Consider the following 72,089-nt stretch of genomic DNA (forward strand, 5'->3'; position numbering starts at 1 on the left):
GTGGCTTGGATTTGCCGACGGGAAACAATTTAAACTTTGGTAAACTTTGGTTATACGCCTTTTCCGCGTCGGCACTTGGAATAAATTTTATTTGTGGGTTGGATTTGCCGACGGGAAACTTTGGTAAACTTTGGTTACAAGGAATGAAGATAATATGCGCAATGTATGTCGGTAATATATGTGGATATAATATATGTAATGTATATGGAGATGTATATGTACATGTATGTATATGGAGATGTATATCATATGTAGATGTAATGCATGCAATGTATATGAAACTGGCGGGTAAAATATTTAATCAATATTTTATTTGGAATGGCCAGAGGGTATGTGTTGTTTGTTTCGTTGTTGTATTTGTATGTATAGCAAAGCAAATTGTATTAAGCGGACTGCGGAGTTAAAGTAAAAAAAATGTGTTGCGAAAAGAATTTGGCTTGCGTTGGACACAGTGAAACGAGAACTGAATTTTTTGCCACTTTTGGCACAGTCTTGGACTTTAGAAATTTTCACTGAACTTGGCACAAATTAATTTCACTTTTTTCACATTTGGAATTTTGCACTGTTTGGACTGGATGAATATGTCGGAGCACAATTATTATTCTCCATTTCACGCAGCGAGTTTCGAACGCACCGAAGTTCTACACACAATTAATTCGTGTCACTCACTTCTTCTCCGTGCTAACCTTCGAACCACACTCGGCGACAGCGACCACACGCTGCCGCCGCGCTGTAACGGGAGATGCCAAAGCTACAAAAATACAGCCGACCAATAGCAACGCAGTATGCAATATTGTAATATGATGAAATACCAATGATTTCCCCGAAATGATGAAATTACTGTACTTCTGGAATATTCTAACACATAATACAATATGCTGACATACCAATGATTTCCCCGAGCTGATGGAATTATTATTCTTGTGAAATATTCTAGCACATCCACCAGCTTACAAAAGTATGCGCCGACACGGCCATCCTGACCTTTACACGTCCTCGTGAAATATTACCAAAATGATTCGTTCTCTACAATTTTATTGCAAAACTATTTTTACATCATTTTAAAATAAATATTAGCCAATTGACAAATCAAATATCCAAATTTAAATTTCCGATAAAAATTTCTTTTCTTTAACATAATTCATTTTCTTCTTATTCATATGTAATGCGCAACACGCCATGATCAAGACATTTGCCTTGCACTTGTGCTTACATTATACTTAAAAATTTCATTATTAGCCCTTCAGGCATCCATACTGTCTCTTTCAACAGCTTCAATAATTTCGCTACTGTCTCTTTCAACAGCTTCAACAATTTCGCTACTGTCTCATTCAACAGCTTCAACAAATTCGCTACTGTCTCTTTCAACAGCTTCAACAATTTCGCTACTGTCTCTTTCAACAGCTTCAACAATTTCGCTACTGTCTCTTTCAACAGCTTCAACAATTTCGCTACTGTCTCTTTCAACAGCTTCAACAATTTCGCTACTGTCTCTTTCAACAGCTTCAACAATTTCGCTACTGTCTCTTTCAACAGCTTCATTACAATTTTCAAATTCTGCTGGTACTTGCCAATTTGGCATTTTCCTTATGTCATCGTGAGCATATTTATATTTTCTATTATTTGTCAGTGACCTGAGAATATACCTGTCTCCGTCTAACAATTCAGTCATTTGAAAAGGCCCTCTGAACTTCGGGCTTAATTTTGTTTGATGCCTCTCTTCATTCTTTAACAATACAAAATCTCCGACTTGACATCTATCAACTTTAGCTTTGTTTTTATCAAATTGCGCCTTGTTATATGCTGCTGCAGCTGAAATACTCTGAACTGCACGTGCTCTTACTTCTTCTAGATCAACCTCATCTACCTCATCGCAAGGTGGAACCAACCCCAACGGCCGAGCAATTTTGCCAATAAACAATTCTAAAGGGCTTGCCTTTGTCACTCGACTAACCGTACAGTTTAATGCTAACTGAACCTCACCTAATGCGTCTTGCCAAGAACGACTGCTAGTCTCGACTGCGGTTAGTAAGTTTTTTAAGGTGCTCATAATGCGTTCTACTTGACCATTTGCTCTACTTGCACCAGTCGCAATCAAGTGCAAATTTATTTTCTGTTGCTCACAGAAATCACTAAATCTACTGCTGGCAAAACACCTACCCTGATCTGCAATAATGCGATTTGGTACTCCAAACAGAGATATAGCCGACGTCACTGCACTTACGCAATTCTCTGCGTCAATTTTATGCGTGTGAGTTAAATAAACAAATTTAGTAAAGGCATCCACTTGAACGATGATATACTCTTTCTGATCAGACTTGCCGCTTAACTTTCCAGTTATGTCGATGTGAACAGTGTGCCAAGGGATATTTACTTTTGGTATTGGATGAAGGCTAGCTTGAATTTTGCCCGAGTTGGTCTTTGACATTTTACACATAATGCAGTTTTCAACGAATTTTCGAATATATTTAGACATGTTATCGAACCAGTAATAGTCATAGGCCTTGTCTAACGTCTTCTCCCATCCCAAGTGCATGATTGACTCATGAATTTGGTTTATAACAGACCATCTAAATACCTTGGGAACAATTGATAACGATCGAGTTCTACCATTTCGCTGAATTTTTCGATATAATATTCCTCCTCTTAACTCATAAGTTTTTGCAACGTCCTCAGCCAGGGAATTGTCTTTCAATTTATTTACAATATTTACTATTTCGAAATCTTGACGCTGTTCAGCCAAAAGCCAATTACTTGATATTTCAGCCAAATTAATTCGTTTTTCAAGAACTTTGGGAGTTGTAATACTCAAATCAGCTGAAGGCACATTTCTTGAAAAGAAGTCAACATGCGCCATTCGTTTGCCCTCCCTATATTGTAAATCAAATGTAAATGATTGTAAATAAGACCACCATCTCTGTACTCTAGGAGATAGGTCTTGTTTTGTCCTTGAGGCCTTAAGAGAGTTACAGTCAGTAAAGACAACAAAGTTTCTACCCAGTAAATAATGGCGAAAATGTTTCATTGCTAAAACAACAGCAAGAGTCTCCAGTTCATATGAGTGGTAACGTGACTCAGCCGGAAAAGCTGCCTTACTAAAATATTCAACGACATGAGACTTGTTGTTAATTTTGTGTAATAAGATGGCACCGTATCCACGAGAACTTGCATCTGTATGCAACTCGATGGGATGCTGCGGATCAAAAATTACTAAAACAGGCTTCTGGGTAAGAATAGAAATAACCTTTTGTCTTATTTCTTCATGCTCTGGCTTCCAAATAAATTCATTCCTTTCTGAAGTCAAAAGATATAACGGCTTCATAAAACAAGAAAATCCTTGCATAAATTGTCGAAAGTAAGACGCTAATCCGATAAATTGTCGCAAAGCAGGGACCGACTGAGGAGGTGGTAAAGCAGTTAACGCTGCAATTTTAAGCGAATTTGGCCGGATTTCACCTGCACTCACTTCGTATCCCAAATATTGAACCTTTGACTTTAAAAAAGAACATTTGTTTATATTGAATGAAAATCCAGCTTTTGTGAGACAATCAAGAGTAATCTGCAACCTTTCTAAAGCTTCACTTTTCGTTGAAGCAGCCACCATTACATCGTCCATATAAACAACTACAAATTTATTTGCAAGGTCTCCGAGAGCTTGCATCACTGTACGCTGGAAAACAGATGGAGCATTTCTGAGCCCAAACGGCATTGCCAAGAATTCATATTGTCCATCTGGGGTGACAAAAGCTGTACACTCTACTGAATCTGGGTGTAATGGAATTTGATAATATCCACTTGCCATGTCCAGACATGAAAAATATTTCGCTCCATGAAGTCTCGCTATTTGGTCTGATATAAGGGGCAAGGGGTATCTGTCTGATACCGTATTAGAATTTAATTCTCTATAATCAACACACAAACGATGAGAGCCGTCCTTTTTGTTGACTAACATTATGGGACTTGCAAAAGGTGAACAGCTTGGTTTTATAATGTTACACTCTAATAATTCATTAATTTTGTCTCGCACCAATTCCCTTTCATTTGGACTAAGTCTATATGGTCGTCTTTGAACAGTTCTTTTTGGGTCAACTAATTTAATTTTCATTTCTCCCGAGCTAACTCTGGTCAATGGAATTCCGGCAATAAAAGATTTTGAGTATTTTTCCACTAAGTTTTTTAGTTTATCTCTGTCTTCACCAACAAGATCAGTATTTAACTCAGAAAATTTCTCATCATTAGAACAATAGTTTACAGTTTTTGCTCTGACAATTTCAAATTTACCAGGTGATATTATAACATTAAATTCTGGAAACAATACTTCACGACCAATAATTATGTCATTTTTCAAATATATGTCATTCAAGACATGAAACAATATTTCAATACAATGATTGTTAATTATTACGTTACTAAGTATCTGCAATGTACTACAAATACTACCATTGCCAATACCTTTCAACATCACTACATTGTTAATTCTTTTACCAACTAATTTGCTACTTAGCTTTTGTTTAATTAAAGAACATTCCGCTCCAGAGTCAAACGTTGTCGAAAATGTCTCGCCTTGATGAATCATCTCTCCCTTGGGTTCGACAACCTCGCATAGCTCCAACCTTTTCACCTGATGCGTTCCTTTGTCCTTTTTGGGCTTGCTGCAGTGTGTTGAAATATGACCGCGCTCGCCACAATTAAAACAAGTCACATCCGATTTTTGACGGTGACCAAAAGGGTTCCTGTCGTTGCTGTCCTTGGCATTAGACGAAAATTGCTGCTGCTGTTTAGCTCTACATTCGATCATCTTGTGACCGAGTTTTCCACAGAAATGGCTTGCGGAGTTTTCTTTCGTTTATTAAACGTAAATGCTTTAAGCTCAGTTTGTAATTCACTTCTTGTGTGCACATTTGAAGTAAATGTTAATCGTTGCAGCGTGCTATCTACATGAGCCAACTTAGCAAGCGTCACAGAAACAGCTATTTCCTCCACATCCATCTCACGCCACTTCGTAATAAGCGACGTCATCATGCGACTAGCATAATTGGAGAGACATTCGCCGTCAGTTGGACAGCCTGCTAGCATTGCTAAAAACATAGCCGCTGGAGTTTCCACACTAACAAAACGTTGCACTAATAGTTCCTTAAACTCGGGCCAAGTTATTTCCGGATAGCATATTTGAGCAAACCACTGCGACGCGCTTCCTTCCATCGCTGCACTTAAGGCCATAACTAACGCGCTGCCTTTTATAGTTGATTCAGCCAAAATAATATTTGCCGTAGAGCACCACGCCCTTGCGTCTGCGCCATCAAGGTCCGCGTTGAATTTAGGTAACTCCACAATATTTTTGTTTGTTGTTTCGGATGCCGTTGTTTGTATTGCTTTAACAAGTTCGATCAAGTTTTTATTTTGTATTTCCATTAAAACGCGCCACGGCCCATCTATAGTGTTAGGCAGCGAGCCAGATCCCACTTCTGATGTCGGAGCACAATTATTATTCTCCATTTCGCGCAGCGAGTTTCGAACGCACCGAAATTCTACACACAATTAATTCGTGTCACTCACTTCTTCTCCGTGCTAACCTTCGAACCACACTCGGCGACAGCGACCACACGCTGCCGCCGCGCTGTAACGGGAGATGCCAAAGCTACAAAAATACAGCCGACCAATAGCAACGCAGTATGCAATATTGTGGAAGATTGTGTATGATTTATCAATATAATTTCTAAGGCTAGCAATCAATATAAATGTTCTTCGGATTCTACTATTATGTTCTGATTGGATATAAATTTGTTTATGGAATCGATTTCTGTTTCTTCTGATAATATGAATTTAGGTAGTATATTGAGTTTAGTTAGCAAAATGCTTTCCGCTATGTTATTAATGTGGTTTTGTAAAATATCTATATTAAAGTTAATTCTAGTAATGTATTGGAGTAAGTGTATTTGGTTGTGTTCGTCATTAAGTGTTTTATATATATTGTTTTTGTAATTTTTAATGAAGTTGTTAATAGTTGTTTGTTCTTGGTTTATGTGTTGTGTAATGTTTTCGAATCTTAAGGTAATTTCTTGGTTAAGTATACTTTGTTGGTTAATTTTTTGTGTAATTTGATCTTCGTTTTCCCTAACAACGTTAAACTTATCATTTATTTGTTGGGCGTCTTTAGCGTCCATATTTCCTGTTACAACTTTTATTAAGCTGCCAAGGCCGTTCACCAATCCTCTTTTTTCCCTTCTTGAAGGTACTGTTGGGATGCTGGGGATTGCTGGTTCTGGAAAATTCATAGTTTGCTGAAAATAGAACACTCGGAGAAAAGCGAACACTTGACTTTTGTAAATGCGCGGGCGCGACCGGGCGTATCTTTATTGCTCGTGGTTAGTTTTTTACACTAAAGCTTATTCTAATGAGTTGGGTTCTCCCAAGCGCAGCGGAGACTCCTCGGAGACTCTGTGGTGAAGAGCGGGAGAGCGTAAGAGGGAGTGGAGAGCGTAATAGGGAGCGGAGAGCGGGTGACAGTCCAAACCCCGTAACTTGAACATTCCGCCCCCCTTGCAATCACTGGGGTTGCAACAAAGCCAGCCTACGGCAGGCTGCAGGCACCGGACACGATCCACCCAAACACGGTCTTTTGAGCGACCGGCATTCCCTCGTCGAAGGTCAGGAATCCGGATTGGATAACCTTAGGATAAATATCTGCTCCTAAGACCATGGAGGCGGTAGCAGGCCGATGGAACTGGTCATCAGCCAGCATGATGTCCCGGAACTTGGACACTACCGTGTCGCTCAATGCCCGGACAGGTGTGCGGATCCGCACCCTGGGCTCGATCTTGAGCACGACCTCCAGCTTCGTGTTCGCGTCGATCCTGGAGCGAATCGTCGTCGTGCAGACCTTCTCGTCGCCAACATTGGTCATCGGAAGCTTAAAGGCTGACGCCAACGAAGCGACGATGCAGCTCATGGGGCTGCACGGATCGATAAGTGCTGCGGTCTCAAAGGTCTTCGTCCCGGTCTCCAACTTGACCAGCGCTGTGGGAAGGATGTTCACGCTGTGGCGTTGCAGCAGCGACGAGAGCGATGGGCCTGGCGTCGTCGATTCCGGGCGTCGTGGCGGTGAACTCCTTCGCTGAGTTGGCGGATTGTGCCGGCGGGAACGTTGGGACGAGGCCGAAGCTGCTTGCCGGGTTGGCACCGGTTGGAGACGCGAGCGCGCTTGCGACCGCGACAACGAGCTAACCTGCTGGTGCATGTGGAGCAGCGTGTGGTGGGATCGGTCGCACTTCTTGCAACGATCACCGCTTCGGCAGTCTCCCGTGGAATGCTCGTGAGCGAGGCAATTGGCGCAGTATTTGTTAATGAGGACTGCTCGCAAACGCTTTTCAGCGCTGAGCTTTAGGAACCTCGCGCACTTCCGAAGAGGATGGATACCGCGGCATGAATACCTCGGGTACGTCTGCTCTCCACGGCACGAGCACTGCGTGCGTTTTGTTGACGAGGGGCCATCCTGCGCGTAGTCGAATGTCGAAAGGAGAAACGAAATGAAAAATAATGGATGATTAGTGCTAGTGAACTACAACTAAGGACGAGAGGAGCGCCTATTATTGTGGAGATTCGGAAGACTCCGTCGGCAAAAGCACCACTTTTGCCACTGGACGTTTAACAACTCCACGTGCAGTACGGATATTTACTACACGGACGTTGCCGTCGGCTCCTGGGAAAACAGACTCAATTCTGCCGAGCCGCCACTCATTAGAGGGTAAGTTGTCGTCCTTGATGACGACCATGTCATCGATACGGAGATTTTTGGACGGGGCCTGCCATTTAGAGCGCTTGTGGAGTTCTTTGAGGTACTCTTCTTTCCATCGCACACGGAACTGCTGATGGAGAGCCTTCAAATGCTGCCACCGATTAAGAATGGACTTCGCTTCCCCTACTTCGGGTTCCACCGTGGACATAAGGGGTCCCTCGACAAGGAAATGCCCTGGCGTCAGAGCCAGCAAATCTGTCGGATCCTCAGACATAGGAGAGAGCGGCCTGGAGTTAAGGCACGCTTCTATTTTTGCCAAGAGCGTGGAGAGCTCTTCGAACGTGTATTTTAAAACTTTTTACGCCTGCTTCCCAGAGGCCTCCCATATGGGGTGCCCCCGGAGGAATAAATTGCCATTGCATCTCTTGATGAATATAGGCATTCGTCACCGACTCTTTTACGGCTTGAAGGAAATCGCGGGAAAGCAGGGTGGCAGCGCCAACAAAGGTTTTGCCATTGTCTGACTGGACTTGACGTGGACACCCTCTTCTGGATACAAAACGAGAGAAAGCGGCAAGAAACTTTTCGGTCGTTAAGTCAGATGTAGGCTCTAAGTGGATGGCCTTGGTGGAGAAACAAACAAACACTAAGACATACCCCTTTGTAATAAGACATGCTCTTCCCGTATAGTTCTTTATATCGAACGGACCGGCGTAATCCATGCCAGTGTACGTGAATGGTCGGGAGAACGATGCTCTTGCTTTGGGCAGGACACCCATCAGTTGGCTTTGCAACCGCTTTTTGTGGATCACACATACTTTGCACGAATTTACTACTGCTTTCATAAGGTTCTTAATTCTCGGAATCCAGTGTTTCGACCGGATGAGGCGCACCATTAACTGGTTACCACCATGGAGAGTTATGCGATGAGTGAAATTCGCAAGGAGGCGAGAAAGCAGGCAGTTATACGGAAGAATCACTGGATGCCGTTCATTGTATTGAAGGCTTTCGGAAGCCGCCACACGGCCGCACGCCCTGATCAGTCCTTGCGGATCTAGAAACGGGTTCATGCATAGGATAGCACTTGAACTTGGCACTGGACGCTTTTCACTTAGGCAGTGATATTCCACAGGGAATTCTCTGCGCTGAGTATTTGAAATTAGGAACCGGCGATTTCAGTGGCCAGCAAATGCACATCAGATGGAGATGTCTGCTTCCTGCACCGCTGAACGAAGCGATGAACATAAGCAAGGACCCGTAGAGCTTTCTCTAGCATGGAGAAACATGCCAACAACTCTTCAGAAGGAGCTTTTGCGAGATGGACTTTTAGAGCACGCTTCTCCAGGTCGGTCACCTGAGCGTTGTCGACCTAAGTTGGCCATTGGTTGCGTGGATTTTGCAACCAAGTCGGTCAGTGCCACCATAACTGGCTATCGGCTAGATCTTGGAGGGAAACTCCTCTACTTGCCAGGTCAGCTGGATTATGCTCAGATTGAACATGAGACCAATTCTCTATTTTTGTGGCCTGGGCGATCTTTGTCACCCTATTGGCTACAAATGTGGTCCACTGGCACGCTGGCTTGCTTAACCATGCAAGCACTATTGTGGAGTCCGTCCAACAGTAAAGTTCGGAGTTAATCGTAGGCATCTGCGGAATGATGGCTGCAGCCATTTCGGAAAGCAATAACGCTCCGCACAGCTCCAGTCTTGGGAGCGAAACCGTTTTGACTGGTGCTACCCGGGTTTTCGCGGTTAGGAGTTGCACCATAATGGTGCTGCCCACTTCTACGCGGACATATATTGCCGCCCCATAAGCCTTTTGCGATGCATCGCAAAAGCCATGATGCTCGACCTTGAAATCTGGACGAAACGATAGCCAGCGTGGAATGCGTATCTGCTCTAAAACCGAATAACTTTGGAAAAAATTAAGCCATCGCTGAAAAAGCTCATTTGGAATGTTTTCGTCCCACCCAAGCTCCTGCAGCCAAATCTCCTGCATGAATTTAGCTCGAACGATAAACGGCGCTAACCAGCCTGCAGGGTCGAACAATTTGTCAATTTGGGATAGGACTTGGCGTTTTGTAATGGACGTTTCGATAGCCAACTCTGGCGGGACGAAGAAGAATTCGTCGGAGGTTGTCTTCCAGCGAATACCGAGGGTTTTGTCAGTACTTTCTGCATCGATCTCGAGAAAATCAGTATTTAAAAGATGGTTGCTCTGAATTTCCGCTAAAACTTCCTTTTGGTTGGAGGTGCATTTCCTCAATGGAAATCCGGCGGAATTCAGAGCGTCTCGGAGCTCTTGCACCATGAGCTGAGCTTCTTCTGTGCAGTCCGCTCCGGCTAGAACATCATCCACATACATGAAATTTCAAATGACATTGCTAGCTTTTGGATGGCTGAGTTCTACGTCAGCTGCTAGCTGCTGCAGTACTCGGATGGCCAGGTAAGGCGCGCAATTGACTTCAAAGGTTACTGTTTTCAATTCGAAATCTCTGATTTCCCCTCTATTGTTACGGAAAAGCATTCGCTGGAATGGAGTGTGTTTCGGATCTACCCAGATCTGCCGATAAATTTTTTCGATATCGGCGCTGAACACGTATCGGAAATAGCGCCATAGATATCATTTAAACTGGTACCATTCGATGAAGGGCTGGAGGCATTAAATACTACACGGAGTTTAGTAGTTACGCTTTCCGGTTTTAAGACGGCGTGATGTGGCATATAATAGGCGTTGCAATCATGGGTAGGAAGAACTTGTCGCATGTGCTTTAAGTCGAGATATTCCTGGATAACCGAATCGTATCTCGTTTTCAAGGCCTCATCTCTTTTTAGACGCTGCTCATTTCTTAAGAACTGAGCCAACGCGAAAGACCTAGAATGCCCTAGCGCGGAACCGATATGTTCTGGGTCGCGAAAAGGCAGAGTAACGACATATTTTCCGCACTCGTTTCTCGTGATCGTTTGAAGGAAATTCTTCTTGCACATGGAATCGGATTCTTTTACCAACTTTGTTGGTATATCCTCTACCTCCCAAAATTTTGTGAGGAGTTTGTCCAGTGAATTATCGTACGCGTGGGAGATCTGTGTCGAAAAAGAGGAAATTCTGCTTTGGGCTGAGGCTGACACTGGCCCAGTTAGTATCCAGCCGAAAGTGGTCTCTTGCCCCAAGAGAGAGCCACAGATGTTGGTTTTTGCTCCACTCAGAAGCACCGAAGGTAGAATGTCGGCTCCGATAAGGACATCTATTTGTGCGCTCTCATAGAATTTTGGATCCGCCAGTGGAAAATCGGGAAGATCCCGAAGGAAATTTTGCGGAATTGGGTAGGAAGGCAGATTTCCGGCTAGTTGAGAGAGGACATAGGCCGTCGTCTCCAACTGCAACGCGGGCCTAGTCGGAGATCGGATGTTGAAACTGCAGAGCTTCTTGGACTGAGCAACTACTGTTTGGTTTAAGCCCGAGACTTGGGCTTGAACCACCTGGAATGGCAATCTAATTAGATTGAACAGTCGCTCGGTTATGAATGTCACTTCTGATCCGGAGTCGATCAGGGCGCATGCCTTAAAGTTAGTGCCAAGATGGGAGATATTGATTATGGCACTGCCAAGAATGATAGGTCTTGAGCCCGTGGCGAAATAATTTTGAACACTGGCTTGTTCATTTGGAACGAAATTGGCCTGATTAGCGGAAATTGGCCTTGCATGATTTGAAGGGCTTGAATTGCTGGAACAGAGGTTGTTTCGGTGCAACAACGTGTGATGCCGGCCACGACAAGTAAAACAATTGTGCGTGCTTTTACACTCACGAAGACGTCCTTTTGCAAAGCAGTTTAAGCATAACTGCTTCCGTTTAATGTAGGCTGACCGGTCGTCAACCGACATTTGCAGAAAACGCGGACATACACGGACAGGATGGTTTTCCTTGTTGCACAAGTCGCAACTTTTCGATTTTGGAGCCACTTTCGTCTCATAGGAATTTAGTTTTCTAGAGGGCCCATTTGAGCTCATCGCTTTGTTCCCAGTTCTCATTGTTGATGCCTGATAGTTCTAAGGCAGTCAAGCAACCTTGAACAAGTACTTTGCAGTACCTTCAAGGCCGCCCCAGATTCCTGTGGTATCGACTGCACATTAAACAGTATTTTCAACATTGTTTACCAGCAATCGTTTATTTTCGAAACGCTCTATTAGGTTTTCCCACGCAGAGCGGAAACCCTCGTTTGTGAGAGGCGAAATCGAAACTATGGCATGCGCGTCGCCACTTGTTTTGGCATTTAAATGGAATAACTTTTCAACCGGAGTCAGCCGTGTATTATTGATATAAATGGCTGTGAAAAGATCCCGGAAAGTCGGCCAGCGAAGATAGTCGCCTGCGAAAACTTCTGCATCGCATGGAGGCAACCGACATCCAGAGGAAATGGAGCTGAGGATTCCGGAGTGTTGATCTGAGCCTCAAATTCGCTTAAGCGGTAAGAAACCGAAATGAATTTGGCTAGCGCTAGATCGGAAGCAGCCATATTTTTAGCTGTGCGCTTTACTGTGGCTTTGGATGGAGGAGCACAGTCGTCGGAAATCTGCGCAGGCGTTCTCACCGAAATGCTTGGGATTCTTGGACTCTTGGGCCCTTGTAGTGAAAAAATAGACCTGGGTTTGTCAGCGGACAATTTCTTCTTATCGTCCCCGATGGGCATAATCGAAGAAATACGAAATGGAAGGGAAGCGGTTTTGGAGCCCGGTCACACTTTTGAAAAAGTAGACAGATTGCACTTAATAATTTAAGTGGTCTAAAATTTACGAAGTGGAAACGCCGTAGTTTAGACTAATCGGAAAGGTGACTCGGAGTGAACAGCGAATTGTATAAATGACCTGTGATTTATGGTAATTGGGTCCACCTTATTTACGGTTGGAACCCTTGGAATGTGGAACACGGTGATATAAAAAGTTTATTAGAACGAAGAAAATTTTATTCTTTTGTTTACAAACTGGAAAACGGAGAAAAAATATTTGTAGGGTGAACGACTTATATTTGGCGGTCGTATTATTTTGTAGTATGTGCCTATGCAATATTAAGAACAATTAAATAAAATAGCATATTAACTTATGGCAGCACTTTGTTGCTATGTTTATGTTTACGTTTATGCACGCAGTTAGGCCAGGGCGGATGTAACATGATCACCCACTCGAAGGCCACAAAGTATAAGTGCATTGCCCACTCGAAGGCAAAAAGTATAAGTGCATGGTCAGCATTCACACGCCGACCAAATACATATTACATACGTACATACATATCTCGCTCTCCCGATAAGCCCAGATATATAAGATATACATAAGAACGCCGCTCCGCCGCTGGCGTACCCGGCAGCGCAGCTACGCGAATTAGCCTAAGTCCAAATATATTGAATACTGTAAGATCAGACACTCTTTAGACATTGAGCTGGCAGAACCATTTCTGCCTACTCTAAAATATAAGAAGAAAATCAAATAAATAAAAAGTCAGCCTGACGGCTGCACTTTACATGGCGACCGTGACAGTCGTCCAACGCTGGACGAATTGACCCAAGTTAGTGTCAAGACAAAGGAATACTGGACTGGAAGAAGACACACAAGGAATAATTAAATGGAATTCCCGAAACTAAGGAAGAATCTGAGTGAGTAGAGTTCTATTGAGTATGGGAAAACACCGTGGCGGTTTGAAAACTAAGCTGAATAAACGTATAGCCCACGTAAGGTGGCTAATATACGGTCAGCAAACGCCACCGGTTTGGTCGACAGCTCTAAAGCTACAAGCAGAGCTAGACCACTTGCTGCAATATCAGCAAGAATTAAGGACCCATAAACTCGAGAAAACTCACTCAGATAACATTAAAAATATACCCGAAATTAATGAAATTCCAAAAAACCAGGCATGTCCATCACCAGCACCAGCATTAACAAAGCCAAAGAAGTCCTGCCCCCCTGGCTGCGAAGGAATCTGGAGTCCCCACTGCCTGGGGACTTGTGAGCGACCATCGACGTCTTCAGCGGCGAAGAAATAGACAGCAGCGAGGGAGTGTCAGCGTGCCACCCCCGGCGACGCCCAGCTGACACCCAACAAATAGACAGCAGCGAGGGAGTGTCAGCGTGCCACCCCCGGCGACGCCCAGCTGACACCTGATGAGCATCATCAACAGCAGAATATAATAATAAATATATATAAATATATAGTAAATATAAAATATATAGATAAGAAAAATTGTAAGAAATATTGTAAAACGGAGCATATACTATTATGCCCTGTTAACCCAATATGGCCCGTGAAGCCATAGCTAGAATCAGGCAGGCAACAATGTAAAATACAATTTTTTTTACTCTTGCGAACATTGAAAGATTTTATAAATAGATATTTCCAAACATAAATGTCTATAGAGACAAATGAAATAAGTAAAACTGAAAATAAAAGTATATATCATACAAAGAAAATTTTCTATTCTATTCTCCAAAATATAAAATTAGTATACCCAAAATGGGTCTAATAGACACTAAAACTGTGGACTCTACAGCCAATGTAATAAATAAAGTAGAAGTCCAAAATGCAGACTTGTTCTGGATAACCATAATACTAATTGTAATTGCATTAATTATGGTATCCAATGCATTAATAAAAATATACAAACTGCATAACAAGTGTCTTAAGAAACGATACCGTAGCACTGCTAACGGTATAGATAATATTTAAGGAAGATCTTTAATAAAGTCAATTATGAATGAAAATACGAGAAAAATTATATGAAGAAAAAATAATAAATAAAAAAAAAAAAATATAAAACGTAATATTGAATTTATCTAGATTAAAACTAAAAAAAAAAAAATATACAAATGCATAAATTTGAAGTTATGAGTATACCACAGCATGGACTGGGAAAAGCTTGTTGATCAGATAAAAGATCCAAATGAAAATTTCAGAAAATCCTATAAGTGCTTAACGCAAAACAGATCAACACAAGCTGTAACAATTAATAGGAATGCCCAAGTCTTGGTAAATAGTTATAATGAAATCAGAGAGTTGATCCAACAAAATAGAAAGAATTTGGAACGCAAACAGTGTGCTAAGGCTTTGGAACTACTGGTGACATTAAGAGAAAAATTAATACTTATAAAAAATAAATTCAGTCTCCAGATAGAAATTCCAACCATAGTAAACACCCCACTAAGAATAAATTTGAATGAAGACAGCACTAACTCTGACGAGGAAGATAGGACTATAGTCAAGGAAGACATTAAAGAGGAAGATCTTCACGATCTAACTATACCAGCAAAATTAATGCTGAAGAACGACGATAAAACAAATAACGCAGCCGACTCCGAAAATAACTTAACCATGGCAGAAGAAGCAGCTGCCATTAGGTCTTACATTAGGGAAGTCGCCTGCACAGTGCCAGAATTTGATGGGCAAAAGATCCATTTACAAAGATTCATTAAGGCAATCAAATTGGTAGACCTAGCTAAGGGACCATTTGAAGACATTGCAGTTGAGGTCATTAAGTCAAAAATAGTTGGCACAATTTTGAACTCAGTTGACAATGAAACGACAATTCCAGCAATTATAAACAAATTGCAGAAAGTAGTTGTCGGTGAGACATCCAGTAATGTCAAAGCAAAGCTAGCAACAGTTCAGCAGAGAGGTAAAACTGCAACGCAATTTACCGCTGAAGTTGATAGCCTGAGAAAACTTTTAGAAGCTTCCTATATCGATGAGGGTATACCTCTAGAACATGCCACTGGTCTAAGCACCAAAGAGGCAATTGAAACCATGATACATCGTGCTGAGCACGAAAGTATCAAAACAGTACTGGAAGCAGGGACTTGCACCACTATGGATGCAGCGATAAGCGCATACATAAGAACGAGTACAAGAGTTACCGGTGACATCAATAAAGTGATGTACTTTAGAGGTAACAGACCCAATAGAGGATACGGAAATGCCAATAGAGGTAGTAACCGCGGTAGAGGCTTTAATAACAATAGTATTAGAGGCAACTACCATAACGGTTACCAAAATAACGGTTACCAAAATAACGGTTACCAGAATAACGGTTATCAAAACCGCTATAATGGAAATAATAACCGTTATAATGGCTATAACAGAGGCCGTTATAATGGAAACAGAGGCCGTAACAACAGTCAGAATAACTACAACAGAAACAATGCCAATGTACGAGTAATCCAAGAACAGGGAAACTCGCAACAGCCTTTAGGTACTCAGTAGAAGAAGATCGTAGAGTATACACCATCAATTATAATCTCAACATATTTTCTACATTCATTCATGCCAAAACAGGCGTAAAACTAGTTTTTCTACTTGATACAGGTGCAGATATCTCTATTCTCAAAGAGAACTCTGACAAATTTTCTAATATTCAAATAACCAATAAAATAAACATTCAAGGCATAAGCCAACAGAAAATTCAGTCTCGAGGACAGACTTTTATTGAGATACAGACAGGTAAATACGTTATCCCACACGATTTTCATTTAGTAGATAAAAACTTTCCAATACCGTGTGATGGAATAATCGGAATAGATTTCATAAAAAAATATACTTGCCAAATCGATTTAAACCAAGAAGAAGATTGGTTTATAATTAGACCAAACAATTTGAAATTTCCAATATATATTCCCATAGCATACAGCTCTGGTATTAACACAACGTTATTACCAGCAAGATCCCAAGTTGTCCGAAGATTAATAGTATCATCAAAAGATGATAACATTTTAATTCCAAACCAGGAAATTCAAACTGGTATTTATGTTGCAAATACAATCGCAACATCAAGTAATACATTTGTCCGAATTTTAAATACAACCGATTCCGACCAATTAGTCAATATGGACACTCTAAAATATGAGCCACTTTCGAACTACAATGTAGTTCAGGCAAATAGTGAACACAGAAATAAAACTGTCTTATCTCAATTAAAGAAAAATTTCCCCGAATTGTTTAAATCACAATTAGAAAATATATGCAGCGAATATATAGATATATTTGCATTAGAATCAGAACCTATAACAGTTAATAATTTTTATAAACAACAGTTGAGATTAAAAGATGATGAGCCAGTATACACGAAAAATTATAGAAGTCCTCATAGTCAAGTGGAAGAAATACAAGCCCAAGTTCAGAAATTAATAAAAGATAAAATAGTTGAACCATCAGTTTCACAGTACAATAGCCCTTTGCTATTAGTACCCAAAAAGTCAAGCCCGAATTCTGATAAAAAGAAATGGAGATTAGTAATAGACTATCGCCAAATTAATAAGAAACTTTTAGCTGACAAATTTCCACTACCGAGAATAGATGATATTTTGGACCAACTTGGTCGAGCAAAATATTTCTCCTGCCTTGATTTAATGTCAGGTTTTCATCAAATCGAACTGGATGAAGGCTCGAGAGATATAACATCTTTCTCAACCAGCAATGGCTCATATCGTTTCACGCGATTGCCATTTGGCTTAAAAATAGCGCCTAATTCATTCCAAAGAATGATGACTATAGCATTCTCCGGAATAGAACCGTCTCAAGCATTCCTTTATATGGATGACTTAATAGTCATAGGTTGTTCCGAAAAACATATGCTTAAAAACCTCACTGAAGTTTTTGGTAAATGCAGGGAATACAACCTAAAGTTACATCCTGAAAAATGTTCATTTTTCATGCATGAAGTCACATTTTTGGGACACAAATGCACAGACAAAGGAATTTTGCCGGATGACAAAAAATATGATGTCATTCAGAACTACCCAGTTCCACATGATGCGGACAGCGCTAGACGTTTTGTAGCATTTTGCAATTACTACAGACGTTTTATCAAAAATTTCGCCGACTATTCACGGCACATAACAAGATTATGTAAAAAGAATGTTCCATTCGAGTGGACAGATGAATGTCAAAAAGCATTCATACATTTAAAATCTCAGCTAATTAACCCAACACTCTTGCAGTACCCAGACTTCAGCAAAGAATTTTGCATAACAACAGATGCAAGCAAGCAAGCGTGTGGCGCAGTTTTAACTCAAAACCATAATGGCCACCAACTCCCAGTTGCTTATGCATCCAGAGCTTTTACGAAAGGTGAAAGCAATAAGAGTACAACAGAACAAGAGTTAGCAGCAATTCATTGGGCAATAATACATTTCAGACCATACATTTACGGAAAACATTTCACTGTGAAAACAGACCATAGACCATTGACATATTTATTCTCGATGGTGAACCCCAGCTCTAAATTAACTAGAATAAGGCTTGAACTAGAGGAATATAATTTTACAGTAGAGTATCTAAAGGGCAAGGACAATCATGTAGCAGATGCGTTATCAAGAATAACCATCAAAGAGCTAAAAGATATAACTGGAAATATATTAAAAGTCACTACAAGATTTCAAAGTAGACAAAAATCCTGCGCAGGAAAAGAACAATTGGATTTGCAAAAGCAAACCAAAGAAATAGCTTCAGAGCCCAACGTATACGAAGTCATAACAAATGACGAGGTACGAAAAGTAGTGACATTGCAATTGAATGACTCGATATGTTTATTTAAACATGGAAAGAAAATCATTGCAAGATATGATGTTGGTGATCTTTATACTAATGGAATTCTTGATTTAGATCAATTTCTCCAAAGGCTTGAATTGCAGGCCGGTATATATGATATCAGCCAAATCAAAATGGCACCGTGGAAAAAAATCTTTGAACACGTTTCAATAGATAAATTTAAAAATATGGGCAATAAAATATTAAAGAATTTAAAAGTAGCGCTACTTATCCCGGTGACCCAAATAAATAATGAAAAAGAAAAAGACATTTTTCCAGACATTGATCCAATACAAGGAGGGCATACAGGCATTACAAAAACCTTGGCCAAGGTCAAAAGACATTATTACTGGAAAAATATGAGTAAATACATAAAAGAGTACGTAAGAAAATGTCAAAAATGCCAAAAAGCAAAAACAACAAAGCACACAAAGACTCCAATGACTATAACTGAAACACCAGAACATGCTTTCGATAGAGTTGTTGTGGACACAATTGGTCCACTACCCAAGTCAGAAAATGGTAACGAGTACGCAGTCACTCTCATATGTGATTTAACCAAGTACTTAGTTGCCATACCAATAGCAAATAAAAGCGCAAAAACAGTCGCAAAAGCTATATTTGAATCTTTTATTCTAAAGTACGGTCCAATGAAGACGTTCATAACGGACATGGGAACAGAGTATAAGAATTCAATAATTACTGACCTGTGTAAATATTTGAAAATAAAAAATATAACATCAACAGCTCATCACCACCAGACAGTTGGAGTAGTAGAAAGAAGTCATAGAACTTTAAACGAGTATATACGATCCTACATATCGACGGACAAAACCGATTGGGACGTATGGCTTCAATATTTCGTATACTGCTTCAACACGACCCCATCTATGGTACATAATTATTGTCCATATGAATTAGTTTTCGGTAGAACAAGTAATTTACCAAAACATTTTAATAAACTACATAGCATAGAACCAATATATAACATAGATGATTACGCTAAGGAGAGTAAATATAGGTTAGAGGTAGCATATGCTCGAGCAAGAAAACTTCTTGAAGCACACAAAGAAAAAAATAAAGAAAATTATGACTTAAAAGTAAAAGACATAGAATTAGAAGTAGGAGATAAAGTTTTACTAAGAAATGAGGTAGGTCATAAATTAGACTTTAAATATACGGGGCCCTATAAGATAGAAAGCATAGGAGATAATAACAATATTACGCTACTTACTAATAAAAACAAAAAACAAATAGTTCATAAAGATAGATTAAAGAAATTTCATTCATGATTGAATTTAAACTTATATTTTCCTTAATCATTTATACAAATTTTCCATACACTACGTATATTTTTATCTTTGCATTATAAAATCAACTATTGTTGTTCAAACAAAAACACAAACAAAATAAAAATAAAAATAAAATAATTTGCATTTAATAATCAAAATAACTTCACTAGGTTACGTTATTTTTCAAAAGGAGGGAGATGTAGTATGTGCCTATGCAATATTAAGAACAATTAAATAAAATAGCATATTAACTTATGGCAGCACTTTGTTGCTATGTTTATGTTTACGTTTATGCACGCAGTTAGGCCAGGGCGGATGTAACATGATCACCCACTCGAAGGCCACAAAGTATAAGTGCATTGCCCACTCGAAGGCAAAAAGTATAAGTGCATGGTCAGCATTCACACGCCGACCAAATACATATTACATACGTACATACATATCTCGCTCTCCCGATAAGCCCAGATATATAAGATATACATAAGAACGCCGCTCCGCCGCTGGCGTACCCGGCAGCGCAGCTACGCGAATTAGCCTAAGTCCAAATATATTGAATACTGTAAGATCAGACACTATTTAGACATTGAGCTGGCAGAACCATTTCTGCCTACTCTAAAATATAAGAAGAAAATCAAATAAATAAAAAGTCAGCCTGACGGCTGCACTCAACCACCAAACAAACTCGTGTTCTCAATTGGAGTTCATCTTTACAATTTATTTAGGATGATTATTTTTTGAAAGTTTTAAAAAAAAAATTTAAAAAATAATTTAATAAATATTGAAAATTTTTAATTTAATTTAAAATTTTAATTTATTGCTCGGAAATTAATTTGGAAATTTACGGAAAAAATTGATGGAAAACAAAACGCCTTTTCCGCGTCGGCACTTGGAATAAATTTTATTTGTGGCTTGGATTTGCCGACGGGAAACAATTTAAACTTTGGTAAACTTTGGTTATACGCCTTTTCCGCGTCGGCACTTGGAATAAATTTTATTTGTGGGTTGGATTTGCCGACGGGAAACTTTGGTAAACTTTGGTTACAAGGAATGAAGATAATATGCGCAATGTATGTCGGTAATATATGTGGATATAATATATGTAATGTATATGGAGATGTATATGTACATGTATGTATATGGAGATGTATATCATATGTAGATGTAATGCATGCAATGTATATGAAACTGGCGGGTAAAATATTTAATCAATATTTTATTTGGAATGGCCAGAGGGTATGTGTTGTTTGTTTCGTTGTTGTATTTGTATGTATAGCAAAGCAAATTGTATTAAGCGGACTGCGGAGTTAAAGTAAAAAAAATGTGTTGCGAAAAGAATTTGGCTTGCGTTGGACACAGTGAAACGAGAACTGAATTTTTTGCCACTTTTGGCACAGTCTTGGACTTTAGAAATTTTCACTGAACTTGGCACAAATTAATTTCACTTTTTTCACATTTGGAATTTTGCACTGTTTGGACTGGATGAATATGTCGGAGCACAATTATTATTCTCCATTTCACGCAGCGAGTTTCGAACGCACCGAAGTTCTACACACAATTAATTCGTGTCACTCACTTCTTCTCCGTGCTAACCTTCGAACCACACTCGGCGACAGCGACCACACGCTGCCGCCGCGCTGTAACGGGAGATGCCAAAGCTACAAAAATACAGCCGACCAATAGCAACGCAGTATGCAATATTGTAATATGATGAAATACCAATGATTTCCCCGAAATGATGAAATTACTGTACTTCTGGAATATTCTAACACATAATACAATATGCTGACATACCAATGATTTCCCCGAGCTGATGGAATTATTATTCTTGTGAAATATTCTAGCACATCCACCAGCTTACAAAAGTATGCGCCGACACGGCCATCCTGACCTTTACACGTCCTCGTGAAATATTACCAAAATGATTCGTTCTCTACAATTTTATTGCAAAACTATTTTTACATCATTTTAAAATAAATATTAGCCAATTGACAAATCAAATATCCAAATTTAAATTTCCGATAAAAATTTCTTTTCTTTAACATAATTCATTTTCTTCTTATTCATATGTAATGCGCAACACGCCATGATCAAGACATTTGCCTTGCACTTGTGCTTACATTATACTTAAAAATTTCATTATTAGCCCTTCAGGCATCCATACTGTCTCTTTCAACAGCTTCAATAATTTCGCTACTGTCTCTTTCAACAGCTTCAACAATTTCGCTACTGTCTCATTCAACAGCTTCAACAAATTCGCTACTGTCTCTTTCAACAGCTTCAACAATTTCGCTACTGTCTCTTTCAACAGCTTCAACAATTTCGCTACTGTCTCTTTCAACAGCTTCAACAATTTCGCTACTGTCTCTTTCAACAGCTTCAACAATTTCGCTACTGTCTCTTTCAACAGCTTCAACAATTTCGCTACTGTCTCTTTCAACAGCTTCATTACAATTTTCAAATTCTGCTGGTACTTGCCAATTTGGCATTTTCCTTATGTCATCGTGAGCATATTTATATTTTCTATTATTTGTCAGTGACCTGAGAATATACCTGTCTCCGTCTAACAATTCAGTCATTTGAAAAGGCCCTCTGAACTTCGGGCTTAATTTTGTTTGATGCCTCTCTTCATTCTTTAACAATACAAAATCTCCGACTTGACATCTATCAACTTTAGCTTTGTTTTTATCAAATTGCGCCTTGTTATATGCTGCTGCAGCTGAAATACTCTGAACTGCACGTGCTCTTACTTCTTCTAGATCAACCTCATCTACCTCATCGCAAGGTGGAACCAACCCCAACGGCCGAGCAATTTTGCCAATAAACAATTCTAAAGGGCTTGCCTTTGTCACTCGACTAACCGTACAGTTTAATGCTAACTGAACCTCACCTAATGCGTCTTGCCAAGAGAGTCTCGACTGCGGTTAGTAAGTTTTTTAAGGTGCTCATAATGCGTTCTACTTGACCATTTGCTCTACTTGCACCAGTCGCAATCAAGTGCAAATTTATTTTCTGTTGCTCACAGAAATCACTAAATCTACTGCTGGCAAAACACCTACCCTGATCTGCAATAATGCGATTTGGTACTCCAAACAGAGATATAGCCGACGTCACTGCACTTACGCAATTCTCTGCGTCAATTTTATGCGTGTGAGTTAAATAAACAAATTTAGTAAAGGCATCCACTTGAACGATGATATACTCTTTCTGATCAGACTTGCCGCTTAACTTTCCAGTTATGTCGATGTGAACAGTGTGCCAAGGGATATTTACTTTTGGTATTGGATGAAGGCTAGCTTGAATTTTGCCCGAGTTGGTCTTTGACATTTTACACATAATGCAGTTTTCAACGAATTTTCGAATATATTTAGACATGTTATCGAACCAGTAATAGTCATAGGCCTTGTCTAACGTCTTCTCCCATCCCAAGTGCATGATTGACTCATGAATTTGGTTTATAACAGACCATCTAAATACCTTGGGAACAATTGATAACGATCGAGTTCTACCATTTCGCTGAATTTTTCGATATAATATTCCTCCTCTTAACTCATAAGTTTTTGCAACGTCCTCAGCCAGGGAATTGTCTTTCAATTTATTTACAATATTTACTATTTCGAAATCTTGACGCTGTTCAGCCAAAAGCCAATTACTTGATATTTCAGCCAAATTAATTCGTTTTTCAAGAACTTTGGGAGTTGTAATACTCAAATCAGCTGAAGGCACATTTCTTGAAAAGAAGTCAACATGCGCCATTCGTTTGCCCTCCCTATATTGTAAATCAAATGTAAATGATTGTAAATAAGACCACCATCTCTGTACTCTAGGAGATAGGTCTTGTTTTGTCCTTGAGGCCTTAAGAGAGTTACAGTCAGTAAAGACAACAAAGTTTCTACCCAGTAAATAATGGCGAAAATGTTTCATTGCTAAAACAACAGCAAGAGTCTCCAGTTCATATGAGTGGTAACGTGACTCAGCCGGAAAAGCTGCCTTACTAAAATATTCAACGACATGAGACTTGTTGTTAATTTTGTGTAATAAGATGGCACCGTATCCACGAGAACTTGCATCTGTATGCAACTCGATGGGATGCTGCGGATCAAAAATTACTAAAACAGGCTTCTGGGTAAGAATAGAAATAACCTTTTGTCTTATTTCTTCATGCTCTGGCTTCCAAATAAATTCATTCCTTTCTGAAGTCAAAAGATATAACGGCTTCATAAAACAAGAAAATCCTTGCATAAATTGTCGAAAGTAAGACGCTAATCCGATAAATTGTCGCAAAGCAGGGACCGACTGAGGAGGTGGTAAAGCAGTTAACGCTGCAATTTTAAGCGAATTTGGCCGGATTTCACCTGCACTCACTTCGTATCCCAAATATTGAACCTTTGACTTTAAAAAAGAACATTTGTTTATATTGAATGAAAATCCAGCTTTTGTGAGACAATCAAGAGTAATCTGCAACCTTTCTAAAGCTTCACTTTTCGTTGAAGCAGCCACCATTACATCGTCCATATAAACGACTACAAATTTATTTGCAAGGTCTCCGAGAGCTTGCATCACTGTACGCTGGAAAACAGATGGAGCATTTCTGAGCCCAAACGGCATTGCCAAGAATTCATATTGTCCATCTGGGGTGACAAAAGCTGTACACTCTACTGAATCTGGGTGTAATGGAATTTGATAATATCCACTTGCCATGTCCAGACATGAAAAATATTTCGCTCCATGAAGTCTCGCTATTTGGTCTGATATAAGGGGCAAGGGGTATCTGTCTGATACCGTATTAGAATTTAATTCTCTATAATCAACACACAAACGATGAGAGCCGTCCTTTTTGTTGACTAACATTATGGGACTTGCAAAAGGTGAACAGCTTGGTTTTATAATGTTACACTCTAATAATTCATTAATTTTGTCTCGCACCAATTCCCTTTCATTTGGACTAAGTCTATATGGTCGTCTTTGAACAGTTCTTTTTGGGTCAACTAATTTAATTTTCATTTCTCCCGAGCTAACTCTGGTCAATGGAATTCCGGCAATAAAAGATTTTGAGTATTTTTCCACTAAGTTTTTTAGTTTATCTCTGTCTTCACCAACAAGATCAGTATTTAACTCAGAAAATTTCTCATCATTAGAACAATAGTTTACAGTTTTTGCTCTGACAATTTCAAATTTACCAGGTGATATTATAACATTAAATTCTGGAAACAATACTTCACGACCAATAATTATGTCATTTTTCAAATATATGTCATTCAAGACATGAAACAATATTTCAATACAATGATTGTTAATTATTACGTTACTAAGTATCTGCAATGTACTACAAATACTACCATTGCCAATACCTTTCAACATCACTACATTGTTAATTCTTTTACCAACTAATTTGCTACTTAGCTTTTGTTTAATTAAAGAACATTCCGCTCCAGAGTCAAACGTTGTCGAAAATGTCTCGCCTTGATGAATCATCTCTCCCTTGGGTTCGACAACCTCGCATAGCTCCAACCTTTTCACCTGATGCGTTCCTTTGTCCTTTTTGGGCTTGCTGCAGTGTGTTGAAATATGACCGCGCTCGCCACAATTAAAACAAGTCACATCCGATTTTTGACGGTGACCAAAAGGGTTCCTGTCGTTGCTGTCCTTGGCATTAGACGAAAATTGCTGCTGCTGTTTAGCTCTACATTCGATCATCTTGTGACCGAGTTTTCCACAGAAATGGCTTGCGGAGTTTTCTTTCGTTTATTAAACGTAAATGCTTTAAGCTCAGTTTGTAATTCACTTCTTGTGTGCACATTTGAAGTAAATGTTAATCGTTGCAGCGTGCTATCTACATGAGCCAACTTAGCAAGCGTCACAGAAACAGCTATTTCCTCCACATCCATCTCACGCCACTTCGTAATAAGCGACGTCATCATGCGACTAGCATAATTGGAGAGACATTCGCCGTCAGTTGGACAGCCTGCTAGCATTGCTAAAAACATAGCCGCTGGAGTTTCCACACTAACAAAACGTTGCACTAATAGTTCCTTAAACTCGGGCCAAGTTATTTCCGGATAGCATATTTGAGCAAACCACTGCGACGCGCTTCCTTCCATCGCTGCACTTAAGGCCATAACTAACGCGCTGCCTTTTATAGTTGATTCAGCCAAAATAATATTTGCCGTAGAGCACCACGCCGTTGCGTCTGCGCCATCAAGGTCCGCGTTGAATTTAGGTAACTCCACAATATTTTTGTTTGTTGTTTCGGATGCCGTTGTTTGTATTGCTTTAACAAGTTCGATCAAGTTTTTATTTTGTATTTCCATTAAAACGCGCCACGGCCCATCTATAGTGTTAGGCAGCGAGCCAGATCCCACTTCTGATGTCGGAGCACAATTATTATTCTCCATTTCGCGCAGCGAGTTTCGAACGCACCGAAATTCTACACACAATTAATTCGTGTCACTCACTTCTTCTCCGTGCTAACCTTCGAACCACACTCGGCGACAGCGACCACACGCTGCCGCCGCGCTGTAACGGGAGATGCCAAAGCTACAAAAATACAGCCGACCAATAGCAACGCAGTATGCAATATTGTAATATGATGAAATACCAATGATTTCCCCGAAATGATGAAATTACTGTACTTCTGGAATATTCTAACACATAATACAATATGCTGACATACCAATGATTTCCCCGAGCTGATGGAATTATTATTCTTGTGAAATATTCTAGCACATCCACCAGCTTACAAAAGTATGCGCCGACAAATATTTAAATATATTCGGAAAATGGGACTTAGAAATTTAGAACGGTGGGTAATATGGCGGCGCACGTGAGAATGGATAAGTACTTTTCTTTAATTGCCTTTTGTCGGAGAAATCAGTTAGATTTGACAATAAATCTTACAGCAAATTGAACGAAATTGGATTTTCGAACCTTTTGCTGCAGACCGGCAATTAAAAGGAATGGAGATTTCGTACTTATCTTATAAGTTGGTCGCTGGTGGACAAACTTGAAAAATCCAGGATATCCGGCTCGAAGGACCAAAATGTTGGGATGCTGGGGGTTGCTGGTCCTGGAAAATTCCTAGTTTGCTGAAAATAGAACACTCGGAGAAAAGCGAACACTTGACTTTTGTAAATGCGCGTATATTTATTGCTCGTGGTTAGTTTTTTCCACTAAAGCTTATTCTAATGAGTTGGGTTCTCCCAAGCGCAGCGGAGACTCCTCGGAGACTCTGTGGTGAAGAGCGGGAGAGCGTAAGAGGGAGTGGAGAGCGTAAGAGGGAGCGGAGAGCGGGTGACAGTCCAAACCCCGTTACTTGAACAGGTACTAATGCTTTAATATTGATTTTTAGCTGGTCTACCTTTTCTTTTAAAACGTCAATTATTTCTTCAGAAAATTCTATATGTCTTAAGTCGTTTACTGTCGTTTCGAAATTTTCTGTGTTTTCGAGGAGGTCATTTGTATTGATTTTGTGTAGTAAGTGTTTGTAAGATTGTACCAGTCTTGCGTTTCCCAGGTCGATCTTCGCTATCTTGTCGTGTTCCTCCGATTAATAGGAGAATTTCTTCTACGTTATTAATGAAGTCGCTAAGTTTTTTGGGGTTACCGTCATAAGGCGGTAGGTGACGGATTACGTCCGGAATCTTAAGGGACGAAACCAAGTCGATGTTGCTTGGTATAGCCGCTTGATTAAGTGGCGGAGAGCTTGCTGACGAATTCATCGACGATGTTGAAGGCAACCTAAACACGGCCCGGAGTTGTTGTTGTTCGGGTTCTTCCCTAACGTCCGTTAAGCTAGTGCTAGCCCTGATCTTGCTCCTGGTGTTTGGGATAAGCTTTTTGACTTTCCCAATAGTCGACATCTAATAATTTGTCTTTCTATCTCTAAACTGTGAGTTTGATTGGTGATTCGGTCTATTTACTTTATCGTTATTCTCTCTATATTGAACGTTGTCAAGGTATAGTGAAAAGTAGTGTAGTTTTTATTTGTGTAATAATATAATTCTAGATGGCTTATATTATTTGTGTAATAGATTAATTGTAGGTTGCTTGTATTATTTCGTGTAGTGTAGTGTAGTTGTTATTTGTGTAATAATCAATTCTAGATTGCTTATATTATTTGTGTAATAGATTAATTGTAGGTTGCTTATGTTATTTTGTGTAGTAGACTTCTTCCTTAGTTGTGAGAGTGTTTAATATCTGTAATGTAGTGATATGTTATTCTTTCTTATATCTCTTGTGCAATATAGATAGCTTTGATTCAGCGGTAGTACAAAAGGGTATAGGTATATGTCGGCGCATACTTTTGTAAGCTGGTGGATGTGCTAGAATATTTCACAAGAATAATAATTCCATCAGCTCGGGGAAAACAATGGTATGTCAGCATATTGTATTATGTGTTAGAATATTCCAGAAGTACAGTAATTTCATCATTTCGGGGAAATCATTGGTATTTCATCATATTACAATATTGCATACTGCGTTGCTATTGGTCGGCTGTATTTTTGTAGCTTTGGCATCTCCTGTTACAGCGCGGCGGCAGCGTGTGGTCGCTGTCGCCGAGTGTGGTTCGAAGGTTAGCACAGAGAAGAAGTGAGTGACACAAATTAATTGTGTGTAGAACTTCGGTGCGTTCGAAACTCGCTGCGCGAAATGGAGAATAATAATTGTGCTCCGACATCAGAAGTGGGATCTGGCTCGCTGCCTAACACTATAGATGGGCCGTGGCGCGTTTTAATGGAAATACAAAATAAAAACTTGATCGAACTTGTTAAAGCAATACAAACAACGGCATCCGAAACAACAAACAAAAATATTGTGGTGTTACCTAAATTCAACGCGGACCTTGATGACGCAGACGCAACGGCGTGGTGCTCTACGGCAAATATTATTTTGGCTGAATCAACTATAAAAGGCAGCGCGTTAGTTATGGCCTTAAGTGCAGCGATGGAAGGAAGCGCGTCGCAGTGGTTTGCTCAAATATGCTATCCGGAAATAACTTGGGCCGAGTTTAAGGAACTTTTCGCGCAACGTTTTGCTAGTGTGGAAACTCCAGCGGCTATGTTTTTAGCAATGCTAGCAGGCTGTCCAACTGACGACGAATGTCTCTCCAATTATGCTAGTCGCATGATGACGTCGCTTATTACGAAGTGGCGTGAGATGGATGTGGAGGAAATAGCTGTTTCTGTGACGCTTGCTAAGTTGGCTCATGTAGATAGCAGGCTGCAACGATTAACATTTACTTCAAATGTGCGCACAAGAAGTGAATTACAAACTGAGCTTAAAGCATTTACGTTTAATAAACGAAAAAAAACTCAGCAAGAAGAAATGCCTGGCTCTGGCTGTTGAAAGAGACAGTAGCGAAATTGTTGAAGCTGTTGAAAGAGACAGTAGCGAATTTGTTGAAGCTGTTGAAAGAGACAGTAGCGAAATTGTTGAAGCTGTTGAAAGAGACAGTAGCGAAATTATTGAAGCTGTTGAAAGAGACAGTATGGATGCCTGAAGGGCTAATAATGAAATTTTTAAGTATAATGTAAGCACAAGTGCAAGGCAAATGTCTTGATCATGGCGTGTTGCGCATTACATATGAATAAGAAGAAAATGAATTATGTTAAAGAAAAGAAATTTTTATCGGAAATTTAAATTTGGATATTTGATTTGTCAATTGGCTAATATTTATTTTAAAATGATGTAAAAATAGTTTTGCAATAAAATTGTAGAGAACGAATCATTTTGGTAATATTTCACGAGGACGTGTAAAGGTCAGGATGGCCGTGTCGGCGCATACTTTTGTAAGCTGGTGGATGTGCTAGAATATTTCACAAGAATAATAATTCCATCAGCTCGGGGAAATCAATGGTATGTCAGCATATTGTATTATGTGTTAGAATATTCCAGAAGTACAGTAATTTCATCATTTCGGGGAAATCATTGGTATTTCATCATATTACAATATTGCATACTGCGTTGCTATTGGTCGGCTGTATTTTTGTAGCTTTGGCATCTCCTGTTACAGCGCGGCGGCAGCGTGTGGTCGCTGTCGCCGAGTGTGGTTCGAAGGTTAGCACAGAGAAGAAGTGAGTGACACAAATTAATTGTGTGTAGAACTTCGGTGCGTTCGAAACTCGCTGCGCGAAATGGAGAATAATAATTGTGGTCCGACATATATATATATATATTTTTTTTTGCACTATGTTGGTATAACTGTCGGACCGCCGTGATAGTTGTATCATGTCATGTATCGTGTTGCGTCCAGCGTGTCGAGTGTCTGCTTGACTTGCTTCAGTGACCTGTTCAACATCGAACCGTTCGCGTCCAGCGTATCGTTACAACCAGCGGTTTGTCACATAGCCATGTTGTTGGCTATGTATCAGTATAAATATATGTCGGGTTATGAATATCAGGGGCCTCGCCGTCCGTCCGTCCGTCCATATCAGCGTCGCTCATATCTCTTTTCACTATATAATTTTATGCAGCTGTGCGCAGTCAACGAGTCCACTTGCGTCTGCTTTGGCTTCTCCACGATTAATGCCCTCACTCCAGTTTCGTGCAGCCTGCTTTGTCTCTTCTCAATTTTTGGCATTCCCTTTTCATTATATCGTTTTCCCTTTCTAACCAAGCAGCGCAAATCCCGTTCATAGATAATTCATCTATTCATCCTCACACATTGACAATAAATAGGAACACGCATAATAGCAAAGGGAACACGGAGAAGAAGTAAACAGCGACTACACGCATACTCATTATTTTCGCCACGACACGGCCATTCTGACATTTACACGTCCTCGTGTAAGCTTTTGATACCGAGATACCAAGATATCAAGATCACATACTTTCATCACTATTCAATAACATTTAATTTCATTAGTTTGACTTTATTAGGTGTACTTCCCAAATCTTAATTCTGTGAAGAAACAAAACAGCTTTTATTTCATTGTTGCTGGGATAACTCACTCCACTTTCATATTCAGTTCCATTGATCAGTAATACATCAGCTTACAACTTATCTTAACATTATCATTTATCGATTTCTATATATCGATCTTCCGCCAGTTCACACACACTTGATTATTAATTCAATCCAAACTCATCGTCTCTCCTGGACGGATAACTCACAATTCATCGTCTCACCTAGACGGATAACTCACAATTCATCGTCTCACCTAGACGGATAACTCACAATTCATCGTCTCACCTAGACGAATATGATAACTCACAATTCATCGTCTCACCTAGACGGATAACTCACAATTCATCGTCTCACCTAGACGGATATCTCTCGTTCACAAAAGAACTCATTGGCGGGCTTTTCTTTTCATTCAACTGTTTCTATATTTCAGCTATTGCTCTATATTCTCGTTTAACTCATTCGGGATTTCTGCATCCGGCATTTTACGTATATCTTCATGGCAATACTTGAACGATCAGTTACTCGTCAACGACTTTAGTGTATACCTGTCACCCTCTAATACTTCAGTTACCAAAAACGGTCCTCTGAATTTCGGATCTAACTTAGTTTGGTGTCTTTCTTCATTCCTCAATAGCACATAGTCACCTACGTGGTGTTTGTCAACGGCTGCCCTACTGCTATCAAATCGGGATTTGTCGTAAGACGCTAAGGAATTCATATTTTCTGTCGCATGAGCTCTAACAGTTGCCAAATCTATTTCACATTCGGTCTCACATGGGGGAACTAATCCAAGGGGTCGAGCCTGTTTACCAATTAACATTTCTAACGGACTTGCCTCAGTGGCACGAGAAATTGTACAATTCAGTGCAAGTTGGACTTCGCCAAGTGCGTCCTGCCACGATCGTTGACTTGATTCTACCACTGACAACAAATTTTTCAGTGTTTCCATCACCCGTTCCACTTGCCCATTTGCACGGCTCATTACCGTAGCAATCAAGTGAAGTTCAACTTTCTGCGATACGCAAAACTCTGAAAACTTAGAGCTAGTAAAACATCTGAACTGGTCGGCGATGATGCGATCTGGTACTCCAAATAAGGATATGGAAGATTTCATAGCATTAACACAGCTTTCGGCATCTATCTTTAAGGTGTGATACAGATAAACAGATACAGATAAAACTTTGTATAGGCATCGATCTGAACAATGACATACTCCTTCAAATCGCTCTTGCCACTTAATTTCCCCGTTATATCTATGTGGATGGTGTGCCACGTTACACTTGTCTTCGGAATGGAATGAAGTTCCGCCTGAACCTTCCCGGAAGATGATTTCACTGATCTACAGGTTATGCAGTTTGAAACAAATTTTCGAACATACTTGTTCATTTTAGCGAACCAATAATACTGGTACACTTTATCAAGTGTCTTTTGCCACCCTAAATGCATTATCGACTCGTGTACCTGGTTAATTACTGACCATTTGAAAGCTCTGGGTACAACTGGTAAATAACTTGTTCTACCTCGTCTTAGGACCTTGCGATATAATACACCTTTTCGCAAATCATACGTTTTGGCCAAGTTTTCGGCCAATTCATCTGACTCCAATTTGTTAACAATTTCTATTATCTCAAGGTCTAACCGTTGCTCAGCAAGAAGCCAAGTACTTGAAATTTCAGACAGATTTACTCGTTTTTCGGGAATCTTGTTTATTGACAAAATATGTTCGGGTGATAAAGGATTTCTTGATAGGAAATCCACATGAGCCATACGCTTACTGAATTTCGAAATTAAACGATTGTAAGTAGGCCCACCAGCGGTGAACTCTGGGGGTTAAATCTATTTTTGAGCGAGAAGCTTTTAATGAATTGCAGTCTGTATAGACAACGAACTCACGGCCAATTAGGTAATGGCGAAAATGTTTAACGGCTTTTACCACTGCCAAGGTTTCCAGCTCGTAGGAGTGATATCTAGATTCAACAGAGGTAGTTGTTTTGCTGAAGTATTCGATTACATGGGGCTTACTTTCTATACGGTGCAAAAGTATCGCTCCATATCCACAGGCACTTGCATCAGTGTGCAACTCAATAGGATATTGCGGGTCGAAGATTACCAGAACAGGCTCATTTGTGAGGATCGTCACAACTTTAAGTCTGATCTCTTCCAGCTAAGCGCTCCATGTAATCTTGCCGCTACCAGACGAAAGTGAATACAATGGTTTCATAAGTTGGGAGAATCCAGGCACGAATTTGCGAAAGTAAGAGGCCAAGCCAATGAATTGTCTAACGCCGGAGACAGTTTGAGGAGGAGGCAAGGAGCTTAATGAAGCTATCTTTCGCACATTCGGACGAATTTCTCCCGCTCGCACTTCATAGCCCAAATACTTAACCGTTGTTTTGAGAAAACTGCATTTAGCAAGGTTAAAGGTAAAACCAGCCTTTGTAAGAACATTCAAAACAGTTTTTGATTTTACAACTTTATAATTATCGGATGCCAAAATTACATAAAAGCCTTGTTTAAGTATTTCTCGCCCTATCAGAATATCATTCCTCATTTGCTCGTTCGGGACTACATGAAATAATATTTCCATAATATTTTCGTTTATAGTGACTTCACTCAAGATTTGCAATGTACTGCACACACTGCCACCACCAATGCCTTTTATCATTACAGTATTGTTTATACGTTTACCAGATAACTTACTGCTAATGTCGTCTTTAATAAGGGAGCACTCTGCACCGGAATCGAAACAAATTGGATAGATCTCACCTCGTTGATGCAAGCTTTCCTTTGGCTCAGTCACACAACATTGGTTAACAGTCTTCTGTTGAATCACATCTTGTTTGGCTGCACTTCCGTTTTTCGGGCACTGGTTGGAGAAATGTCCCGGTTGGCCGCACCGATAGCACGTAACATTTGATTTTTCACGCTGCGGTTTCGCCTTTCTATCTTGTCGCATTTTACTTCGGCATTCAGCAATTCGATGTCCCGGCTTTGAACAGAAGTGGCATACAACTGGCGATGCCTTACGGTTCTTCTGGTCAGGTCCAAGGTTGTCATCTCGAGCATGTCGCTTCTTGTCGAACGTAAACGCTTTTAACTCCGCCTTTAGCTTACTTCTGGTACGCACATTGGATGTGAAGAGGACTCGCTGCAAACGACTGTCAATGTTTGCCATATGCGCAAGAACAGTTGTAACGGCAATTTCTTCTATTTCCATATTCCGCCACTTCGTAATCAGCGTCGTCACCAGCCGACTCGCATACACCGCGTAACATTCGGCGGCAGTCGGGCGGCTTAGTGCCATGATCAATTTACTTCCTTTAAGGGGGTGCTCAGTTAGAATTATATCGGTTGTTGAACACCACTTTGCTGCCTGTGCCGGCGTCACTTGCATGATTTTTACAAGTTCAGCCAAATTCCGATTTTGCATTTCGACTACTGCACGCCACTAATCGTCAGAAAATGCAGGGTGTGGCACAGATCCCACTTCTGATGTCGGGTTATGAATATCAGGGGCCTCGCCGTCCGTCCATATCAGCGTCGCTCATATCTCTTTTCACTATATAATTTTATGCAGGTGTGCGCAGTCAACGAGTCCACTTGCGTCTGCTTTGGCTTCTCCACGATTAATGCCCTCACTCCAGTTTCGTGCAGCCTGCTTTGTCTCTTCTCAGTTTTTGGCATTCCCTTTTCATTATATCGTTTTCCCTTTCTAACCAAGCAGCGCAAGTGGCCACGTTCAGCAACAGCTCTATCGCTCTCGTTTTTGCAAAATCCCGTTCATAGATAATTCATCTATTCATCCTCACACATTGACAATAAATAGGAACACGCATAATAGCAAAGGGAACATGGAGAAGAAGTAAACAGCGACTACACGCATACTCATTATTTTCGCCACGACATATATATATATTTTTTTTATTTTTTTATTTTATTTTTTTTCTATTTTATAATTTTTTTTTTTTATTTGTTTATTTATATTCTTTTTTTGCTTGTTGCACTATGTTGGTACAACTGTCGGACCGCCGTGATAGTTGTATCATACGCCTCAGTGACCTATTCGAACGAGTTCGTCTTGCGTCCAGCGTGTCGAGCGTCTGCTTGACTTGCTTCAATGACCTGTTCAACATCGAACCATTCGCGTCCAGCGTATTGATACAACCAGCGGTTTGTCACATAGCCATGTTGTTAGCTATGTATCAGCCGTTTGCCCCGACACTGTTTGCACGTCACACCGAACACGTTGTGAAAGCCGAAAAAGGGGCCGCATCGAACTTGTTGCTCGGTTGCAGCGAGCTGCCAGCGATATGCGGGCGTATGGCCTGACGCTAAGTTTATTGGCATTATTTTTTTTTCCTGTGGCTTATATCATCGTTGAATATTTAAATAATTATTGTTATTTAACTTCTTTTCTCTTTTTTTTTTTTGAAATTTCGATTAATTTATTTAGTTTATTATCATATTTATTTATTTATACGTTGATTTTGATTTTTTTTTTTTGTACACCATCTTTCACATCACTACACAGCTACTCACAGTATTAGACTTATTATGATTCTCATCTTGGTTGCAGGTGTCCCCTGGGTTGTATCTTGTTCGTAATTCGAATGCGCCAGTTAACAGTGCCTCCTGCAGCTGGTGTGTGAGTGTGTGTGTGTCCTTGTATGTATTTGAATCCAAGTGGTTTAATTCAAGTTGTTTAATCCAAGTAGTTTAATTAAGAAAACAAGCTACTGCTCTGGTTTGTGTTTCAAAATGAACTGAGCTCTAATTTATTAGTCGAATAAAAACTTAAGCTAAAATGTTTACAAGAATGTGCTGTGTTTTCATTGTCCGAAATGCTGCTGCGGCAGTTCTAGTTTTGTTTACCAGAACTGTCGCAATCGACATCCTGTCCACTGCTGCGTCAGCATTGCAACAGTGTTGGAGTTAGTGGAGCGATGAACTGCTCCTAGGTGGCTTGGCGGGTGGTACCGAATTGTGTATACTCTGTATAGGCGATTCGGTAACTCGCGCGTCGATGTGCCGATGTACATGTACAAAGTTGACGCACAGGAAGAAGAAGAGCGACGAAAGCATGCACGAATACATGCTAACAATGAAAAAAATTGCAGCGCTTGGACAAGTCGATGTTGAGTCTATTATCGCTTATATAGTTGACGGGCTGGATATTAAAAGCGAGTTCAAATTTGAATTGTACGGCAGCAAATCAACTGTTGGAAAAATGTGAGTTGTACGAGAGCAAGTGTGTTATCGAAAAACCGCCAAAGCAATACAGTGGTGGCAGAAAAAATATAACCAATGCTACAACTGCGGCTCTAATGAACACATGAGAAAAGACTGCAAGGCAGAAACAAAATGTTTTAAATGTGCAGGCAGCGGTCATATATCTTCAAAATATCCCTTTACAAATGCGTCAGCGCGGCCGGAATGCGCTGAATCAAAAGAGCTAAGTATGTACAATATTGTTGAGACTGGTAGTAACATAGATGCTTCTCCACAGTACAAGCCGATGATCGAGTCAATGATAGCTGAGTACAAGCCAGCAGAAAACAACGCTGAATGCCCGGTGTCGATGAAGATCCTCCTCGCTAGAGGAGCGTACAAAACCATTTCGTCATCAACAAAACCGTCACTCAGCTATGGAATCCGAGTCGATTACAAAACAAGTTGACGCCTGGTTGCAGGATGGCATTGTGTGCAAATCTTCATCGAACTTTGCCAGTCGAGTCGTCGTGGTGAAAAAGCTGCAAGCGCAAGTCAATGACGCGCTGCGAGACGCCGAGGAAGCAAAGGCCGCCAAGGAGGAACTACAGGCGTTGAGCAAGGAGGCCGAGCGCAAGGTCAAGGCCCTGGAGGCAGAAGTATTACAGCTGACTGAAGATCTGGCCAGCTCAGAGAGGGCGCGACGTGCTGCTGAAACGCAGCGTTACGCTTTAACTCTTCGCGTCGCCGAACTCACTGAACGTATCAGCAGCGCGGAAAAGGAACTGAGAGAGCTGAATTACGCAAGGAGGTAAAAACACATATTCAGCAGGCACAGCATAAGTATAAAGACGGCTATGATCGCAAACGCAAGGGCGAGCGTACATATAAAGAAGGAGACCTGGTGGCTATTAAAGGAAATCAGTTTGTGACTGGCAAAAAACTAGTTAGCAGTTTTCTCGGGCCATATGAAGTAACTAAGGTAAAAAAAAAACGACCGATACGATGTACGGAAAGCAGCTCAGATGGAAGGTCGTACATGTGTAGAAAATATGAAGCTATGGAAGTACGCGTCTACAAAGGAAGATCTATGGTCGTCTGGGTCAGACGACAGTGATCAGGATGGCCGAATGTAACAATAGTTATCGATAGGCGATGATCGAAAATCATCGCAAAGGGTAGAGTCGTGAGTGCAAGTAGATATAAGAAAATAGGACAAGCATAGAGAGAGTCGAAGTAGAACAAAGCGAGTTGAAAGTGGTGTAGTTAAAAGATCTTAAAGCCGAAAGTTGTCGTGTCCGAACGCATAAATTTTGTGTGGCTCTAGTCTTGATAAAGTGCCAAATTTGGTGTGCCTGTGTCTTGAACATTTATTTATTTGATAAAGCTGCAATTATTTTGAGCTTGCGCTACTATTTAATGTTGAAAAATACGATTTTTTTGTGGCGGATGCTTTAATTATATTTATACGCTTATTAGTTCCGATTAGGGGTTAAGGATACTTTCACTTGTGGTTGTTACGTTATAGAAAAGCATTCGCTTTTCTATTTCAGGTTACGTTTTTAAGAGTTACTAATGCCATTTCAAATATTTCAGGATACTTTCACTTGAGGTTGTTACGTTATAGAAAAGCATTCGCTTTTCTATTTCAGTTTACGTTTTTAAGAGTTACTAATGCCATTTCAAATTGTTCATGTCGATCCCTAAGCCGATGATAAACTAATTAACTACGTTATCATTATTGTTATGTTCAGCTCAAGTTTCTGCATCCATGTACATATACATATGCTTTTAAAAATCCAGACGCGTTGCCCTACTGCCCTATTCCATCGAATCGACGATGACGCGTGTGAGACACCCATCGATAGATCGACTCCATTTCATTTAACTACGTACGCTTATAAATGTAGATTTGCCGATTCGCATCTCGGATAAATGTACACTAACACATATATGGTTTGTATGCGGCAATTGCTCATGCTCTACCATCGCACTCTTATGCGTCGCTTTAATTAAAATGAATAATGGTATCGAGAACTGTCGAGCCTATGTACAGGATTCGTGGGGACGTGTTCGTGTAGGCGGTAATACAATATTATAATTTCATATGTAGCAACAAAGATGGTCTAACACAGGAAATAAGTTAAGCGCTGGCATGTGTAAAACTAAATCGAATGGTAATTGAGTTAACTGGATCACGGAGATTAGCGACTGCTGGTTGGCTGGCTGGCTGCTGATGCTTTAGTGGTTGCTGAAGTAAAAGTTGTTGTTGCCTATGTTGCCAGGGCTCGCCAGCGGATGCAGCTGAGCAGGGCCACGCGGGCTGCACGCAGTGGATCTGGCCGTAGGCACAGCAGGCGCAGATGCGTCTCATCCAGGTTGCGACGACGACAGCGACGGGCGGGACGATGCCAGCGACTGCCGGCGACGCCGTCACTTACGACGCTGAAAGACACGTCGCAGTGCCTTGCGCCAGAAAAAGCGATGCGATTTGTTCTTGGTGGGTGTCTGCGGGTCCTCTATTTGAGCAAGTGCCACACCCAAGTCCTCAACCAAGTGCAAATCGTTTTTGGGAGCGATGCGACAACGTGTAGGTGTAGCTGGCGATGTGCGGGCCGTGTTTGTCGAAATGGATGCGTGGGGTTGTGGAGTGGGTGGTGCTGAGGCTGTGGTTACAAAGGGTGCAACCAAATAAGGTCGGGCCTTCAGTGCCGCAATTGCTGCAGCCGATGTGGAAGCAATTGATGAGATGAAAGCCAAAGTAGCCACCGATGCCGAAGATTCTATATAGCCCCTGCCAACTTCTCCGTCTGCTGTTACTGCCGGTGATCCACCTTTTAGTGCTGTTGCTCTTGCAACGGGAACGGGTAAACGACTTCGCCGCATAGGTGCCGTTTAACAAAATGTTCCGCGGTATTGGACCCAGCAGCTCGATGATGTGGGCCAAATGGTCCTCGTTGCGGGTGTACGATTCGCCGGAGTGTGGCTCAAAAAGATAGTCACCGGTGGCCAGTTCGAATACTATGCATGCAGTGCTCCAGATATCCGCCGAGGTGTTATAGCCCGCACCGATAATAACTTCTAGTGATCGATATTGGCGCGTTTGAATGGTTGGCAGCGTTGGATTCGAATGCGGTCCATTCGTAGCCGAAGATGTATTCTCCACGGAGCGTGAGCGCACATGAGGCTCGTCCACGCACAGGAGGACATTCTCGGGCTTTATGTCCGTGTGGCTGATCTGGCAGCACGTGTGAAGATAGTCAAGACCCTCCAGCTCCTGGCGGGTAATAGCTGTGACGTTGGCCAGTGGAATACCGCGTAAGTTGGACTTCTGTATGAGTTTCAGGAGATTGTCACCAAGCACCTCGAACACAATACAAATATGGGTGTCATTAACGCCGGTGATCTTGAAGTCGTCCAGCATCTGGACGGTTTTGCGACGGCGTGGATTCGATGGATCGGTCTCGCGCACCGTTTTGAGTATCTTTATCTCGTCCGTCTCGGCAAAGTGCGGTGCCGACTTGAGAATTTTAATTGCCACATATCTCATTGCCTGCAAGTCCCAGCACAGCCAAACAGTAGAGAAGTGGCCCCAGCCCAATTTACGGATGACATGGTAGCGATCTGCCGAAAAAAATTGCATTAATCTGCTGCTCTTCTCGAAAAGGAACAAAGTTCAACGGTTTGGGAAGAGTAGCGCAGTACCACTTAGTGAAATTAAATTACCTATGATCTTTTCGGATGGCTCATAATCCATTATAGTTGCAACACTGTCACCTCACGACTGACCAAGCGCGACTAGACGAACGCGAGAGCTGCTCTCCGCTTAAATTCAATTAAAATACGACAGCGAATGCAGTTGAATGCGTTTTCACGGGGCTACTTCTATATTACAAAGGCCTGAAAGGTATGGTATGATGCTAGAATCAGTATATTGGCATTTGGACGCTCCAAATATTCTACTGACAATGACACAATATGAACTTGACGTTTATTACAAGGCCTGTTTTATATTTTGTAAACTCTAGCAGCTCCTATCAAATATAAAGTTTTTTTTTTTTTTGTAAATTTTGTTAATTGTTACTGCTACCTATGTGGCAGCTTTACCAGGTTTTACATAAAATTCTACAGCATAGGCATACCAATACTCATATGTGACAAAAATATAATTTTATTTCACTGAATGATTACAATTTTTTATTTTTGTTGTAGAACACCGACCGATTACAATTAGGTCTCAAACTGAACTCCTCTAATTAGTCTGATTTGATTGACGTTCAAGCCTCGGTATCGAGCTTTTCTGATATGGACTTTGGACTTAAGGGATCTGATCAAGTGAAGAGAAAGAGCTTTGGAGTTGCTGACTTTAATTGTCTTTGGATTTATCTTGGATACAAGTGCTCTTAGATTCTTATAGTTTAGTTTATTGAAATCTAATACTTTTGTTTTCGGGATTGCGAGTCCGAGCTTTGAACGTGGGAACATGACGATGGGGTGAGGGCTTAGGCAAGGAATGTTTAAATTACGGGACGGATGTTTAGTCTACCTGTGGGTGACTTATTTGGAGTTGGGAATTTTCCACTCAACCCAGTCGTGAGGATCATATTATTCTTATCTGGAATCCATTAGGTACATCCGCAATAGTGGAGGGTGTATTTGGGTGTGCTGTGTAGGCATGTGCTTAAGTCTTAGGGACTTATGGAAATTTCACTATATATATATGTAAAGGGTAGCTAATTCGAGCGGCGATCTTAACATACGAATTTAAAAAACTTTAAAATTATAATAGTCAGGGCGTGAATTATTAATTTTAATTTTGTTCATCATATTGCCAAAACTCCAAATATGTAAATTCGTTTCTTCGATCAGAATTGATTTCGGCCCGAAAATCGTCTTTCAGCACAAGTACGTCTATTGTTTTTACTCACACAAGCAAAGCAAATTTTTTTTTTAGATTTCTTACGCTCTCAGCGTAAGCGAGCGGACAGAGAGCAATTTTGGCCGTCACTCTTTTAGCTTGTCGACTATCTTAGCTAGGTTTGTAGTGGGGTCGAGAAGCTTTTTTGTAAATATGGGTTGGAATTTCCTGGCGATGGTGTGTTTTCGTCAATGATTCTTGGCTTTCTGCTGGTGGTCGGAGGGCTGTCATTGCCGACTCGCGTGGTGTTCCAGGTCATTTTTTTCACTCCTTTCTTTTCGGAGCATGTCCTGGTAGTGTTCCAGATGTTTTTGCTCTGGCTTGCTTGTCTTGGATAAAGGTCGTGGATTTGCTTTGTCTTTTGAAGCGATCCTATTTTTTTTGGATCTTATTTGTGTTCCGGCGCCATTTATTCACTCGCTTCTGAATGGCCGAGTCATGGGAGGAGAAACGTGGTCATCCTGTTCAAGTTTTGCCGAAAAGGATTTAGCATCGCCTTTCTGGCGGCCTCCTGGCGAGCTCCACCGATTGACCTGCTCAGGATTGCTGAGCCTTACGGCTGACGAAGGGTATTATTGCGTGGAGGGGGGCCTTGTCGTCTATAAATGTTATTTGTTGCGTCTTTAATTGTCCGTATTTTGTTTATGTCAATGTTGCTTGCCGCCAGAAACCGCCTTGTACGCACTAATATGCTCTCCAGAGAAGTTGACGCAAGTGGTTGGGGTGGATTTAGCTTGGTGCAGCAGGATGACAGATGATCGCCAGTTGGGAGTTTCGAAGTCGAAGTAGATGTCGAGCATAATCTTTTGTTTTTTTTTTTTTTTTTTATATATTTTTAACGTCTAATGACGCTGTTCCATGTCCTCCGATTTCTGCTTAAAAATATATAGTGACAATTTGTGGCATATTACATTTTCGGATTTCTTGGCGGCAGATATGCGCGCCTTAGTTACAAGTATTAATTTATGATTTAAATTTGCGGAAGTCATTTTTCTATTACTTGGCGGCAGTTTTGCGCGCCATGGTTCGAGTGTGGAATTTAAATTTAAATATTACGTTACTTAGGAAATAGCTTATGGAATAGGAAAAAATAGTTTTGGTAATTTTAGAGTATAGTTAAGCGATGACGTGGTATCCAGCGATGAGACTATTATTGATGGCGGCGAGGATGAGCTGTTACCATCGTCCGATGAGATGGATAACACCGATGCCCATCCTCCACTTTGGTTCACGTTCTGGCCGTCCATAAGTTGTTGTTGCTTCTGGCTTCACTTTTTGCTACTGTTGCGCGCGCGCCTCTGTCGGTTTTATAATCTCAACTGACTTGCAGCTTTGGGCTAGGCACGTAGGCGGGCTTCTTCGATAGCTCAAAGGCACGGCGGATGATCGATATGCTAGCAATCGCATTTTCCCGCCAGCCTTCTTGGCGGGCTTATCAGCTAGTATTTTTTTTCTCCGCCAGCTGACTATCGGGCAAAAATACTAGAATTTTTCAAGTTAGTATTTTTGGGATTCTAGTATTTTTCCCGCCAGTTACTCGCGTTTGTCAGTGTCAATGGCATTTAGGGAAACTGGTCTCTCCTCTCCCAAGAGGAAACGAAGCAGAAAACTCGCGTGTTATTTCTTATTGTAATAATTGTGCTTACTGTTCCTGCGCATTGTCTATATTAATCCTGTTTCTGCTTTCAGTGGTGCTGGTAACGTCGTTGCTGCGGAGATGCCGGTATGCAGCAAGCATTGGCCAGCCTGGCATGTCAACTTTGGTGCACGCATAACCTTTTTGTGAAGGGAAGGAAAAACGTGCGCCGCAGTCCGCGTCGTCAATAGAAAATGCTTAGGTTTGTCTGTTGGCGTGAGTACAAGCTGACTGATATATAGGACAAACATTTCTGCTCTCCCTCGTGTGGAGTTAAACATTCAGATCATTCATTGGGACTTGTTGACCGAGGATCCGATATTCTTGGGCAAGGACTCGGGCGATTCGAGCTTCATCAAGGCCGTCTCGTAAAAACCGGAAGCCAAATAGACTGCAAATGCAAGCGCTTTGTGTAGAAAAGAACAAGGACTAAATTCGGAGAATTACTTACCGGGGGACGTCCAGGGGCGGCTGGGGTCTCAAGTTGTTATTATTACATATAGATTAGAAATAGTAATAGCCGAATCAAAATAAATTTTAAAAATGACTTTATAGTAGAATAATAGTCATTAGAGTAATCAGCGTGCGGCGTGTGAAAAATTAATAAGGCAATGATTGTTGAGTGCTTGTGTCCGCACTTCGTGCCTCCAGATATGACTTTTGCAACAAACCTTTTTTCAATTTTTTTTTTTATTTTATATATTTTTATTACTTAAATTTTTAATACTTCGGAAAACTAAAGGTACCTTCTGATCTTTTTTTAATATTTGTAAAATACACATTAAAGATTTTGAAATATTTTTAAAAATATGGTAATAAAAAACAAATGTGTATAAAAAAGTTCATTGTTGAGCATCAAGTGCACAAATAAAAGTAGTAAATATATATTAAACATAATTAATTATCAACATAAATATAAATATGTAGAGGGTAGCTAATTCGATAATAATTAATTATTATTTTATTTCATCATATTGCTACGAAATACTCCAAATATGTAAATTCGTTTCTTCGATCAGAATTGATTTCGGCCCGAAAATCGTCTTCTAGCATACGCGTTCTCGCCTTTTGTTTTTACTCACACAAGCAAGCAAATTCAATTTTTAGATTTCTTACGCTCCCAGCGTAAGCGAGCGGAAAGAGAGCAAATTTGGGCTTCACCAAAAAAGTGGCTGCATAGTGCCATAGATTCGGCTATTACAATTTCTAAGATTTATTTAAATTATAATAACGTTAAGACAATGCAAAACAAGAATTTTTCAAATGGTGCCAATTGATAAAAAAAATAATATAGATTTAAAGTCAACGAACTTCTAAGGTGAAGGGCATATTTTGTAAAATTTACAATGCATGAGCATACGTGTGCACACATACAGTCGTCTGCTGTCACTGTATGCGAAGAAAAGAGCTGTTTGCTGTAGCGCTCTCCGCTCTTTCTCTCTCGAACAAAAACTCGAGAGAGCCTGGAGCCACCTCTAGAGCCACGTCCAAAAAATCGGGTGCCAAAAAATCGTATGGCGTTACGCATCTTATTATTTTAGTGTCTTTGGTGAGGATGTGTATCGTTACAGTGAGGGCAGAAGAACTTCACGTTGGACTTGACCCACACGTCGCTGGGGCCCACAGGCAGGGCTTTCTGCCTACAGGAGAGCTTTGGACACACTTCGAAGTCCCCTCTCTCATACTTTTGGTGCATATTATCCAACCCTCGTTCAGACATGATGTATCGGGCGTGGATCATGCCGTACCACTTCTCCTCATCGCCGAAGACCCAGTCCAAGGAACTGTCGAACCCCGGATTCAGTATCACTTGCAGTGTCTCGGTGAAGTACTCCAGGCCCATCTGGTTGAACGTCTCCTGAATGTAGTCGATGGGCACGCGGCAGAGGTACTCGTGGCCCTTGATCCCGAGGAACCAACTGATCCAGCTGCTGTTGTTCTGCCTACAAGATTTTACTGTGATTTGCTATTTTTTCCATAGGAAAAATCTAGTTACTCACGGGCTCGACGAGTTCACTCGTATGAAAAATAATAAAAAGTACAGTGCGAAATGACTATGCCATAATGACATCTATGTGTCAGTTGGGCCGTAACTCTTAATCGGCCGAGTACTGAATGGCCTTTACAAAAATCTCAAACTTGTCAAAGCGGCAAGCACAGCGTTTTTATATTATTTTATAAATATTATCCAAGGGAAAATGTTTAACATTAAATTCATTAATAAACTTATAACTCAGTTATATTAAATAAAATACAATTTATTTATTAATATTTTTTCAAATTTTTCTTAGTCTAGTAATGAAAAAATATTAGATCTTTCATCAACTATACATAACATTCTGAATTTTTATCATTTCAAAAAATTCTGATCAAAATACCGATTATTTTTTTACAGAAAATGGTTTTTATTATATCATTCAAAAATCATTATCAATCAAATTAGTTAGGTCATGTCTCTGCTAAGAGTGCTAGCTAATCGTAGTTGGGCTGGTAACTCTCAAAAATTTCCACACCTCCGGGCCGGACTAAGGTGTCATTCGACCCGTGTCGAAAGTCTGCCAGGCTGGGGACCCGTGTAATAACTATCCCAGTCGATGACGGAGAGTCCGGGCAAGTGGCGTCCGCCCGGTCTAGTTAGCCTTACCCGGGTACTGCGGATCTCTGCCCGGGCGGACCTTTTATTTCTCTGCAACTCGTGGGTACTAGCAATAGACAGCAATAGACCAAATAATTTTAAAATACCGTGCAGAAAGTTGTAAAGTTGTAAATAAAAAGTTGTGAAATTTCGCAAGTTTGTTGGCTTCGGTCGGAAATTTTTAGAAGCGCGCGAATACGAAATTCGAAATACGAACTCTGGAGTCAGAGTTGGTGAGCACATATGAGAAACTTAAAAATGCCCTAATTGGCGAATTTAAGCGCGCGTCGAAAGAACAAGAGCGACGAAAGCATGCACGAATACATGCTAACAATGAAAAAAATTGCAGCGCAAGTCGATGTTGAGTCTATTATCGCTTATATAGTTGACGGGCTGGATATTAAAAGCGAGTTCAAATTTGCATTGTACGGCAGCAAATCAACTGTTGGAAAAATATGAGTTGTACGAGAGCAAGTGTGTTATCGAAAAACCGCAAAAGCAATACAGTGGTGGCAGAAAAAATATAACCAATGCTACAACTGCGGCTCTAATGAACACATGAGAAAAGACTGCAAGGCAGAAACAAAATGTTTTAAATGTGCAGGCAGCGGTCATATATCTTCAAAATGTCCCTTTACAAATGCGTCAGCGCGGCCGGAATGCGCTGAATCAAAAGAGCTAAGTATGTACAATATTGTTGAGACTGGAAGTAACATAGATGCTTCTCCACAGTACAAGCCGATGATCGAGTCAATGATAGCTGAGTACAAGCCAGCAGAAAACAACGCTGAATGCCCGGTGTCGATGAAGGTCCTCCTCGCTAGAGGAGCGTACAAAACCATTTCGTCATCAACAAAACCGTCACTCAGTTATGGAATCCGAGTCGATTACAAAACAAGTTGACGCCTGGTTGCAGGATGGCATTGTGCGCAAATCTTCATCGAACTTTGCCAGTCGTCGTGGTGAAAAAGCTGCAAGCGCAAGTCAAAGACGCGCTGCGAGACGCCGAGGATGCAAAGGCCGCCAAGGAGGAACTACAGGCGTTGAGCAAGGAGGCCGAGCGCAAGGTCAAGGCCCTGGAGGCAGAAGTATTACAGCTGACTGAAGATCTGGCCAGCTCAGAGAGGGCGCGACGTGCTGCTGAAACGCAGCGTTACGCTTTAACTCTTCGCGTCGCCGATCTCACTGAACGTATCAGCAGCGCGGAAAAGGAACTGTTCCCGCTGCAGTGCAGCAACAACGTACTGACATCGATGATCGAGGAGATTAATGTGGAGAACACCTTGCTCCGCACCGAGGCAATCAAGTGGCAGCAACCCAGAGGAGTTCAAGCGTCTGCAGGCTGAGCGAGAGCACCTGGCCAAGTTGCTGACCGCCGAGAGAGCTGAATTACGCAAGGAGGTAAAAACGCATATTCAGCAGGCACAGCATAAGTATAAAGACGGCTATGATCGCAAACGCAAGGGCGAGCGTACATATAAAGAAGGAGATCTTGTGGCTATTAAACGAAATCAGTTTGTGACTGGCAAAAAACTAGCTAGCCGTTTTCTCGGGCCATATGAAGTAACTAAGGTAAAAAGAAACGGCCGATACGATGTACGGAAAGCAGCTCAGATGGAAGGCCCTACAATAACTGCAACATGTGTAGAAAATATGAAGCTATGGAAGTACGCGTCTACAAAGGAAGATCTATGGTCGTCTGGGACAGACGACAGTGATCAGGATGGCCGAATGTAACAATAGTTATCGATAGGCGATGATCGAAAATCATCGCAAAGGGTAGCGTCGTGAGCGCAAGTAGATATAAGAAAATAGGACAAGCATAGAGTCGAAGTAGAACAAAGTGAGTTAAAAGTGGTGTATTTAAAAGATCTTAAAGCCGAAAGTTGTCGTGTCCCAACCCATAAATTTTGTGTGGATCTAGTCTTGATAAAGTGCTAAATTTGGTGTGCCTGTGTCTTGAACATTTATCTATTTGATAAAGCTGCAATTATTTTGCGCTCGCACTATTATTTAAAGTAGAAAAATACGATTTTTTTGTGGCGGATGATTTAATTATATTTATACGCTTATTAGTTCCGATTAGGGGTTAAGGATATTTTCACTTGTGGTTGTTACGTTGTAGAAAAGCATTCGCTTTTCTATTTCAGGTTACGTTTTTAAGAGTTATTAATGCCATTTCAAATTGTTCATGTCGATCACTAAGCCGAGGATAAACTTATTAACTACGTTATCATTATTGTTATGTTCAGCTCAAGTTTCTGCATCCATGTACATATACATATGCTTATAAAAATCTAGACGCGTTGCCCTACTGCCCTATTCCATCGAATCGACGATGACGCGTGTGAGACACCCATCGATGGATCGACTCCATTTCATTTAACTACTTACGCTTATAAATGTAGATTTGCCTACTCGCATCTCGGATAAATGTACACTAACACATATATGGTTTGTATGCGGCAATTGCTCATGCTCTACCATCGCACTCTTATGCGTCCCTTTAATTAAAATGAATAATGGTATCGAGAACTGTCGAGCCTATGTACAGCATTCGTGGGGACGTGTTCGTTCGGGTCCTCTATTTTGGACCCAAGTCCTCAACCAAGTGTAAATCGTTTTCGGTAGCGATGCGACGACGTGTAGGGGTAGCTGGCGATGTGCGGGCCGTGTTTGTCGAAATGGATGCGTGGGGTTGTGGAGTGGGTGGTGCTGAGGCTGTGGTTACAAAGGGTGCATCCAAATAATGTCGGGCCTTCAGTGCCGCAATTGCTGCAGCCGATGTGGAAGCAATTGATGAGATGAAAGCCAAAGTAGCCACCGATGCCGAAGATTCTATATAGCCCCTGCCAACTTCTCCGTCTGCTGTTACTGCCGGTGATCCACCTTTTAGTGCTGTTGCTCTTGCTCTTGTTCCGGTTCCTGCTAGAGCTCCCCCTCCATCTGCTGTTGCTGGCTGTATGGCACGCAGCCAACAACCAGGTTGCATCGTATCTTATCTAAGCCACGGATGCTGCAGACACTCCGCAGCGGTGGCACGCTTGTTCGGATCGAGCTCGAGCATGGGCTTAAGGAACGAAGCAAATGACACCGCATCCTTTTGCGAGCACTTGTACTTCTCCAGAAGAACGTCCATTAGGCCCCAGGGCTTAAGGCCCGAGATATTTCGTAGCTCGCAGGAACGGGTAAACGACTTCGCCGCATAGGTGCCGTTTAACAAAATGTTCCGCGGTATTGGACCCAGCAGCTCGATGATGTGGGCCAAATGGTCCTCGTTGCGGGTATACGATTCGCCGGAGTGTGGCTCAAAAAGATAGTCACCGGTGACCATGCATGCAGTGCTCCAGATATCCGCCAAGGTGTTATAGCCCGCACCGATAATAACTTCTAGTGACCGATATTGGCGCGTTTGAATGGCCTCGGTCAAGTGATGATCAACCCAACAAGCGTTGCCCAGATCGGCGATCTTTACGTTGACTTTGCATTCCTCTAACGCCGGATCCTGTATAGCCTTGTGCTTTGCTTGCGGCGGCGGAGGAGGTGTTGGCAGTGTTGGATTCGAATGCGGTCCATTCGAAGCCGAAGATGTATTCTCCACGGAGCGTGAGCGCACATGAGGCTCGTCCACGCACAGGAGGACATTCTCGGGCTTTATGTCCGTGTGGATGATCTGGCAGCACGTGTGAAGATAGTCAAGACCCTCCAGCACCTGGCGGGTAATAGCTTTGACGTTGGCCAGTGGAATACCGCGTAAGTTGGACTTCTGTATGAATTTCAGGAGATTGTCACCAAGCACCTCGAACACAATACAAATATGGGTGCCATTAACGCCGGTGATCTTGAAGTCGTCCAGCATCTGGACGGTTTTGCGACGGTGTGCATTCGATAGATCGGTCTCGCGCACCGTTTTGAGTATATTTATCTCGTCCGTCTCGGCAAAGTGCGGTGCCGACTTGAGAATTTTAATTGGCACATATCTCATTGCCTGCAAGTCCCAGCACAGCCAAACAGTAGAGAAGTGGCCCCAGCCCAATTTACGGATGACATAATAACGATCTGCCGAAAAAAATTGCATTAATCTGATGCTCTTCTCGAAAAGGAACAAAGTTCAACGGTTTGGGAAGAGTAGCGCAGTACCACTTAGGGAAATTAAATTACCAATGATCTTTTCGGATGGCTCATAATCCATTATAGTTGCAACACTGTCACCTCACGACTGACCAAGCGCGACTAGACGAACGCGAGAGCTGCTCTCCGCTTAAATTCAATTAAAATACGACATCGAATGCAGTTGAGTGCGTTTTCACGGGGCTACTTCTATATTACATAGGCCTGAAAGGTATGGTATGATGATAGAATCAGTATATTGGCATTTGGAAGCTCCAAATATTCTTTTTTACCTTTTAGCTCTAATTCTATTTATTATGGTTTCAAAAGGAATCGTTCAGTAATTCCTCTGAACTTAACCTAATGTGTGATAAAGATAAATGAGACCAAGTGGTATCTTAATTATAAAGTACAAAAGAAAATGTAATATGTTATGTTATCCTCCGGGAAAGGAGATCGCTTGGGTGTACCCTCTCCAAATATTCTACTGACAATGTATATGAACTTGACGTTTATTACAAGGCATGTTTTATATTTTGTAAACTCTAGCAGCTCCTATCAAATATAAAGTTTTTTTTTTATTGTATATTTTGTTAATTGTTACTGCTACCTATGTGGCAGCTTTACCAGGTTTTACATAAAATTCTACAGCATAGGCATACCAATATATAATTAAATGTTTGCAATACTCATATGTGAAAAAAATATAATTTTAGAAGAACACCGACCGATTACAATTACGTCTCAAACTGAACTCCTCTAATTAGTCTGATTTGATTGACGTTCAAGCCTCGGTATCGAGCTTTTCTGATATGGACTTTGGATTTAAGGGATCTGATCAAGTGAAGAGAAAGAGCTTTGGAGTTGCTGACTTTAATTGTCATTGGATTTCTCTTGGATACAAGTGCTCTTAGATTCTTATAGTTTTGTTTATTGAAATCTACTACTTTTGTTTTCGGGATTGCGAGTCCGAGCTTTGAACGTGGGAACATGACGATGGGGATAGGCATACCAATATATAATTAAATGTTTGCAATACTCATATGTGAAAAAAATATAATTTTATTTCACTGAATGATTATAATTTTTTATTTTTGTTGAAGAACACCGACCGATTACAATTACGTCTCAAACTGAACTCCTCTAATTAGTCTGATTTGATTGACGTTCAAGCCTCGGTATCGAGCTTTTCTGATATGGACTTTGGACTTAAGGGATCTGATCAAGTGAAGAGAAAGAGCTTTGGAGTTGGACTTTAATTGTCATTGGATTTCTCTTGGATACAAGTGCTCTTAGATTCTTATAGTTTTGTTTATTGAAATCTAATACTTTTGTTTTCGGGATTGCGAGTCCGAGCTTTGAACGTGGGAACATGACGATGGATTGAGGGCTTAGGCAAGGAATGTTTAAATTACGGGACGGATGTTTAGTCTACCAGTGGGTGACTTATTTGGAGTTGGGAATTTTCCACTCAACCCAGTCGTGAGGATCATATTATTCTTATCTGGAATCCATTAGGTACATCCGGAGTAGTATAGGGTGTATTTGGGTGTGCTGTGTAGGCATGTGCTTAAGTCTTAGGGACTTATGGATATTTCACTATATATATATATATAAAGGGTAGCTAATTCGAGCGGCGATCTTAACATACGAATTTAAAAAACTTTAAAATTATAATAGTCAGGGCGTGAATTATTAATTTTAATTTTGTTCATCATATTGCCAAAACTCCAAATATGTAAATTCGTTTCTTCGATCAGAATTGATTTCGGCCCGAAAATCGTCTTTCAGCACAAGTACGTCTATTGTTTTTACTCACACAAGCAAGCAAATTTTTTTTTAGATTTCTTACGCTCTCAGCGTAAGCGAGCGGACAGAGAGCAATTTTGTCCGTCACTCTTTTAGCTTGTCGACTATCTTAGCTAGGTTTGTGGTGGGGTCGAGAAGCTTTTTTGTAAATATGGGTTGGAATTTCCTGGCGATGGTGTGTTTTCGTCAATGATTCTTGGCTTAAAGCTAGCTCTGGCGGCTCTGCTGGTGGTCGGAGGGATGTCATTGCCGACTCGCGTGGTGTTCCTGGTCATTTTTTTTCACTCCTTTCTTTTTGGAGCATGTCCTGGTAGTTTTCCAGATGTTTTTGCGCTGGGTTGCTTGTCTTGGATAAAGGTCGTGGATTTGCTTTGTCTTTTGAAGCGATCCTATTCTTTTTTGGATCTTATTTGTGTTCCGGCGCCATTTATTCACTCGCTTCTGAATGGCCGTGTCATGGGAGGGGAAACGTGGTCATCCTGTTCAAGTTTTGCCGAAAAGGATTTAGCATCGCCTTTCTGGCGGCCTCCTGGCGAGCTCCACCAATTGACCTGCCCAGGATTGCTGAGCTGTACGGCTGACGAAGGGTATTATTGCGTGGAGGGGGGCCTTGTCGTCTATAAATGTTATTTGTTAAGTCTTTAATTGTCCGTATTTTGTTTATGTCAATGTTGCTTGCCGCCAGAAAGTTTTCGAGTGTGGAATTTAAATTTAAATATTACGTTACTTAGGAAATAGCTTATGGAATAGGAATAAATAGTTTTGGTAATTTTAGAGTATAGTTAAGCGATGACGTGGTATCCAGCGATGAGACTATTATTGATGGCGGCGAGGATGAGCAGTTACCATCGTCCGATGAGATGGATAACACCGATGCCCATCCTCCACTTTGGTTCACGTTCTGGCCGTCCATAAGTTGTTGTTGCTGCTGGCTTCACTTTTTGCTACTGTTGCGCGCGCGCCTCTGTCGGTTTTATAATCTCAACTGACTTTGGGCTAGGCACGTAGGCGGGCTTCTTCGATAGCTCAAAGGCACGGCGGATGATCGATATGCTAGCAATCGCATTTTCCCGCCAGCCTTTTTGGCGGGCCTATCGGCTAGTATTTTTTTTTCTCCGCCAGCTGACTATCGGGCAAAAATACTAGAATTTTTCAAGTTAGTATTTTTGGGATTCTAGTATTTTTCCCGCCAGTTACTCGCGTTTGTCAGTGTCAATGGCATTTAGGGAAACTGGTCTCTCCTCTCCCAAGCGGAAACGAATCAGAAAACTTGCGTGTTATTTCTTATTGTAATAATTGTGCTTACTGTTCCTGCGCATTGCCTATAGTAATCCTGTTTCTGCTTTCAGTGGTGCTGGTAACGTCGTTGCTGCGGAGATGCCGGTATGCAGCAAGCATTGGCCAGCCTGGCATGTCAACTTCGGTGCACGCATAACCTTTTGTGAAGGGAAGGAAAAACATGCGCCGCAGTCCGCGTCGTCAATAGAAAAGGCTTAGGTTTGTCTGTTGGCGTGAGTACAAGCTGACTGATATATAGGACAAACATTTCTGCTCTCTCTCGTGTGGAGTTAAACATTCAGATCATTCATTGGGACTTGTTGACCGAGGCTCCGATATTCTTGGGCGAGGACTCGGGCGATTCGAGCTTCATCAAGGCCGTCTCGTAAAAACCGGAAGCCAAATAGACTGCAAAATGCAAACGCTTTGTGTAGAAAAGAACAAGGAATAAATTCGGAGAATTACTTACCGGGGGACGTCCAGGGGCGGCTGGGGTCTCAAGTTCGGCCGCTGCGCGAAGAAGTTGTGCGAGAAGCTGGTCCCGAACATTGCTCCAGCCAAAGACACTAGAATAACAAGATGCGTAACGGCCATACATTGGTTTGGCCATAGACACTAGAATAACAAGATGCGTAACGCCATACGATTTTTTGGCACGCGATTTTTTGTCCGCGGATCTAGAGGTGGCTCCAGGCTCTCGAGTTTTTGTTCGAGAGAGAAAGAGCGGAGAGCGCTACAGCAAACAGCGCTTTTTTACGCATACAGTGATAGCAAACAACTGTATGTGTGCACACGTATGCTCATGCATTGTAAATTTGACAAAATATGCCCTTCACCTTAGAAGTTCTTAGACTTTAAATCTATATTATTATTGATCAATTGTCACCATGTGAAAAATTCTTGTTTTGCATTGCCTTACATTGTTATTATTACATATAGCTTAGAAATAGTAATAGCCGAATCATAATATCACAAAATAAATTTTAAAAATGACTTTATAGTAGAATAATAGTCATTAGAGTATTCAGCGTGCGGCGTGTGAAAAATTAATAAGGCAATTATTGTTGAGTGCTTGTGTCCGCACTTCGTGCCTCCAGATGTGACTTTTGCAACAAACCATTTTTCAAATTTTTATTTATTTTATATGTTTTTATTACTTTAATTTTTAATACTTCGGAAAACTAAAGGTACCTTCTGATCTTTTTTTAATATTTGTAAAATACACATTAAAGATTTTGAAATATTTTTAAAAATAATAAAAAACAAATGTGTATAAAAAAATTTATTGTTGAGCATCAAGTGCACAAATAAAAGTAGTATATATATATTACACATAATTAATTATCAACATAAATATAAATATGTAGAGGGTAGCTAATTCGATAATAATTAATTATTATTTTATTTCATCATATTGCTACGAAATACTCCAAATATGTTAATCCGTTTCTTCAGAATTGATTTCGGCCCGAAAATCGTCTTCTAGCACAACATGCACACATATACGCGTTCTCGCCTCTTGTTATTACTCACACAAGCAAGCAAATTCTATTTTTAGATTTCTTACGCTCCCAGCGTAAGCGAGCGGAAAGAGAGCAAATTTGGCTTTCACCAAAAAAGTGGCTGCATAGTGCCATAGATTCGGCTATTACAATTTCTAAGATTTATTTAAATAATAATAACGTTAAGGCAATGCAAAACAAGAATTTTTCAAATGGTGCCAATTGATAAAAAATAATATAGATTTAAAGTCAACGAACTTCTAAGGTGAAGGGCATATTTTTTAAAATTTACAATGCATGAGCATACGTGTGCAAATTAAAATTGTTACTCTTTATTTATTTAAAAAAAATAAATTTTATTTTTTATTATTTAACATTTATTTGGTGATAAACTTTTTCACTTATACTATTACGAGACACTTGGTTACTTGGTTAACATAAGTTATGTTTAACTTCGAGCTGTTGACGATCTCGTCCCGATTCAGACTCCCGATTCAGACTGATCTTCAAATTCTAAGTCCTAATCCAATCAACCTCGGCCAGAAGCTTTTCTTTCGGAAAATTACCGAACTTTCGATAAAAGCTTTATGCTGGAAATTTTCCACTGCATTGTGAAATTCAATTATGCTGATCGATGCAATTTTTGATTGATTCGCAATAAGTCGGCCGTGGCTTGGTCTCCAAGCGGAAGCTGTGTTTACGTAAAGTTTGGGTTGCTTATGTTAGCGGGTAGCTGAGTGCTGGCAAAGGCAATGACAAAAACAAAGACAAGGGCAATTCCGACGAGATTGAGAATTGGAATTTGTTTATAAATTGTGGAAGGGAGCTATGTTCATGGGTTGGATAACTCTCCCCCTCTAAAATGACGCGTCCCGCTTCATTATTAATTTCGTTCAAACGTTCATTTAATTCTGTTAAAAATTCTACATCATTATTTGGTTTTTCTGGTTCTTGCCGTTTTTGTTTGGTTACAAATATATAATACCTGATTTTTATTATTAATATAGTAATGAAATACAAAATGATTAAAATTAATAATATAAATGAAATTGAAATTTTCCAATTGTAAATTTCAATAAATGGGTTTAAAATATTAATGTTGTCAAGAGAAAGTTCTGAATTGTTTGATTTTATATATTCTGATATTTCTAAGTTTTATATTTTGTAAACTCTAGCAGCTCCTATCAAATATAAAGTTTTTTTTTTATTGTATATTTTGTTAATTGTTACTGCTACCTATGTGGCAGCTTTACCAGGTTTTACATAAAATTCTACAGCATAGGCATACCAATATATAATTAAATGTTTGCAATACTCATATGTGAAAAAAATATAATTTTATTTCACTGAATGATTATAATTTTTTATTTTTGTTGAAGAACACCGACCGATTACAATTACGTCTCAAACTGAACTCCTCTAATTAGTCTGATTTGATTGACGTTCAAGCCTCGGTATCGAGCTTTTCTGATATGGACTTTGGACTTAAGGGATCTGATCAAGTGAAGAGAAAGAGCTTTGGAGTTGCTGACTTTAATTGTCATTGGATTTCTCTTGGATACAAGTGCTCTTAGATTCTTATATTTTGTTTATTGAAATCTAATACTTTTGTTTTCGGGATTGCGAGTCCGAGCTTTGAACGTGGGAACATGACGATGGGGTGAGGGCTTAGGCAAGGAATGTTTAAATTACGGGACGGATGTTTAGTCTACCTGTGGGTGACTTATTTGGAGTTGGGAATTTTCCACTCAACCCAGTCATGAGGATCATATTATTCTTATCTGGAATCCATTAGGTACATCCGGAGTAGTATAGGGTGTATTTGGGTGTGCTGTGTAGGCATGTGCTTAAGTCTTAGGGACTTATGGATATTTCATATATATAGTAACATATCTACACCCACAACTCCCCAATCACAACCACGCACACTATTGTAAACAATCACACACACACATTAATGTCTAAGTACGAAATGTATTCAAAGATCGAGAGCCCTTCGATTATGCTTAGCTTTCATCTACGCACAGCAAAGTGCAAAAGTCCGAAGTCCAAAGTCTAGACTCTGGGGCGAGCCAATGTCCACGTCCCCTAAACATTCCATCACTTGGCGAGCCAACTGAAATAACAAAAACTTCCGCCCACACAATCGTCTCAGGATTATCAAATTACTCCTATTTTTCGGGGCTCCTCTCTTAACGGGAGAATAGACACCTCTCTTTCCGGGAGAATAGACGTTGATAACTTTATTCTCTTAAACTTCGCTCTTAAGCTATCCCAATCCGCCTATATAAACCCAAACATGTCCCCATACACTAGTTCAGTTCTGAGTACGTTATCAATCGCGATAACACTGCTAAGCCCACTTCAACCTCGAAGTCCATTATCCAACCTAGTGATAATCCAAAGGCTCTAGTTCTTCCTTTACTGGAAATAATAAAACGTTTAATAATAAATAAAATAACCTCCTGTGTTCTTTTTTTTATTAAACACTCGGTCTGAATTCGTAAATGGCGCAGTCGGTAGGATAAATAGAAAAAGTTGTGCGAATTGTTTACAAATATCAATCTAGTGACAAAAGATCCTTGTACGACCAAGCGTATCTTTTAAGATTGAACCACGCGAATCGGCGCTAAAAGTGAACATAATATCGTAATACAATTAACTCTTTTTATCCGCAAAAGAACTACGTATAATCGGTGGTTGACACATAATAGTCAAACCTACTGCATACGGTTAACGAAAGTGTAAAAACAAAAAAACGAAAAATAATAAAACCAACAACCATGGCAACCGAGCAAGTACAATTGTTATCGGAATCCCATCTTAATCAAGCCCTAAGCCAAATTAGGCAAATACCAATATTCAGCGGTAACACCCAAGAACTCAGTGCCTTTATCCGAAGGATTGAGTTCATACTTCAGCTCTATCCATCAACGGACATCAGGCAAAGGCATGTATTCTTCAGCGCAATTGAAATGCAACTTGCAGGAGATGCTCAACGTGTATCCCAGTTATCCGGAGCAACAACCTGGCCAACCCTTATGAATGCGCTCATCAGCGAGTATAAAACCCAAACACCATGTGAAGAACTACTCCGTCGTATTTACAACACACCCTTCAACGGAAGTATCCGTAAGTTCGTCGAAGAATTAGAAATGAAATCATTCACGATATCGAATAAACTTATGCTAGAAAATGATATCAATAATACTGTATTATACACAAATGCATTAAATAATACAATCAAAGATGTAATCACGAGAAAATTGCCCGATAGGTTATTTATGACTCTTGCTAGATTTGACATTACGACAGTATCTAAACTCAAACAAATAGCGCAACAAGAAGGCGTATACGAAATAACTTTCAATGACAGAACAAGACCCCAAAATTATTCCGATCCTAACAAAATCCAACCCCAAACATCTAAGAATAAGGGAAACTATCAAAATTTCGTGAACAATGCTATGCATAACACAACTAAGTCAAATCCAAGCACTACTCCGAAACCCTGCGAACTAAATCCAAGGTTAGCAAGAGAACTCACACAAAAATTAAATACAGGAAGAGTCCAGAATCCATTAAATTTTCAACAAAGAAATAATAGTGCCCCAAACCCTCCTGTCAAACGACAGAGAGAAAGTGATAGTGCCCAATACAGAATGGATACAGGATGCGAAAATTTTCTTCAACCAGCCTCGGAATCAGAAAGCGATTCAGAGGAGGAGGAAACCCATTCTTAAAAATTACAATGAATAATATTACTCTCAAATGCTTAGTAGACACCGGTTCGTCAATTAATATTATGAAACAAAATTTCTTTAATTTCCCAATCAAACTTTCTAAAGTTAAAGTCCACACTATTAATGGCATTATAACGTTAAATCAAAGCGTTTCATTGCAGTCAAGCAAACTTTGTCCCATTAAACAAACATTCTATATTCAAAACTTTTCAGAAAAATATGACTTACTATTAGGCAGAAACTATTTAGAACCAACTAACACTCAGATTAATTATTCAACACAAACAGTCACTATAAATGGCTACACATTTAAAATGTGGTACGACCACATCCAAACAGATGAATCCAAGGCCATCAATGAGTGCACCAAGTCATCTAACTCAGAGGAAACCCCTCTACATACCCCAAAAAAGGAGAAAACCCTCCGGAAAATTAAGCGGAAACCCCACTTAAAATCAGATGAGTCAAAGGTTACCAATGAGTGCCCCAGATCATCCAATTCAGAGGAAACCCCTCTACATATACAAAAAAAGGAGAAAAACCTCCAGAAAATTAAGCGGAAACACCACTTAAAAATAGATGAGTCAGCATCCAATCAGTGCCCCAAATCATCTAATCCAGAAGAGTCCAAGACTACCTATGAGTGTCCCAAGACTTCTAAATTTGAGGAAAACCCTCTTATTAACCCATACATAGAAGAAGCCCTTCTAGTAACATCCTCTAACTACGCCCTAGATGACGAGTTAAGAGAATCTAACGTATTTAGATTAGAACATCTAAATACGGAAGAAAGGGAGCAACTTTCCCACGTTTTGCTTGAATACCGTGATATTCAGTACAAAGAAGGTGAAACTTTGACCTTCACGAGTACGATTAAACATTCCATTCATACAAAACACGAAGACCCTATCTATAAAAAACCATATAAATACCCCCAAGCGTTTGATCAAGAAGTCAACAGGCAAATTAACGAAATGATAGAACAAAAAATAATTAGGAAATCTAAGTCCCCCTATTGTTCTCCAATTTGGATTGTGCCAAAGAAAAGTGATGCTTCTGGTAAACCAAAATTTCGATTAGTCATAGACTATCGCAGTCTCAATGAAATAACCATCGACGACAAATTCCCTATTCCAGTAATGGATGAAATATTAGACAAGCTTGGACGCTGTCAATACTTCACAACCATTGATTTAGCTAAAGGTTTCCATCAAATTCAAATGGACAAGCAATCAATATCCAAAACAGCATTTTCAACAAAACATGGACATTACGAATATACTCGTATGCCTTTTGGTCTGAAAAATGCACCAGCAACATTTCAACGCTGCATGAACAATCTTCTAGAAGACTTAATTTATAAAGATTGTTTAGTTTATTTAGATGATATTATCATTTATTCCACTTCATTGGAAGAACATATAATGTCACTAAAAAAGGTATTTGATAAGCTACGATTAGCTAATCTAAAATTGCAACTTGATAAATGTGAATTTCTGAAGAAAGAAACAGAATTTCTCGGTCACATTATCACAACAGACGGTATAAAACCAAACCCTAACAAAATAAATGCAATTATTAATTTTCCTATTCCTAAAACCACAAAAGGAATAAAATCATTCCTTGGACTCTGCGGATTCTACCGTAAGTTCATTCCCAATTTTGCAAAAATAGCAAAACCTATGACCTCCAAATTAAAGAAAGGAGCAGTAATTAACACAAAAGATAATGATTACATGTCCGCCTTCGAGAAACTAAAAGTACTCATCACGTCCGATCCAATCCTAATATACCCCAACTTCGAAAAGAAATTTTCACTGACAACAGACGCTAGTAATATAGCCATAGGTGCTGTATTATCCCAAGAACATAAACCCATCTGCTATGCAAGCAGAACTTTAAACGAACATGAACTTAACTATTCGGCTATAGAAAAAGAACTATTAGCTATAGTATGGGCAACAAAATATTTCAGGTCCTACCTATTCGGTAGAAAGTTCGACATATTAAGTGATCATAGACCACTTGTATGGCTAAATAACATAAAAGATCCCAATATGAAGTTACAGAGATGGAAGATAAAACTTAACGAATACGATTATAATATTCAATATCTACCCGGTAAAGAAAATCATGTAGCTGACGCCCTATCTAGAGTTCAAATTAAGGAAAACTTCCTAGGAGAAGATGACCCAGTTTCCCTGCTCACAACAGCTACTGTGCACAGTGCACAAGAAGACAACCAAAATCACATTTCAATAACAGAAAGACCTCTTAATTATTATAACAGACAATTCGAATTCATAAAAGACAATTTTGACGACGTCCAAATAATAAAATATTTCCATAAAACCAGAATTAAAATCAGTTATAAAGAAATGACTGATACCCTTGCTAAAGATATCATTAAAGAATACATTTGCACTAAGAAAAGTGTTATTTACTTTCCTGACGAGATCGACTTTCAAATATTTCAAAATGCGTATATTCAAATCATAAGTCCCGACAGTTTCACTAAAACTATGAAAACCAGCAGAAAACTAATAGACATTCAAACATACGCCCAATTCAAGGAAATCATTCTCAAAACACATAAAGAATTATTACACCCTGGTATAGAAAAACTTACACTTCAGTTCAAAGAACTTTACTATTACCCTGATTACCAAAAACTTATCCAAAACATCATAAACGAATGTAAAATCTGTAACATCGCTAAAACTGAACATAGAAACACAAAATTAATTCTTGAAACAACCCCAGAATCCTTTAGTCCCAGAGAAAAGTATGTCATGGATTTTTACTTAGTAAACAATAAACAATTCCTATCATGCATTGACATTTATTCTAAATACGCCTCCCTGATAGAAGTAAATAGTAGAGACTGGCTTGAAACTAAAAGAGCTATTTTACGCATATTCAACGATATGGGTAAACCCATAGAAATAAAAGCCGACAAAGACTCCGCCTTCATGTGCATTGCACTTAAAATTTGGTTAGAATCAGAAGGAGTAACTTTAAATATAACAACAAGTAAAAATGGAATCTCTGACGTTGAGCGATTTCATAAAACCGTTAATGAAAAATTAAGAATAATAACAAGCGAAAATGAACCTGAAAACCAATTCACAAAATTTGAAAAAATACTTTACATTTACAATCACAAAACAAAACACAACACAACTGGTCGAACCCCAGCAGACATCTTCATTTTTGCAGGAACCCCTGCCTATAACACTCAACAAAATAAAGTACACAAAATTGACAAACTCAATGAAAATAGACACGACTTTAACATAGACACAAACTTCAAAGAATCCCCCCTAGTTAGATCAAAAACGACTAACCCATTCAAAAAGACAGGAAATGTAAGACAAATAGATGATAAACATTTCGAAGAAACAAATAGAGGTAGAAATATAACACACTATAAGTCTAAGTTTAAAAAGAAAAAGAAAATTAATAAAAGTAAATATAATAACGATAATTCCAGGCTTACTCCCGAGCATGATACTCATGTTATGCCTCATATCGACAATTAACACACAATACCTAGAAGTAACACCTATCCAGGCCAAAAACGGTTACCTAATCTTTCAAACCGGATCAATAGATTTACCGATAAACCACGAATATCATCATTTATCTATTAACTTAACTAAAACAGAAAATACTTATGAAGAACTTATTAAACAAACTCAACATTTTAATAATTCACCACAAATACAGTATCTAGTAGAAAAACTTAACAGAGAAATGAACGGTATACGAATTGTAAAACGTAGTAAACGCGGTCTTGTTAACTTTATGGGAACAATTTACAAATACTTATTCGGTACCTTAGATCAAGAAGATAAAGAAGAATTACAACAAAAAATAGCCGACATCTCTAAAAATAATGTACAAATAAGCGAACTTAACCACGTAATAGAAGTCATTAACCAAGGAATCGAATTGACCAATCATCTAAATAATAACTTTGAAGGAGAACAAATGATAAATCTAATAATTTTCAACTTACAACAATTCACTGAATATATTGAAGACATAGAGCTTGGTTTGCAACTGACACGCTTAGGTATCTTTAATCCAAAACTTTTAAAACACGACTCATTAATTCACGTCAATTCTGAAAAACTTCTTAATATTAAAACTTCAGCTTGGCTTAAATCTGATACAAACGAAATCCTGATAATATCCCAAATTCCAAGAGAAATAACCAAAACACCTGTTTTTAAAATAATACCCTACCCAGACGGAAAAAGTTACATACTAACAGAAACAATACATGACAAATATTTTTCACACAATAATCAAACATACACGGCAAGTTCTCAAAGCTTAGTAGTAAATAAGTGTATAATTGGTATACTAAACCAGGTCCCAACACAATGTAGATACAGTAAAACACATTCTGATTTTGAAATAAAATATGTAGAACCTAATATAATCACAACTTGGAACCTTCCCAAGACTATCCTAAACCAAAACTGTATCAATAGAGAAACTATAATAGAAGGCAATAACATGATAAAAGCATTTAATTGTTCGGTCCAATTAGAAGAAATATTAATTACCAGCACAATGTTAGACTATACTCAAACTATCTATGTAAACAATAATGTAACAAAACTTGAACCACTCGAATACATCCAGGCAAAAGAAATAATCGAACAACACAATCAGACGAATAATATCTTTCAAATAATAACACTTGCAACATTAATCATGATAGTTATTATTGTAATATTGTACTTTACCTATAAATATAAAACTATACCCCAAAAGTTAATTGTAAAATTTAAAAATCAAACACAAAAAAATGAAAATATTATAAGTCCTGGAACAGACAATACTGCACCCCCCAATACCCCTGTATTGTACCCTACTCTAAACGCCTGAGGACAGGCTTTTTTCTTAAGGATGGGGAAGTAACATATCTACACCCACAACTCCCCAATCACAACCACGCACACTATTGTAAACAATCACACACACACATTAATGTCTAAGTACGAAATGTATTCAAAGATCGAGAGCCCTTCGATTATGCTTAGCTTTCATCTACGCACAGCAAAGTGCAAAAGTCCGAAGTCCAAAGTCTAGACTCTGGGGCGAGCCAATGTCCACGTCCCCTAAACATTCCATCACTTGGCGAGCCAACTGAAATAACAAAAACTTCCGCCCACACAATCGTCTCAGGATTATCAAATTACTCCTATTTTTCGGGGCTCCTCTCTTAACGGGAGAATAGACACCTCTCTTTCCGGGAGAATAGACGTTGATAACTTTATTCTCTTAAACTTCGCTCTTAAGCTATCCCAATCCGCCTATATAAACCCAAACATGTCCCCATACACTAGTTCAGTTCTGAGTACGTTATCAATCGCGATAACACTGCTAAGCCCACTTCAACCTCGAAGTCCATTATCCAACCTAGTGATAATCCAAAGGCTCTAGTTCTTCCTTTACTGGAAATAATAAAACGTTTAATAATAAATAAAATAACCTCCTGTGTTCTTTTTTTTATTAAACACTCGGTCTGAATTCGTAAATATATATATATATATATATATAAAGGGTAGCTAATTCGAGCGGCGATCTTAACATACGAATTTAAAAACTTTAAAATTATAATAGTCAGGGCGTGAATTATTAATTTTAATTTTGTTCATCATATTGCCAAAACTCCAAATATGTAAATTCGTTTCTTCGATCAGAATTGATTTCGGCCCGAAAATCGTCTTTCAGCACAAGTACGTCTATTGTTTTTACTCACACAAGCAAGCAAATTTTTTTTTTAGATTTCTTACGCTCTCAGCGTAAGCGAGCGGACAGAGAGCAATTTTGTCCGTCACTCTTTTAGCTTGTCGACTATCTTAGCTAGGTTTGTGGTGGGGTCGAGAAGCTTTTTTGTAAATATGGGTTGGAATTTCCTGGCGATGGTGTGTTTTCGTCAATGATTCTTGGCTTAAAGCTAGCTCTGGCGGCTCTGCTGGTGGTCGGAGGGATGTCATTGCCGACTCGCGTGGTGTTCCTGGTCATTTTTTTTCACTCCTTTCTTTTTGGAGCATGTCCTGGTAGTTTTCCAGATGTTTTTGCGCTGGGTTGCTTGTCTTGGATAAAGGTCGTGGATTTGCTTTGTCTTTTGAAGCGATCCTATTCTTTTTTGGATCTTATTTGTGTTCCGGCGCCATTTATTCACTCGCTTCTGAATGGCCGTGTCATGGGAGGAGAAACGTGGTCATCCTGTTCAAGTTTTGCCGAAAAGGATTTAGCATCGCCTTTCTGGCGGCCTCCTGGCGAGCTCCACCAATTGACCTGCCCGGGATTGCTGAGCTGTACGGCTGACGAAGGGTATTATTGCGTGGAGGGGGGCCTTGTCGTCTATAAATGTTATTTGTTAAGTCTTTAATTGTCCGTATTTTGTTTATGTCAATGTTGCTTGCCGCCAGAAACCACCTTGTACGCACTAATATGCTCTTCAGAGCAGTTGACGCAAAAGGCTGGGGTGGATTTAGCTTGGTGCAGCAGGATGACAGATGATCGCCAGTTGGGAGTTTCGAAGTTAGATGTCGAGCATAATCTTTTGTTTTTTTTTTTTTTATATATTTTTAACGTCTAATGACGCTGTTCCATGTCCTCCGATTTTTGCTTAAAAATATATAGTGACAATTTGTGGCATATTACATTTTCGGATTTCTTGGCGGCCGATATGCGCGCCTTAGTTACAAGTATTAATTTATGATTTGAATTTGCGGAAGTCATTTTTGAATTACTTGGCGGCAGTTTTGCGCGCCATGGTTCGAGTGTGGAATTTAAATTTAAATATTACGTTACTTAGGAAATAGCTTATGGAATAGGAATAAATAGTTTTGGCAATTTTAGAGTATAGTTAAGCGATCACGTGGTATCCAGCGATGAGACTATTATTGATGGCGGCGAGGATGAGCAGTTACCATCGTCCGATGAGATGGATAACACCGATGCCCATCCTCCACTTTGGTTCACGTTCTGGCCGTCCATAAGTTGTTGTTGCTGCTGGCTTCACTTTTTGCTACTGTTGCGCGCGCGCCTCTGTCGGATTTATAATCTCAACTGACTTTGGGCTAGGCACGTAGGCGGGCTTCTTCGATAGCTCAAAGGCACGGCGGATGATCGATATGCTAGCAATCGCATTTTCCCGCCAGCCTTTTTGGCGGGCCTATCGGCTAGTATTTTTTTTCTCCGCCAGCTGACTATCGGGCAAAAATACTAGAATTTTTCAAGTTAGTATTTTTGGGATTCTAGTATTTTTCCCGCCAGTTACTCGCGTTTGTCAGTGTCAATGGCATTTAGGGAAACTGGTCTCTCCTCTCCCAAGCGGAAACGAACGTGTTATTTCTTATTGTAATAATTGTGCTTACTGTTCCTGCGCATTGCCTATAGTAATCCTGTTTCTGCTTTCAGTGGTGCTGGTAACGTCGTTGCTGCGGAGATGCCGGTATGCAGCAAGCATTGGCCAGCCTGGCATGTCAACTTCGGTGCACGCATAACCTTTTGTGAAGGGAAGGAAAAACATGCGCCGCAGTCCGCGTCGTCAATAGAAAAGGCTTAGGTTTGTCTGTTGGCGTGAGTACAAGCTGACTGATATATAGGACAAACATTTCTGCTCTCTCTCGTGTGGAGTTAAACATTCAGATCATTCATTGGGACTTGTTGACCGAGGCTCCGATATTCTTGGGCGAGGACTCGGGCGATTCGAGCTTCATCAAGGCCGTCTCGTAAAAACCGGAAGCCAAATAGACTGCAAAATGCAAACGCTTTGTGTAGAAAAGAACAAGGAATAAATTCGGAGAATTACTTACCGGGGACGTCCAGGGGCGGCTGGGGTCTCAAGTTCGGCCGCTGCGCGAAGAAGTTGTGCGAGAAGCTGGTCCCGAACATTGCTCCGTCCAGCCAAAGACACTAGAATAACAAGATGCGTAACGGCCATACATTGGTTTGGCCATAGACACTAGAATAACAAGATGCGTAACGCCATACGATTTTTTGGCACGCGATTTTTTGGACGTGACTCTAGAGGTGGCTCCAGGCTCTCTCGAGTTTTTGTTCGAGAGAGAAAGAGCGGAGAGCGCTACAGCAAACAGCGCTTTTTTTACGCATACAGTGATAGCAAACAACTGTATGTGTGCACACGTATGCTCATGCATTGTAAATTTGACAAAATATGCCCTTCACCTTAGAAGTTCTTAGACTTTAAATCTATATTATTATTGATCAATTGTCACCATGTGAAAAATTCTTGTTTTGCATTGCCTTACATTGTTATTATTACATATAGCTTAGAAATAGTAATAGCCGAATCATAATATCACAAAATAAATTTTAAAAATGACTTTATAGTAGAATAATAGTCATTAGAGTATTCAGCGTGCGGCGTGTGAAAAATTAATAAGGCAATTATTGTTGAGTGCTTGTGTCCGCACTTCGTGCCTCCAGATGTGACTTTTGCAACAAACCATTTTTCAAATTTTTATTTATTTTATATGTTTTTATTACTTTAATTTTTAATACTTCGGAAAACTAAAGGTACCTTCTGATCTTTTTTTAATATTTGTAAAATACACATTAAAGATTTTGAAATATTTTTAAAAATAATAAAAAACAAATGTGTATAAAAAAATTTATTGTTGAGCATCAAGTGCACAAATAAAAGTAGTATATATATATTACACATAATTAATTATCAACATAAATATAAATATGTAGAGGGTAGCTAATTCGATAATAATTAATTATTATTTTATTTCATCATATTGCTACGAAATACTCCAAATATGTTAATTCGTTTCTTCAATCAGAATTGATTTCGGCCCGAAAATCGTCTTCTAGCACAACATGCACACATATACGCGTTCTCGCCTCTTGTTATTACTCACACAAGCAAGCAAATTCTATTTTTAGATTTCTTACGCTCCCAGCGTAAGCGAGCGGAAAGAGAGCAAATTTGGCTTTCACCAAAAAAGTGGCTGCATAGTGCCATAGATTCGGCTATTACAATTTCTAAGATTTATTTAAATAATAATAACGTTAAGGCAATGCAAAACAAGAATTTTTCAAATGGTGCCAATTGATAAAAAATAATATAGATTTAAAGTCAACGAACTTCTAAGGTGAAGGGCATATTTTTTAAAATTTACAATGCATGAGCATACGTGTGCACACATACAGTCGTCTCGTCACTGTATGCGAAGAAAAGAGCGTTGCGTAGCGCTCTCCGCCTTTCTCTCTCGAACAAAAACTCGAGAGAGCCTGGAGCACCTCTAACCACGTCCAAAAAATCGGTGCCAAAAAATCGTATGGCGTACCATCTTATTATTTAGTGTCTTTGGTAGGATGGTATCGTTACAGTGAGGGCAGAAGAACTTCACGTTGGACTGACCCACACGTCGCTGGGCCCACAGGCAGGGCTTTCTGCCTACAGGAAGCTTTGGACACACTTCGAAGTCCCTCTCTCATACTTTTGGTGCATATTATCCAACCCTCGTTCAGACATGATGTATCGGGCGTGGATCATGCCGTACCACTTCTCCTCATCGCCGAAGACCCAGTCCAAGGAACTGTCGAACCCCGGATTCAGTATCACTTGCAGTGTCTCGGTAATACTCCAGGCCCATCTGTTGAACGTCTCCTGAATGTAGTCGATGGGCACGCCGGCAGAGGTACTCCGTGGCCCTTGATCCCGAGAACCAACTGATCCACTGCTGTTGTTCTGCCTACAAGATTTACTGTATTTGCTATTTTTCCATAGGAAAAATCTAGTTACTCACGGCTCGACGAGTTCACTCGTATGAAAATAATAAAAAACAGTCGAAATGACTATGCCATAATGACATCTATGTGTCAGTTGGGCCGTAACTCTAATCGGCCGAGTACTGAATGGCCTTTACAAAAATCTCAAACTTGTCAAAGCGGCAAGCACAGCGTTTTATATTATTTATAAATATTATCCAAGGAAAATGTTAACATAAATTCATTAATAAACTTATAACTCAGTATATTAAATAAAATACAATTTATTTATTAATATTTTTCAAATTTTTCTTAGTCTAGTAATGAAAAATATTAATCTTTCATCAACTATACATAACTTCTGAATTTATCATTTCAAAAAATTCTGATCAAATACCGATTATTTTTTACAGAAAATGGTTTTTATTATATCATTCAAAAATCATTATCAATCAAATAGTTAGGTCATGTCTCTGCTAAGAGTGCTAGCTAATCGTAGTTGGGCTGGTAACTCTCAAAAATTCACACCTCCGGCCGGACTAAGGTGTCATTCGACCCGTGTCGAAAGTCTGCCAGGTGGGACCCGTGTAATAACTATCCCAGTCATGACGGAGAGTCGGGCAAGTGGCGTCCGCCCGGTCTAGTTAGCCTTACCGGGTACTGCGGATCTCTGCCCGGGCGGACCTTTTATTTCTCTGCAACTCGTGGGTACTAGCAATAGACAGCAATAGACCAAATAATTTTAAATACCGTGCAGAAAGTTGTAAAGTTGTAAATAAAAGTTGTGAAATTTCGCAAGTTGTTGGCTTCGGTCGGAAATTTTAGAAGCGGCGAATACGAAATCGAAATACAACTCTGGGAGTAGAGTTGGTGAGCACATATGAGAAACTTAAAAATGCCCTAATTGGCGAATTTAAGCGCGCGGTCGAAAGAACAGAGCGCCGAAAGCATGCACGAATACATGCTACAATGAAAAAAATTGAGCGCAAGTCGATGTTGAGTCTATTATCGTTATATAGTTGACGGGCTGGATTTAAAAGGAGTTCAAATTTGCATTGTACGGCAGCAAATCAACTGTTGGAAAAATATGAGTTGTACGAGAGCAAGTGTGTTATGAAAACCGAAAAGCATACAGTGGTGGCAGAAAAAATATAACCAATGCTACAACTGCGGCTCTAATGAACAATGAGAAAAGACTGCAAGGCAGAACAAAATGTTTAAATGTGCAGGCAGCGGTCATATATCTTCAAAATGTCCTTTACAAATGCGTCAGGCGGCCGGAATGCGCTGAATCAAAAGAGCTAAGTATGTACAATATTGTTGAGACTGGAAGTAACATAGATGCTTCTCACAGTACAAGCGATGATGAGTCAATGATAGCTGAGTACAAGCCAGCAGAAAACAAGCTGAATGCCCGGTGTCGATGAAGGTCTCCTCGTAGAGGAGGTACAAAACCATTTCGTCATCAACAAACCGTCATCAGTTATGGATCCGAGTCGATTACAAAACAAGTTGACGCCTGGTTGCAGGATGGCATTGTGCGCAAATCTTCATCGAACTTTGCCAGTCGTCGTGGTGAAAAAGCTGCAAGCGCAAGTCAAAGACGCCTGCGAGACGCCGAGGATGCAAAGGCGCCAAGGAGGAACTACAGGCGTTGAGCAAGGAGGCCGAGCGCAAGGTCAAGGCCTGGAGGCAGAAGTATTACAGCTGACTGAAGATCTGGCAGCTCAGAGAGGGCGCGAGTGCTGCTGAAACGCAGCGTTACGCTTTAACTCTTCGCGTCGCCGATTCATGAACGTATCAGCAGCGCGGAAAAGGAACTGTTCCGCTGCAGTGCAGCAACAACGTACTGAATCGATGATCGAGGAGATTAATGTGGAGAACACCTTGCTCCGCACCGAGGCAATCAAGTGGCAGCAACCAGAGGAGTTCAAGCGTCTGCAGGCTGAGCGAGAGCACTGGCCAAGTTGCTGACCGCGAGAGAGCTGAATTACGCAAGGAGGTAAAACGCATATTCAGCAGGCACAGCATAAGTATAAAGACGGCTATGATCGCAAACGCAAGGGCGAGCGTACATATAAAGAAGGAGATCTTGTGGCTATTAAACGAAATCAGTTTGTGACTGGCAAAAAACTAGCTAGCCGTTTTCTCGGGCCATATGAAGTAACTAAGGTAAAAAGAAACGGCCGATACGATGTACGGAAAGCAGCTCAGATGGAAGGCCTACAATAACTGCAACATGTGTAGAAAATATGAAGCTATGGAAGTACGCGTCTACAAAGGAAGATCTATGGTCGTCTGGGACAGACGACAGTGATCAGGATGGCCGAATGTAACAATAGTTATCGATAGGCGATGATCGAAATCATCGCAAAGGGTAGCGTCGTGAGCGCAAGTAGATATAAGAAAATAGGACAGCATAGAGTCGAAGTAGAACAAAGTGAGTTAAAAGTGGTGTATTTAAAAGATCTTAAAGCCGAAAGTTGTCGTGTCCCAACCATAAATTTTGTGTGGATCTAGTCTTGATAAAGTGCTAAATTTGGTGTGCCTGTGTCTTGAACATTTATCTATTTGATAAAGCTGCAATTATTTTGCGCTCGCACTATTATTTAAAGTAGAAAATACGATTTTTTTGTGGCGGATGATTTAATTATATTTATACGCTTATTAGTTCCGATTAGGGGTTAAGGATATTTTCACTTGTGGTTGTTACGTTGTAGAAAAGCATTCGCTTTTCTATTTCAGGTTACGTTTTTAAGAGTTATTAATGCCATTTCAAATTGTTCATGTCGATCACTAAGCCGAGGATAAACTTATTAACTACGTTATCATTATTGTTATGTTCAGCTCAAGTTTCTGCATCCATGTACATATACATATGCTTATAAAAATCTAGACGCGTTGCCCTACTGCCCTATTCCATCGAATCGACGATGACGCGTGTGAGACACCCATCGATGGATCGACTCCATTTCATTTAACTACTTACGCTTATAAATGTAGATTTGCCTACTCGCATCTCGGATAAATGTACACTAACACATATATGGTTTGTATGCGGCAATTGCTCATGCTCTACCATCGCACTCTTATGCGTCCCTTTAATTAAAATGAATAATGGTATCGAGAACTGTCGAGCCTATGTACAGCATTCGTGGGGACGTGTTCGTTCGGGTCCTCTATTTTGGACCCAAGTCCTCAACCAAGTGTAAATCGTTTTCGGTAGCGATGCGACGACGTGTAGGGGTAGCTGGCGATGTGCGGGCCGTGTTTGTCGAAATGGATGCGTGGGGTTGTGGAGTGGGTGGTGCTGAGGCTGTGGTTACAAAGGGTGCATCCAAATAATGTCGGGCCTTCAGTGCCGCAATTGCTGCAGCCGATGTGGAAGCAATTGATGAGATGAAAGCCAAAGTAGCCACCGATGCCGAAGATTCTATATAGCCCTGCCAACTTCTCCGTCTGCTGTTACTGCCGGTGATCCACCTTTTAGTGCTGTTGCTCTTGCTCTTGTTCCGGTTCCTGCTAGAGCTCCCCTCCATCTGCTGTTGCTGGCTGTATGGCACGCAGCCAACAACCAGGTTGCATCGTATCTTATCTAAGCCACGGATGCTGCAGACACTCCGCAGCGGTGGCACGCTTGTTCGGATCGAGCTCGAGCATGGGCTTAAGGAACGAAGCAAATGACACCGCATCCTTTTGCGAGCACTTGTACTTCTCCAGAAGAACGTCCATTAGGCCCCAGGGCTTAAGGCCCGAGATATTTCGTAGCTCGCAGGAACGGGTAAACGACTTCGCCGCATAGGTGCCGTTTAACAAAATGTTCCGCGGTATTGGACCCAGCAGCTCGATGATGTGGGCCAAATGGTCCTCGTTGCGGGTATACGATTCGCCGGAGTGTGGCTCAAAAAGATAGTCACCGGTGACCATGCATGCAGTGCTCCAGATATCCGCCAAGGTGTTATAGCCCGCACGATAATAACTTCTAGTGACCGATATTGGCGCGTTTGAATGGCCTCGGTCAAGTGATGATCAACCCAACAAGCGTTGCCCAGATCGGCGATCTTTACGTTGACTTTGCATTCCTCTAACGCCGGATCCTGTATAGCCTTGTGCTTTGCTTGCGGCGGCGGAGGAGGTGTTGGCAGTGTTGGATTCGAATGCGGTCCATTCGAAGCCGAAGATGTATTCTCCACGGAGCGTGAGCGCACATGAGGCTCGTCCACGCACAGGAGGACATTCTCGGGCTTTATGTCCGTGTGGATGATCTGGCAGCACGTGTGAAGATAGTCAAGACCCTCCAGCACCTGGCGGGTAATAGCTTTGACGTTGGCCAGTGGAATACCGCGTAAGTTGGACTTCTGTATGAATTTCAGGAGATTGTCACCAAGCACCTCGAACACAATACAAATATGGGTGCCATTAACGCCGGTGATCTTGAAGTCGTCCAGCATCTGGACGGTTTTGCGACGGTGTGCATTCGATAGATCGGTCTCGCGCACCGTTTTGAGTATATTTATCTCGTCCGTCTCGGCAAAGTGCGGTGCCGACTTGAGAATTTTAATTGGCACATATCTCATTGCCTGCAAGTCCCAGCACAGCCAAACAGTAGAGAAGTGGCCCCAGCCCAATTTACGGATGACATAATAACGATCTGCCGAAAAAATTGCATTAATCTGATGCTCTTCTCGAAAAGGAACAAAGTTCAACGGTTTGGGAAGAGTAGCGCAGTACCACTTAGGGAAATTAAATTACCAATGATCTTTTCGGATGGCTCATAATCCATTATAGTTGCAACACTGTCACCTCACGACTGACCAAGCGCGACTAGACGAACGCGAGAGCTGCTCTCCGCTTAAATTCAATTAAAATACGACATCGAATGCAGTTGAGTGCGTTTTCACGGGGCTACTTCTATATTACATAGGCCTGAAAGGTATGGTATGATGATAGAATCAGTATATTGGCATTTGGAAGCTCCAAAT

General features: G+C 40.4%; 1 protein-coding gene and 3 pseudogenes across 1 annotated transcript; all 4 read right to left on the reverse strand.

Annotated features, from left to right (window-relative positions):
* Positions 1–38,119: 38,119 nt before the first annotated feature.
* On the reverse strand, positions 38,120–39,666 carry LOC117150185 (annotated as a pseudogene).
* A 4,127-nt stretch (positions 39,667–43,793) lies between these two features.
* On the reverse strand, positions 43,794–44,207 carry LOC117150192 (stellate orphon protein at 12D-like; the record flags this gene model as incomplete). Its single annotated transcript, XM_033316974.1, has 1 exon — positions 43,794–44,207. A coding segment is annotated over one exon (414 nt), but the record flags the coding sequence as incomplete, so codon positions are not given.
* Positions 44,208–47,366: 3,159 nt separating this feature from the next.
* On the reverse strand, positions 47,367–49,323 carry LOC117150183 (annotated as a pseudogene).
* Positions 49,324–70,175: 20,852 nt separating this feature from the next.
* The window catches only part of LOC117150188, a 1,964-nt pseudogene continuing 50 nt past the window's right edge, over positions 70,176–72,089 (reverse strand).

This window comes from Drosophila mauritiana, unplaced genomic scaffold (genome assembly GCF_004382145.1).
Source record: "Drosophila mauritiana strain mau12 unplaced genomic scaffold, ASM438214v1 Y_41, whole genome shotgun sequence".
In the NCBI taxonomy this organism is placed as follows: domain Eukaryota; kingdom Metazoa; phylum Arthropoda; class Insecta; order Diptera; family Drosophilidae; genus Drosophila; species Drosophila mauritiana.